The following is a 72089-nucleotide window of genomic DNA, read 5'->3' as shown; positions in this document are numbered from 1 at the left end:
CCATTCTTTGAAGACAAACATGTTTTAATAGACTTTACATTAGGTAATAGTGTAATATTAATAATAATATGTTAATAATAATGTGAAATTATTTATATTATTATGTTACGACTTTTGTACAGAGCTTTACATCTAGACATTCTGAAGTTGGTAGTCTGTGAGTGGCATCGAGTGATGACTGACACACTCTGACCTGGGGTAGAACAACACATGTCCCTGCAGTTTGCTGAATTTCGGGGCGTCACCACCTGCTTTCAAGAGTGTGTTTTCCTACACTCCTGAGTTTTGCCCACTTAAGCAATGGCTCCGCTGTGATAAACAATTACACTATTTATCAAAATATTACTCTGGAGAGTACTGGTTCACATAGCACAAGTTTTCTTAAACGATCAGGCCCATAGCTAATGCCAGTGACTCCAAGGATGAGAAGGTAAAAAGGCCTTTTGTTTTGTTTTGGCCAAGACAAAAAAACTCCACATTTCAAAGTTTACTGTCTCATGCTAGTCCCTAGAAAATTAGAAGTGAACACACTCCCGTCCCAGCCCAATCACAGCTAATGAATAACCAAGATCTCCTGCAGGTGCCTTTGCCTTGGCTTTGTGAGCCTGGAGTTGCTGGCTGGCACTGGGCAGCAGGCAGCAGAGCTTGTCCCATTTCTCCGTGCTTTCTCCACTCTGTGGGGGACACAGGCACATTGAACAACCTGGGTCCTGGCGTGGCGCTGGCTGGGAACCTATTTGATGTCAGGCTCAATGTGGACTTCTGAGTTGAAAAGAGGGTGTGGGTTACCCAGCCCCACTTACTCATTTTACAAATTCCACACATGAGAGTACACATTGTAAAGCTGTGCAAGCTCGCTGCACTTGTATCCACTCAGCACACACTTACTGAGCGCCGAGTGTCTCCAGCATGAGAGGGGCTCTAGTTCCCGGGGTCCCACCCTCCACAGAGGACAGCAGCACCTTGAGGGACAGAGGTGCAAAGAGCAAGGTGGGGGCCCTTCTGCTGGAGAGGCGGCTAGGGAGGGTCCTTAGAGGAAGTGACACCTGAGCTCTTCTCTGAAGGGTGAAGCTGAATTACTTGAAGCTCAGGGCGAAGGGGTGTCCAGGGAAGTGGAGCCTGTGAGCCAAAAGCTTGAGAATAATGACTTGTCCAGAGAAGTGTAACAAGTTCCATATTGTTTCTATGCCAGATCTGCACAGGAGTCACTAGAGCAGGATCCTGGAGCCAGGGCCTTGGCTTTCACCCGCCGGCAATGGGAATGTTCACTGGGAATTCTGGGGGGCAAAACATGAAAGTGTTTCCTCTTACCTCCAATTCTCTGTCTCTGTCTCTTTCTGTCCCTCTCTCTTTCCCTTATCTTTAATGTTTTATTATCCTAAGAAAACACAGATGTCTCAGACATAGGGATTAGCAGCCTGCCTCTTTCTGGATGACTTCAGGGGAGCACTTTGGCCTCTGTGAGCTTATTTACAATAATTTACGAATCTCACCAAAAAAAAAAGTCATGGTAGCAGAGGTTAGAAAATCTCCTAGTATTTATTCTGATGCTTTGAATTTATGATTAATATATTTAATCTTCATCTTCTGAAAAGCCACCAGTTGCACAGTGAGGATGATAAAGGGAATCTGTTTCTGTGGTTTGTGGCTTCAACAGTCAGCGGTTTTGCAGCAATAGTATTGCACGTGGGTTTTAGGCTGACGATGCTCAACAGTGGACAATTCTCTTCACCTGCCTGGGCCCCACTGCCCGCCCTTCCATACAGTGCAGGGTCACAGCTGAGCTCTCCGAGACACCTCGCAGGGTCTCGGCTTCTGAACTATCAAGTGTCTTCTAGGTGAAGGCTTGGTCTCATAGCCTTTGTGGCTTCCTCCAGGTAACACTTGGTTTTCTGACCTAACCCTGGTATGTGTGTGACACACGTGTGAATGTGCTCCCTGTGGCCGTGCTGAGGAAGGACTCAGTCATCACAGATGCCAAAAGGCAAATGCAGTGTGCCTTTTTCAAACATCTCCAGTCTTGGATTATTTTTACCCATCAGCCCATTTGAAAAAGAAAAAGAAAAGAGCCCCCCATTAGAATTAAACCCCCTCTGGAGATAATGGGTATTTTTTTAATCTTTCACCTTTTTTATAGCCACATTTGCTCCCAGTGCCTGCCAGGATCCACCAGAGGGCAGAGACACCCGTGTATATTTGTGTGGCACTTGCTGAGTGGTGAGAAAAACAGACACCCTGCCCTCCCAGAGCAAAACTCCAGTGCTGGGGCCAGTGGCAGCAAATAAGAAAACCTCGGTTTCCGTATCTGCATCAGCTACATGGTGCTCACACACAGGAGGCATCATCTAGTTTTCTCAGTTAAAGAGACAGAAACAAAATGTGTCTTCGCTACTTTTTGAATTTACCATGTTATCTAATGTTTTAACTTAATTGAATGAATAAACTCCATATGCATCTGGACACATGCATGGAAAATTCACAAACATTTCAAACAAAAATAGAGTATTTTAACAAAAGAGAACTTCTTTTGATATGTGAATTTCACCTTTTTCTATCTTTTAGTGATTTTAATTTAATGAAATTGAGAAATCTGTGCCTCTAAAAGACTTAAGAGCAAGGTATTTCTCCATTTTGAAAAAGAAATTTGGCAAAATATCTTCTACTGTAGATAGAAGTTGATTGGCTGAGGGTAATAAATAGAAGATTAAAAAACGACTTTTATCCCCTGCTATTCTGTCAAGGGCTACAGTGAATTACACACCCCGGCTTGGGTTTGCACGCCACGTGCTGGAAGCCAGCAGTCATGCAGGCCGTGCTTTCCCACACTTAGAAAAAAAGCGCATGAGAAAGAGCTCCATCAAGTTCACACAGAATGACCTCCAGCAAGACCTGAAAACTGCTCAGTTCCACAAAATACCTGTGTCCACATCCTTTCAGTGCACAGCTCTGGCATCAGGTTCCTGTGAGGACAGACCCTGAGATGCATTTCTGGATGGAGGCTGCTGCCGGAGGAGACAATGCCACTGCAGATGGCTCATGCTGCTCCCACGCTGCAGGGGCCAGTGACTTGGGGCTCCCACATGCCGTCCCGTTGGGGAACCGTGGAGATTCACTCCAGCTGGGTGGACTCTGCTGTGTCCCCTGTCAAGAAGCTCCTCAGCTTACCTTGGTTTTTCCTTTTCAAAACTCTCTCGTGTTTTCCTGTCCAGTGGGGGCTGCATCTCACCTTAGAAGAAAACATTTTCCAACTAGGAGCTGTCTTGGTAGCTGGTCCAGTGGAAGGTCTCCTCTCTCTGGAGTGAGGTCCAGCCAAGTAACTCCAGCCAGAACTCCCACTGAGTGGGGCTGGATCTGCCCTGTTCTCCTCCCATCCTCATGCTGACTGTGGAAATCCATCCATGCCCTATGCAAAGTCCTGCATCTTGGACTGTAAAATGGCAAAAGCCAAATTTAAAACAGATGATTATATTGACTGTATGAGGAAAAGAAAGTTCTAAGGTAGACAATCGGTAAGCAAGCAATTATGTGTAACTTGCTAGAACACTAGGGTGTTTTTTATTTGTCTGATTATTTTCTGTTTAACAGGCTAAGAGCCAGTGGGAGAGAAAGCTGGCTGGGAACTGAGAGGCATGAGGTCACCTCAGTCCCAACATTTCCCTGTAAACGATGATGCGAGGTGGGCTGGTGGCAAGATCAGAGCAGAACTGAAGGCGAAAGAGACATGAAAAACCCTTCAAAAAAAAATCAGTGAATCCAGTAGCTTGTTTTTTGAAAAGATCAACTAAATAGACCAATAGCCAGGCTAATAAAGAAGAAAAGAGAGAATAATCAAACAGCCGCAATAAAAAAGTATATAAGGGATATCACCACTGATCCCACAGAAATACAAACTATCATCAGAGAATACTATAAACACATCTATGCAAATAAACTAGAAAATCTAGAAGAAATAGATAAATTACTGGACACTACACCCTCCCAAGCCTAAACCAGGAGGAAGTCGAATCCTTGAATAAACCAATAACAAGTTCTGACGTTGAGGCTGTAATTAATAGCTTACCAACCAAAAAAAGTCCAGGACCAGATGGATTCACAGCCGAATTCTACCAGAGGTACACAGAGGAGCTGGTACCACTCCTTCTGAAACTATTCCAAACAATAGAAAAAGAGGGAATCCTCCCTAACTCATTTTATGAGGCCAGCATCATGCTGATACCAAAACCTGGCAGAGACACAAGAAAGAAAGAAAATTTCAGGCCAGTATCCCTGATGAACATCAATGCAAAAATCCTCAACAAAATACTGGCAAACCGAGTCCAGCAGCACATCAGAAAGCTTATCCACCATGATCAAGTCAGCTTCATCCCTGGGATGCAAGGCTGTTTCAACATATGCAAATCAATAAACGTAATCCATCACATAAACAGAACCAAAGACAAAAACCACATGATTATCTCAATAGATGCAGAAAAGGCCTTCGACAAAATTCAACAGGCTTCATGCTAAAAACTCTCAATAAACTAGGTATTGATGGAATGTATCTCAAAATAATAAGAGCTATGTATGACAAACTCATAGCCAATATCATACTGACTGGGCAAAAACTGGAAGCATTCCCTTGAAAACTGGCACAAGACAAGGATGCCCTCTCTCACCACTCCTATTCAACACGGTATTGGAAGTTCTGGCCAGGGCAATGAGGCAAGAGAAAGAAATAAAGGGTATTCAAATAGGAAGAGAGGAAGTCAAATTGTCTCTGTTTGCAGATGACATGATTGTATCTTTAGAAAACCCCATTGTCTCAGCCGGGCACAGTGGCTCACCCCTGTAATCCCAGCACTTTGGGAGGCCGAGGCGGGTGGATCACGAGGTCAGGAGATCCAGACCATCCTGGCTAACACAGTGAAACCCCGTCTCTACCAAACATACAAAAAGTTAGCCAGGCGTGGTGGTGGGCACCTGTGGTCCCAGCTACTCAGGAGGCTGAGGCAGGAAAATGGCGTGAACCCGGGAGGCGGAGCTTGCAGTGAGCAGAGATCGCGCCACTGCACTCCAGCCTGGGAGACAGAGTGAGACTCCGTCTCAAAAAAAAAAAAAAGAAAAGAAAACCCCATCGTCTCAGTCCAAAATCTCCTTAAGGTGATAAGCAACATCAGCAAAGTCTCAGGATATAAAATCAATGTGCAAAAATCACAAGCATTCCTATACACCAATAACAGACAAACAGAGAGCCAAATCATGAGTGAACTCCCATGCACAACTGCTACAACTAGAATAAAATACCTGGGAATACAATTAACAAGGGATGTGAAGGACACTATCTCTACTAAAAATAGAAAAATTAGCTGGGTGTGGTGGTGGGTGCCTGTAATCCCAGCTACTTGGGAGGCTGAGGCAGGAGAATCACTTGAGCCCAGGAGACAGAGGATGCAGTGAGCCGAGATCGTGCACCACTGCACTCCAGCCTGGGTGACAAGGCAACTCCATCTCAAAACAAAAACAAGAAGTACAAATGGCAAACAGGTATACAAAAAAGTGCTCAACATCACTGATCAACAGAAAAATGCAAGTGAAAACTACATTGAGATATCTCATCTGGGCAAAAATGGCTGTAATCCAAACGACAGACAATAACAAATGCTGGCAAGGATGTGGAGAAAAGGGAACCCTCGAACACTGTTGGTGGGAATGTAAATTAGTACAACCTCTATGGAGAACAGTTTGAAGGTTCCTCAAAAACTAAAAATAGAGCTACCATATGATTCAGGAATCCCATTCCTAAGTATACACCCAAAAGAAAAAAATCAGTATATTGAAGAAAGATCTGAACTCATGTTTATTTTCTGCTCTATTCTCAATAGTCATGATTTGGGAGCAACCTAAGTGTCCATCAACAGAAGAATGGATAAAGAAAATGTACATATACACGATGAAGTATTATTAATATTTAGCCAGAAAAAAATGATATTCAGTCATTTCCAACAACATGAATGGAACTGGAGGTCATTGTGTTCAGTGAAATAAGCCAGGCAAAGACAAACTTCAGATGTTCTCACTTATTTCTGGGAGCTAAAAATGAAAATAATTGAACTCATGGACATACAGAGTGAAAAGAAGGTTACCAGAGCTTGGAAAGGGTAGTTAGGGGGTGGGGGAGAGTGGGAATAGTTAATGGGTATGAAAAAATAGAAAGAATAAGACCTGGTATTTGCTAGCACAACAAGGTGAATATAGTTAAAAATAATTTAATTGTACACTTTAAAATAACTAACAGTATAATTGGATTGTTTGTAACACAAAGGACAAGTGTTTGACAAGATAGATACCCCATTTACCCTGATGTGATTTTTACACATTGCATGTCTGTATCAAAATATCTCATGTAACCAATAAAAATACACACCTACTATGTACCCACAAAAATTTTAAAAATATATTTTTTTACAAAAATGAATCCCATATTGATATATGTGTATTAGGAAAATATTTTTATTTTTTTTTGGAGACAGAGTCTCACTCTGTCGCCCAGGCTGGAGTGCAGTGGCGTGATCTCGGCTCACTGCAAGCTCCGCCTCCAGGGTTCATGCCATTCTCCTGCCTCAGCCTCCCGAGTAGCTGGGACCACAGGTGCCCGCCACCACACCTGGCTAATTTTTTATATTTTTAGTAGAGACGGGTTTCCACTGTGTTAGCCAGGATGGTCTCGATCTCCTGACCTCGTGATCCACCCATCTTGGCCTCAGCCTCCCCAGTAGCTGGAACTACAGGCGCCCGCCACCACACCTGGCTAATTTTTTTTGTATTTTTAGATATTTTAAATATTTAAATTTCCGTCATGTAGTTTTAGTAGAGACGGGGTTTCACCGTGTTAGTCAGGATGGTCTTGATCTCCTGGCCTCATGATCCACCTGCCTTGGCTTCCCAAAGTGCTGGGATTACAGGCGTGAGCCACCGCGCCTGGCCTAGTTTGCTCCCTTTTAAGCTACTTGGCTGCAGTACTATCTAAGAAACCTTAGGGCTGGGCGCAGTGGCTCATGCCTGTAATCCCAGCACTTTGGGAGGCCCAGGCAGGTGGATCACGAGGTCAGGAGATCGAGACCATCCTGGCTAACACGGTGAAACCCCGTCTCTACTAAAAAAAAAAAATACAAAAAATTAGCTGGGCGTGGTGGCGGGCGCCTGTAGTCCCAGCTACTCGGGAGGCTGAGGCAGGAAAATGGTGTGAACCCAGGAGGCGCAGCTTGCAGTGAGCCGAGATAGCGCCACTGCACTCCAGTCTGGGCAAAAGAGCGAGATTCTGTCTCAAAAAAAAAAAAAAGAAAAGAAACCTTAGATTTGCCCTTCTATGCCCTTCTATGACGTGAGGACGTGAAGCCAGGTAATAAAACAAGGTTGAGGCTTCATTTAACACAAGCCATTGCTACCTTTCTCTGCATTAAGGAGGTCATGAAATCATCATGGAAATTGTAAATGAATGTGTATTGATTGAAATGAATATTTTAATATCAATGATATGCAAAACTGGTTGCTATTTATTTATTTTTGTTCAAACTATTGTTTTATGGTGTTTGTAATTTTTTTCTCTAAGAGACGGTTTCACTGTGTTGCCTGGGCTGGAGTGCAGTGGCTATTCACAGGCACAATCATGAGGCACTGCAGCCCTGGACTCCTGGGTTCAAACCATCGTCCTGCCTCAGCCTCCTGAGTAGCTGGGACTACAGGTGTGGGCCACAGGACCTGGTTCTTAAAATTTTTTTCTTAGTCAAAAAACAGTTAAACATGAGACAAATATTTCAACTTGGTCAAACATAGTTGAACTATATATTTTTTCCTTATCTGACACAGCTTGTTATTGTTGGATTCATTTTGGGATTCCCAGAAATGGATTCTTACTATGAGTGAAATCACATGGTTGGATTGGAAGCTTTCTATTACAAGCCCAGGGGAGATGGAAATACCCTGTGTGGCTCTACATTAAATTCTGAATTGGAATAATATAATTGATTCTGTTTGGCTGCAGTTGCTGTTAAAAGACTTGATAGCACTGCCACCTTAGTTATTAATCACACAAGTGATGACAAGATAGAGAGACATAAGTGAACTTCATTTTAAAAATGCAAATAGTGCTTGATTTAATAATTTAAAAACTTGTAAAATTGCTCAGCAATGGACACATTCTACAAAAGTTGAAATAAAAGTCTGAAAGCAATAAAGAATGTATTCTTATGTAAGAAAACCACAAAGCTTGGGCCAGGCACGGTGGCTCACACCTGTAATCCCAGCACTTTGGGAGGCCGAGAAGGGAGGATCACGAGGTCAGGAGATCGAGACCATACTGGCTAACACGGTGAAACCCTGTCTCTACTAAAAATACAAAAAATTAGCCGGGTGTGGTGGCGGGCACCCGTGGTCCCAGCTACTCAGGAGGGTGAGGCAGGAGAATGGCGTGAACCAGGGAGGCAGAGCTTGCAGTGAGCCGAGATCGCTTCACTGCACTCTAGCCTGGGCAACAGAGCAAAACTCCGTCTCAAAAAAAAAAAAAGAAAACCACAAAGCTTTTAACATAAAAATGGAAATAAATATTTTAGTGTTTGATGTTTATTTAATTCACTAAATTATTTATTTTGGATTCCATTAAATAATAAACATCCATATGTGGTTAAGTGCTTGGATGCCCACCACTTCCTTGTCATTATGGATGGAAAACTTGAGATAGTGCAAAGAAACTTTAAAAGTGGTATGAACCACAGCCAAAACTACAATCAATCAGAAAGTAAGCCAAAGTGGCCGAGCGCAGTGGCTCATTCCTGTAATCCCAGCACTTTGGGAGGCTGAAGCAGGGGGATCACAAGGTTAGGAGTTCGAGACCAGCCTGGCCAGCATGGTGAAACTTCGTCTCTACTAAAAATACAAAAAATTAGCCGAGCATGGTGGCACACACCTGTAGTCTCAGCTACTTGGGAGGCTGAGGCAGGAGAATTGCTTGAATGCAGCAGGCAGAAGTTGCAGTGAGCCGAGATTGCACCACTGTGAGCCGAGATCACACCACTGCACTCCAGCCTAGGCGACAGGGTGAGACTCTGTCTCAAAAAAAAAAAAAAAAAAAAAAAAGCTTACCTTTAGTTATTAGGCAATAACATGCAATTTCTAAAACCTAACCTAAATGCAGTTTTTAAATCAATTTAAAATGCGTCAGTTTAGTTACATTTATTGAATCAAGTTAACAAATAAGTATCTCTTGAAAATGAGAGCTCCCAGGACTTATAAAAACCATAAAGTTCCCATTTGCTTTCTGTATTAGCATAGCTAATTATGACCTTTACTTAACATGCATAAGTCAATTGAACAACTCAGTATTTCACTAAATTAAAACCAAGAACTATATTAGGAAAACAAAACCCAAAAGGGAAAAGGTAATATAACTAACCTCTGTCAAGCAGTTCATGCTGTTATTTGAAGTCTATGGGCTTGAAGTAGGGATCCTTATGGGTGTTTTTGGAATATATTTTCTGTTGTGACCTGTACTATTAAGGTTTCCAACCCAGGGTGGCTCTGGGTCTGGCCTCATAGGCAGAGTGGTTAGAACAGATTTCATTTGCTCTTTCTCTATATGGAGCTTGCTGATGACCATTGTTATTATCTCATTTGATCTGTACAGATAGCAAAAAACAAATGCTTAGTATTTTATTTTTCCTTAAATGATTCCTAAATGATTTGCTTTTTTAAAAAAATTGCCCTGAGAGCAAACAAAATTACCCATTAAACAGTGTTTTAACACCAAAGGTATGAGAGCATACCTGCTAAGCAAGTATAATTTTAAAATTGTTCTAAAAAAATCACATATGTTTCTAAGAAGATTTCTAGTGAATAAGTAATTCAAACAAAGTAGGAAGGGGAGAGAAATGGCTATCGATGTACAGCTCAATAGGTAATGCTTGCTACCTTCTAGAAGGCTGTACTTATAAGATTCTGAGGATGCCATTAGAAATACGTGTATTGGGGCTGAGCGCGGTGGCTCATGTCTGTAATCCCAGCACTTTGGGAGGCTGAGGCGGGCAGATCACGGGGTCAGGAGTTCTACACCAGCCTGGCCAACATGGTGAGAACCTGTCTCTACTAAAAATACAAAAATTAGCCAGGTGCAGTGGTGGGTGCCTGTAATCCTAGCTACTTGGGAGGCTGAGGCGGAAGAATTGCTTGAACCCAGGAGGCGGAGGTTGCAGTGAGCTGAGATTGCACCACTGCACTCCAGCCTGGGTGACAGAGCAAGGCTCCATCTCGGGAAAATTTTAAAAAAAAAAGAAATACTTGTATTTAAAGGTAACTATGTGAGATGATATGTTAATTTGCTTGACTATAAGAACCACTTCAGGCTGGGCGCAGTGGCTCACTCTTGTAATCCCAGCACTTTGGGAGGCCGAGGCGGGCGGATCACGAGGTCAGGAGATCGAGACCACGGTGAAACCCCGTCTCCACTAAAAATACAAAAAAATTAGCCGGGCGTGGTGGTGGGCGCCTGTAGTCCCAGCCGCTCGGAGAGGCTGAGGCAGGAGAATGGCGTGAACCCGGGAGGCGGAGCTTGCAGTGAGCCGAGATTGCGCCACTGCACTCCAGCCTGGGCGACAGAGCGAGACTCCGTCTCAAAAAAAAAAAAAAAAAAAGAACCACTTCACTATGAATAAACATGTAACATGTTGTATGCCTTAAATAATATACAATTAAGAAAACTAAAACAAAAACAAAAACAAACAAAAAAAGAAGCCAGAAATACTTGTATTTAGAAAACCAGTTTCAGGATTTTAGAAATCACTCCTAAATATCTTTTCAAACGTTTGTTTTCACCACCCTTGTACATTCCACCCATTATCTAGGAAAAAATAAGCATTTGGCACTGAGAAATAATTCAGAGCAAGAACTCCTAGGAGAGAACTAGATGGTTGGATTGGTGATCAAAAAGAACTAAAGCATCTCTGAAGGCAATCAGCCCTTAGCATTGTGACCAAGGCACTGGAGGTGGGGCTTGCCCTTTCTGTCTTCCACACACCCCTTCAGGCTGACCAAGGTGTTATTTTTAAACAACTTTGTAAATTACACTTTCTTTCATCCCTAGGATAATCATTCCCTATTTCACAAGCACGTCTTCCTGTAGACTGAAAAAACTATACAGAATAGTTTCTCTCAAAGCGCCCTCTAGTGATAGTACTAAAAATCACAACCAGGAAAGTTAAGTTACTAAACGCCAGGATGTGCCCAGAATAGTAGTAGTTTGGGCACTTTGAGTTTAGATTGTGACCTACTAAAAAACAAATTAAATTCATTAATAGTTCTATTTAGAAGAATTCTGAAAAGTAATTTTATAGCAAGATCACTTTATTGACTATAAAGCTTCAAAAATGCTAAAAGACTAATAGACTAGGTTAACTGCGTAAGATTTTTCAGGGGAAAAGGTCATACAAAAGCTAAAAAAAAAATGAGGGAAGAGACAGAAACTATCCTTGACTAACATTTTAAATGTAAGTTTATTTACTAACATTATTTTCAAAAATTATACTATCAGGATAGCTTTCACTTCCTACTAATCTCATGAGGTTGTCTCACTAAAAATTACTCTTTCATGACAAATTAATGAACTCGATTGATTTTCTACAAGTGTATGTTTTGACTTATTTCTTTAAATTTTTTGACGTGGATTTGTTAGCTTTTAATGTTACCGCAAAGACTTCCTTATATTCTTCTAATTCCGTAGTAAGCTCTTCATAAGCGGTTTTCATTTTGGAGAATTGACATTCCACGCCTTTCAGTCAGAGTTCTCTTTTATTCATTGAAGCCATATTATTCTCTTTTAACTGCTGTAAGTGTTTTTCATATTCTGCTTGTTTCTAAAACAAATGAAAAAAATCATACTTTTAAAACAATTATAACCTAATTAGTCTCTATTCGTTGCCTTTCATTTTGAGTCGGTGATTCAGAAAGCAATTTTAAATATGTGTTTTAAAAAGGAGCTGAAGTTTAAAACATTTATTAGCAATTTCATCTAAATTGATAACAGAATTCAGAACTAAATATGAATTATAAAAATTTGAAATCATTCTTATGTTAGTGTTCGTGTAATCTAATCATTTAAAAATAATAGAATCCATTGAAAATGTTAAAAACTGAGCAATGTAGCTTAAGACCAAATCAAAAGTACCATATAATTTTAAATCACAGTTTTCTTTTTCTAATAGTCTTATACCAACTGGTCTTAATAACCAAATGACTGTATAGTGAAAATCACTACTCTGAAAGATCAACTTAGTTATAATCATGATGGAAATTTAAATATTTAAAATAAGAAACAGGTGCCACTTTTTTTCTAAAACTCTGCAAAGCAAATTCCTATAAGAGAGGCAGACAAAACACTGTATATCTATATTATAATTTGCAGTGAAATAAATGAAAGCACATTACAGATAAACCTACCTGATTAAAAAAACTAACCTGTAAATTGATTTCTTCTAATCTTTCTATTTCCTGTCTTGCTCTTCTAGCTGCAATTTACATTATTCTACGTCAAAAATTCTACCATATTTTTTTCCATGTGTCTTAAGATTCACTACTTCTTGTTCCAAAATTTTGTTAACCTCCTCAAGTTTTTCACATTTATGTTGTACTTCTTTCATAGATAATAACTCCTGTTGAATAACTTGATTCTTTTTAGCCAAATATAGACATTTTTGAAGATATAGATTCTAGCTCTGCTGTAAGTTCATCAAACTGCATAAATAAAATAATACAGCTTGATAATGAAGTAGGCTGACAATATTTTAATACAAAACCAGTAGCAAATTTTGAAATACATTTACTTGCAATAAAATGTTATCTATAAAGTGGTAGATTCTTCCAATGTGAACCCTTAAATTACTCAGAAAGTCAAGAACAAAGTTAAAGCCACCAAGAGTCAAAAAGATATATTAGTTACTTTTATCATCTTTGCCAGAGAACTTTTGCGCTTGATCTTATACTTTTATTTTTCTGATTGTTTATGTTTGTTCCTCCCTAAATGACTCTAAGTTATTTCTTAGTAGAAAGTTTCTAATCTCCTTCCCTCATGATCATGCCCAATAATTTCTAAAGAAGTTTTAGGGACATCATATTGAGTTATTTAGGCCAAAGTCAAAAAATGGCTCTCAGAATAAGACTCTGAAAATAATAATCTAGGCCGGGTGTGGTGGCTCGTGCCTGCAATCCCAGCACTTTGGGAGGCTGCAGCAGAATGATCACTTGAGGCCAGGAGTTTGTGACCAGCCAGAGCAACATAGTGAGACCCCCATCTTTACAAAAAGTTAAAAAACAACTAGCCAGACATGGTGGCGCATTCCTGTAGTTTCAGCTAGTTTGGAGACTGAGACAGGAGGATGGCTTGAACCCAGAGTTCAAGGCTGCAGTGAGCCATGACCACACCACTGCACTCCTGCCTGAATGACAGAGAAAGAGCATATCTCAAAAAAAGACAAATTAATGCATCCTGTAAATAAAGAGTATGATATGGTTTGGCTGTGTCCCAACTCAAATCCCATTATGAATTGTATCTTCCATAATTCCCACATGTTGTGGGAGGGACCTGGTGGGACATAATTGAATCAAGGGGGTGGTTTCCCACATACTGTCCTTGTGGTGGTGAATAAATCTCACAAGATCTGATGATTTTACAAGGGTTTCCCCTTTCACTTGGTACTCATTTCTCTCTTGTGTGCCACCATGTAAGACATGCCTTTCCCCTCCTGCCATGATTCTGAGGCCTCCCTAGCCATGGGGAACTGTGAGTTCATTAAACCTCTTTTTCTTTATCAATTACCCAGTCTCAGGTATGTCTTTATCAGCAGCATGAAAATGGACTAATACAGTAAGTTGGTACCAGTAGGGTGGGGTGCTGCTGTAGAGATACCCAAAAATGTGGAACTGGGTAATAGGCAGCAGTTGAGACAGTTTGGAGGGCTCAGAAGAAAACAGAAAAATGTGGGAAAGTTTGGAACTTCCTGGGGACTTGTTGAATGCCTTTGACCAAACTGCTGATAATGATATGGACCATAAAATTCAGGCTGAGGTGGTCTCAGATAGAGATGAGGAAGTCGTTGGGAATTACTACTCGTTGGAAACACTTTGGGATGCCGAGGGGGGTGGATCACCTGAGGTCAGGAGTTCAAGACCAGCCTAGTCAACATGATGAAACCCCGTCTGTTCTAAAAATGCAAAATATTAGCCAGGCGTGGTGGCTGGCATATATAACCCCAGCTACTTGAGAGGCTGAGGCAGGAGAATCGCATGAACCTGGGAGGCGGAGGTTGCAGTGAGCTGAGATTGCGCCACTGTACTCTGGCCGAGGCAACAAGAGTGAAACTTTATCTCAAATAAATAACTAAATAAATGTGTAACTTTGTCTCAAATAAATAAATGTGTATATCTCACTATTCATTATTGTATGACATTTTCCTGGACATTTTGTATACACAAGTGTATTTAACAATGGAAGAAAAATATTCCAAATATAGTAGAAAAAAAATTTTGTTCAGAGGTTTCCAACACATTTTATTTTGCAGATCACAGATTTAAAGCTTTTGAGGACCAACATCTGTATCAATTCCTATAAAATGTCCAATCAATTTCAGTTTTGTAGCAGGCTCTTCTGTACTGCACACCATGCTTATAGCTGGAGGTCTGGTCACACATGCATAAAGGTTGCCCGTTGGTTCCTGGAGGTGGTCACGTCCAAGGAGTTTCATCTTCCCAGGGGAGGGTTCCTTTGGCAAGAAGTGGATAAGTTTACACATATAGCTTTGGTGCCTGTGAGCAGGAAATGTCAGCAATTTTCAGGATATGCTACTGTTTCTCTTATGAAGTCAGGGTCCCGAGGATCCAGTGCCCTTGTGCTTAATGAGAACAATTCCTCCTCATCGTTTAGTGGGTTAAAATATAAGGAAGCTGACCAGGCGCAGTGGCTCACACCTGTAATCTCAGCACTTTGGGAAGCCAAGTCAGGCAGATCACAAGGTCAGGAGTTTGAGACCAGCCTGGCCAATATGGTGAAACCCCATCTCTACTAAAAATAAAAAAATTAGCCAGGCATGATGGCGTGCACCTGTAGTCCCAGCTACTCAAGAGACTGAGGCAGGAGAATCACTGGAACCTGGGAGACAGAGGTTGCAGTGAGCCGAAATCGGGCCATTGCACTCCAGCCTGGGCAACAGAGCAAGACTTCGTCTCAAAAAAAAAAAAAAAAAAAAAAAAAAAAGGAAGCCTCGTTCTTAAGTAACACAGATAACACCTTTTTAAATCACCTATTTATTCTAGAACTACAATTTTTTGTTGTTGTTTTGTTTTGAAACAGAGTCTCACTGTGTCACCTATAACGGAGTGCAGTGGTTACAGTTCAGCCCACCACAACTTTCGCCTCCCAGGCTCAAGTGATTCTCCTGCCTCAGCCTCCCATGTAGCTGGGATTACAGGCATGAGCCACTATCACCCAGCTAATTTTTGTATTTTTAGTAGAGATGAGGGTTTCACCATGTTGGCCAGGCTGGTCTTGAACTCCTGACCTCACATGATCCACCCGCCTCAGCCTCCCAAAGTGCTGGATTTATAGCCATGAACCACTGTGCCCGGCCTAGAACTACAAAATTTAATTCAAGAAAATATAGGTCCCATGAAAGATGTAAGAGTTTTATAAAGCTAAAATCTAGTTTTTTTCCAGTAAATTGCACTTTAGGCAAAACCCTCCCAATGCTTCTAAAATAATACTAAAGGGGCATCTGGCAATACAGGGGCGATTATTATTACTATTATTTTTTAGACAGAGTCTCACTCTGCTGCCCAGGCTGGAGTGCAGTGGCGTGATCTCGGCTCACTGCAACCTCTGCCTCCTGGGTTCAAGCAATTCTCCTGCCTCAACCTCCTGAGTAGCTGGGACTACAGGCGCCCACCACCATGCCCGGCTAATTTTTGTATTTTTAGTAGAGACAAGTTTTCACCATGTTGGCCAGGCTGGTCTTGAAGTCAAGTGATCCACCTGCCTCGGCCTCCCCAAGTGCTGGGATTACAGGTGTGAGCCACTACACCCAGCCATACAAGAGCAATTTTAAAAATTAAATTAAACCCACCAGGAGGAACAAACAACTCCAGACGCGCATCACCTTTAAGAGCTGTAACACTCACTCCGAGGGTCTGCGGCTTCATTCCTGAAGTCAGCGAGACCACGAACCCACCAGGAGGAACAAACAAGTCCAGACACGCCACCTTTAAGAGCTGTAACACTCACTGCGAAGGTCTGCCCCTTCACTCCTGAAGTCAGCAAGACCAGGAACCCACCAGCAGGAACAAACTCTGAACACGTCCAAACATCTGAAGGAACAAACTCCGGACACACCATCTTTAAAAACCGTAACACCCACCGTGAGGGTCTGCGGCTTTATTCTTTTAGTCAGCAAGACCAAGAACCCACCAATTCCAGACACAAGACCATCTCGTCTCAAGAGACCAGGATGTCCAGGCACCCCTAGCTGGTAGGCACTGGCAGAGCCTAAAGCCTATCCAGCCCATGCTCTTCCTTGATATCCTTGACAGATTGTGGGATTGTTCAGCTTCTGCAAGGACATGGCCAATGCTGGGGGGCTCACTGTGGGGGCAGCACTCTAGGCAAGGGAAGAAGTGAAGTGTTTGGGAACTGGCATGGTGAAGGGGCACTTTGTGGAGAAGCTGTGTTCATTTGGATGTGTTGAGGGTGGAATGATATGAGGAAAGTCAAAGGGCACCCACCCCTGGGGCCTCGGTGTGGGCACAGCACTGCACCACACCTTAGGGGAGATTGGACTCTGGGCAGAGATCCCAAGAGAAGCAGGAGGTGGAGTCTTGGGGACCAGTGTGATACGGAACTAACTTTATTTTAAAGCCAACCTGTCAGTAAGAAAAAACAAGAGGTGCACCTTGTGGGAGAAAAAGTCACAAGCTTGGTGTGCTTGAAGTCACAAGCCTTGCTGTGCTTGGTGAGAGGGATCCCGAGTGTACTTGAGGCACTCTCCTGTTTAAAAGGAGAAAGGGGAACGGTGGTTTTCTTTTCTCAGTCTAGGTCAGTGTAAAAAATCTGCTGTGTAATTGCATAAGGTCTCAGAACAAACAATATCGCAGAAAATGTGAAATGTATCATAACACAGTCAACTTGCTTAGAATGTAGTCGAACCTGCATGCAGTATTGAGACACCAGACAACTGTTTCAGTTTCCACATTTCTTTCATTTCTGTTATGAAAGTTACATTAAGAAAAAAAATAACTCCCCTGAGTATTCTGATATTTTCGGTGAGTGAAACAGTAATCTCAGCAAAGTTCAATCTTGGTATCAGAAAGCAGAATTTCAGGTTGTTTCATCTAATTGCCACTTAATACCAAAGACATGATATTTATTAGCATGTATTTCTAATGAGAAACTATTATAGTCATCATTAATTGTCTGAAGTGTGAAGGGGAAAAAGAAAATTATGAACCCCAGATACCAGACCACGTGCTGATCAGATACAATATCGTGGTTCCAGCATATTATGAAATAAATTTTCAAAGACTGAATATTTACCATGCAAAAGGTCAATATTCGGCAGCCTCTGAGAAGTCATACATCTAGACAGACCTAAACTATAAGTGCAGAAGTGCTACAGTAAACTATATGGGCTTTCTACTAAGTACTGGCTAATTTTAAAACATACTGAAATTTATATACATTAGTCTTTGTTATAAGAATTGAGAATTCGCATTGTATTATAAAGTTAATCTACAACAGTCACTTTATTATAAAATATTTTCGGCCTGGTGCAGTGGGTGGCTCACACCTGTAATCCCAGAACTTTGTGAGGCTGAGGCAGGCAGATCACCTGAGGTCGGGAGTTCAATACCAGCCTGACCAACATGGAGAAAACTCCATCTCTACTAAAAATACAAAATTAGCCGGGCGTGGAGGCAGGTGCCTGTAGTCCTAGCTACTCCGGAGGCTGAGGCAGGAGAATCGCTTGAACCTGGGAGGCGGAAGTTGCAGTGAGCCAAGATCGCACCATTGCACTCCAGCCTGGGCAACAAGAGTGAAACTCCATCTCAAAAAAAAAAAAAAAAAAAAAAAAATTCACCAGGAGGAAAGTCCTCACCTATGTGAACAACTCTCTACGGGTCTATACAGTTTTCCAAGGGTCTTCAATAAGCACATGGTGATGACCCAGGTCAGTCGTGGCAAGGTTGGGGAATTAGAACAAACCTCTGTGGCAAACACAGATTACAGCTTGAAGTGAGCATCGTGGATTTCTACAACGAACACTCGGACAAGTATTTCCTACGATAAACATCCACGTTCTCAAGGTGGGACAATTAACCCAAACTTTCCAAATTATATAAAGACTTTTGCTCTATCTAATTAAGCTGATAAACTCATTATTTTAAATGACAACATACAAAAGAAGTATAGATTTTTACTTAAAATGTATTGGATATGTGGATATTCTCTTGTCTTTCTAAGCAAATGCTAATATCAATTCAGTGCTTAACAATGTCAGCAGCAACTGGGTCCTCTAAGTCTCCTGCTACTGAAGTTCGAGGGATCAAGCCTCACCTTAATTTTGACAAAGACTAAATTCAAGATGTCTGTGGCTTACAGTTTTCTTATTCTACTTCATGAGGTAGAGAAGTTCATTTGGAATTGAGCACTGCATTCGACTGTTTCAGCTAAATTTCAGGTGGCGTTTTCTACCAATAACAGATGTTGATGCTTTGGAAGGCAACAGGTTTGCTTCACTGGAAGTGATGATGGCCTTCTAGGAAGGGTGAGGCAAGGTTTTCTAAGATCTCCTCCAACTAAATGATTCAGAAAGCGCCAGCCTGGAGATTCCAGGTGCTTGTGACTCAGGGATCTTTCTGCCATCCCACCTCACCTGTTAGTCACCTTTTGAAATTGGGTACGATTGAAATGGAGTTTAGGGAATGCAATAATAATGTATCTCTTGCTTGCCTAATTCACAGAAATGTGCACAGGCAAACTGTGATGCTAAGTGGGGGCTTTGATCCCTTGATCCCAGGCCCTCCTCCCACCTGGAGCCATACCTATTTCTCCCTTGCCCATTCTCCTGCGTCTGAGTTCAGATGTGGCTCAGGCCTGAGACAGAAGGAACCTATCCATGAAGGAGGAAATGTTCCCCTGCTCCTCAAACACGAGGCCTCCTTCTGCAAATCAACTTTCTGCTCCCAGGGCAGGCTGATCTGAAGACCCCACCGCTTCACATCATCTGAAGACTCAGTTAAAGAGGAGCAGACAGGCAGCTGGGGGATTCATTCTCTGGGAGTGGGAGCAGAAGGGAGTCCTTTGTCTTGTTTTTTTCCTTCCCAGTTGACCCATAGCTGGAGTGCGGGCTGGGCAAGTAGGTGCTGGGAAACTTCTGGGGAGACTCAGGCCTCCTTATTGGCCATCACAAAGCCCCAGAGAAAAAGATGCTTCCAAAAACTGCAAGATAAGAGGAACAGGTAAAGGTCATGGGAGGATTAAGTAGAGCACAGCAGGCTGCTTCACAAACCACTGTGGCCTTCCCCAGGTGGGACAGCATGGCAGCTGCTAACATTGAGTCTAGGCCATCAGGCAAGGTGAATGAGGGACAGTACCACTGGGGAAAGTACCTCATGTAGCCCATGCACCGTCTGCCACCCACCCACGAAGTTCAACCTCTTCTAGTGCTCTTTTCTGTTTTCAGGGTCCTGGAGTGAGTTGATCTCATTTAGTCATTCTATGATTATCCCATTTACAGGCAAGGAGCATTTTTGTTGTTGTTGTTGTTGATGCTCTTAACTCTAGCAAGCTATGAATTTAGGACGTGTCTGTGCCCTTTGGCAAACTTACTATCTCCTTAGGAATTTTGTGCCCAATTTCTCTTGCTCTTCCAGACTGCTACCCATGCTCCTCTGCCCTGCCGAGCACTCTGGGAGACGCACCTGGTTGGACACTAGGGCTCCACCCTCCAGCTGCCAGGTGGGCTCAGTAGATGGGGATCCTGGAGGAGACTGTAGAGCAGCTGCTGGCACAGTTGTCCTGGAGCTACCTGGGCCCAGATGCCCCAGCTCTCTCCATGCAGACCTTTCTACCCACCTCTCCTCTCGTACTGGGCTCTCCGTGTAGGTAAGAGTGGTACAAGCTTCCCTGTCACATGGGTAGGAGTCACCTTCCCTTTCCTTTGTGGTGCTACACCCCCTGCCACACCTCAAGTAAACAGGGCCCTTTCTAAGCCCGCTCCTGTCTTGTTTGGGCACAGCATGTGTTTTCTCCTGGGACACTGAAGCACACATCCATTCTACTCATGTAAAACAGACAGCTGCATAAGAGAAAAGAACATATCCACGTGTACAGCTGTTGGCAAGAAGTCTTCAGAGATGGAGAAACCGATGAAGAATCTTGCTGCAAGATCCCAACCGATGCCAAGGGCCACTGCGAGGAGCCAGCATGGCTACGAAATTCACACCCAGGGCAGCTCCTGTGTCTCCTGAGCCATCTCATGACGGTTGCAAGCACAGTGGTCTGCTACTGCCTGCCCGTAATGTTTTCTTTTAGAATAGACCCTGTGTGTCATTACTACGTGGGATGCTGAGAACCAGGTGTTTTCTTCTCTGGGCATAAGCTCCTGAGGCTCCCAAAAGTCTCATGCTCCTGGACAGAGGATGCTGAAGGAAGCGGTGGGATGGAAGGCGGGCCCAGAAAGCACAGGGCAGGCAGAATCTGCTCTGCCCACTTCCAGTGTCTTGTCTTTACTGTGCTCACCATATGTTTTCAGAAAGACAGGCCAAGAACAAAAGTGGGAGCCACCTAAATGTCCAAGCATGATGGTCCGTGAACACAGTGGAATGTGCAAGATAATTGTGAAAATTGTGCGGAAGTATGGGGAACTGCTTAGGATACACAGTTAGGTGAATAAAGCAGCATGTTAAGTGTTATATATGCCATGGTTACAATTCCAAAAATATGTATGTACATAGGCAAATTCTGGAAGCATAAAACCAGAAGAAATTGTTGTATTAAAGTGATAGTATCATGGATGTATATAGATAGTCTTTGATGTCTTTGTTGGAAGAGGCCATCCTTGCACCCTGTCCCTTGCTGAGCATGCCACAACTGCAAGGCCCTGAGTGTCCCTTAGCTGGCCCATTTCTCAGGTCCAGCTGATAACTCTGAGAGGTGAGGTAACATTGCCCCCTCCCCACGACCCTCCAGGCAAACAGCAGGCTGGCTTCTGGCTTGCTATAAGCGCAGTGCCTTCTCCGGGCTCCACGCTTCACACTGCACACACAGCATTCATCTAAGCCTGCTGTGTCACCTGTGAGGGAACTGGCAATAAGGGGAACTGACCTAGACGTGCTGCTGGACGTGCTGCTAGTTGTGTAGCAAGTAACGGTGTCCATGGTCCCCAACCCAGCAGTCTCCTGGCTTCTGCCAACATCCAGAAAACAGTAACAGGTTGACTGAATACCTTCTAAGAAGGATAAAATCAAATCCCATGAGACAGTCTTAATAAGACTGTTGCGATACCAATTTGAAATTACAGTTGACTCTTAAACACAGGTTTGAACTGCGAGGGTCCACTTAGAGATGGATTTTTTTTTTTTTTTTTTTTTTTTTCAAAAAATACAGTCCGTGGGTTTTGTATCCACAACCAAACACAGATAGAAAATACAGTATTCTCAGGACTTAAATCTGCCCGTACGGAAGCCTGGCTTTTCATAACCTTGGGTCCCCAGGACTCGCTGTGGGACTTGAGTATGTGCAGATTTTCATGTCTTACCCATGGCCCTGGAAGCAATTTCCTGCAGATTCCCAGGGATGACTGTATTTGCCTAATGTTTCTTTTCCAGCCGACTCATGTCTGTCTTGTGCACTGCTGTGCTCCTGGCACCGTGGGGGAGCCTGGTGCACAGCAAGTTTCCTCAGATGGCCCTTTGTGGATGGACTACAGGAGCAGAGATGTGCAAGGAGCAAGTTTCAGAAGGAATTCAAACCAAAACGTAGAGTTTGAAGGCAACAGTGACATTTGCGATCATACCTCCCTGTTATTCGGTAACAATTAAAGCCACCACCACGCATCAAGCACCCACAGGCCACGCCTGTCTTCTGCATGATTTTCAGGTCATCATATTTCAATGTTCTTCTGTCCATTTCCAGGCACAAAGTGCTCTCACTCACATTTGGTCCTTGCTGCAACTGCACGCCACTGAAGACAGGTGTGTCTGATCCCAACGTGGAGCCCACAGTAACAGCAAGCAGCGACTGTTGCTTGTGGAGGAGGCCCTGTGTGCCACATGTTGCTCTTCACTCCTGATCAGGGCTGTTTACGTGGGTCCCATCACAGCTGCTCTGTGACTAGGGAACTTCACGTCTCCATTTTTCAACTGAAAACACAGAAGTATAAAGGTGTTCACCACCTTGTCCACGGTTGCCCTGCTTCTAACTGGTCGTGTTGGAATAAAAACAAGCAACTGTCATCCGGGATATTAACCACCCAGGCTGTGGTGTTGCAAAGCAGGGAGCACGGAGCAGGGAGCATGCCACCCCGCTGAGATCAGCTCACTCACAAGTGGCAGGGCTAGGGCTGCAGCACAGCTCACTAATGGGCACTGTGTGGGCCTGAAACCGAAGTCCACACCCAAAGGTCATAATGGCCCCCAAAAACAGCTTCTTGACCTGCTTCTGTGGTCCCGGACCTCTTGCTGCTGAGGTACCTCAGCTTTCCAATTACTCTTGCCAATTCTGCCTGCCCAGTGCTGCTGAAAAGGCCACCTCCCTCTGTCCCATGGCCTCAAACACACTTCAGAGAGAATTTCTGGGCACTTTCAGAAGGCTGGTCACTACAGCACAAAAGAAGTCAAAGTTATCGCGTTAGTGCTCCCAAATCTGAGGGCACAGTTCGGAGATGGGGGCTCTGAGTCAAGGGGCAGGCTGGGGACTGTTCTGGTGCCTGTGACTATGGGACTGAGTCAGTCACGGCCCCTCTCATTTTCACCAGTGAAGGACATAATGTATGCAGTGGTCCATTTCCAAGACAAAGTGCCTCAAACTGGCTCAGGTCAGCAAACTACAGAACAAACAGGGTATTCGAGGCCCCTGCTTGGATAGCTGATGCCTGCTTGTGGGCCTCCCCTTTCCCTGCTTACCCCCCATTAGTTGCCTTCACCAGAACCAAAGAAGTTTAGTCTAAAATGAAAGCTTACTACTAGCCTGCAAAATAGCTCCCTTTGTCTGGTCTTATCAGCCAGCCCAGCTACTTAGGGTGTAAGTTAAATACTCGAAGAGCCCCTGAGCTGACTAGGGTTGCAATGCATTGTGGGCCGTGACAAAACGCAGGAAGACAACCCTAAAAACAAACAAACAAACAAACAAAACACCTAAAGCCCCTGCCTAACAATCAATAGGTGACGTCCAGGAAGGTTGTGACCCCGTATTACTCAGCCTGTGAGAAACTGGGGGAGGAACCTGTGCACTAGCGGACAAATTGCTTGTTGAAACTGCTGGGTGTGCCTGTCCATCGGACACCCGATTCTGCAAGACCGACTTTTTATTAAAAATCTCGCTTTCGCTGTTCTCCGGGTCTCTGAGTCCATTCTTTGGGTTTGGACGGGTGAGTTTGTTTCTTACGCCTAGTGAGGGACTGGGCCAGGCAGTCCCTGCAGTCCTCCGTCTGCTTCTTATGAGGCATCTGTTGTATCTCTTCCTCTCCTCGTCACACACTTCTGTGACTCCCCTTGAAAGACAAGAGCATGTTCGGTCCCCATCAGACATGGACAGTCAGTGCTTCCTTGACCCCAGTTTCCTCCCTTTGCCCTTGGCCACCCTAGACCCCTGGGCTTTCCCAGTAACTCACACATCAAAACCTTCCTGCCCTGTGTTTTCTTCTCACAGACCCTGTGTTTATAGGATGTTTTATTTTGATTATGGAAGTTAAAAGTGTAGTGATCCAGTTAATATTTTATTTCTTCCAGAAAACTTAAGGCTTTAACTCTGTCAAAATATGTGCATTATGAAAGGTTCATATCCCCCAGTATCTGCATCTTAGAAATAAGAGCTTGGCCGCTGTTGTATAGATTAACCGTGGCAGTGCCAGCCCTTTATTTGTATACGGAGCACAGGAGCCTGAATTAGCTGGCATTTTATTTCCTTATTAAATCAATAAACACCTTTTTTTTTTTTTGAGATGGAGTCTCACTCTGTTGCCCAGGCTGGAGTGCATTGGCACGATCTTGGTTCACTGCAAGCTCTGCCTCCTGGGTTCATGCCATTCTCCTGCCTCAGCCTCCCAAGTAGCTGGGACTACAGGCGCCCGCCACGGTGCCTGGCTAATTTTTTTTTTTTTTTTAGTAGAGATGGGGTTTCACCATGTTAGTCAGGATGCTCTTGATCTCCTGACCTCATGATCCGCCCACCTCAGCCTCCCAAAGTGCTGGGATTATAGGCGTGAGCCACTGCACCGGGCCTAAACACTTATTTTTTAACACTACTGTCCCAGGCACTGTACTAGGTGCCAAGAAAACAAAAATGAACACACAAAAAATATATACTCAAGTTATTCATGGTCCAGAGAAAAAGACAGACGTATGTGAACTCTTAGGAAATGTATGCCTAATACATCAACACACATAAGCGTGTGATAAACCATAGGGAGCCGTGGGAAGGCTTCATGAAGGAGGGTGCCTAAGAGCTGGGGGCTTCATCCAAATTTCAGCCTCCAGGTGGTTCCCCGACTCCTTTCCCCACAGCTCTGGGCTGGAGTTGACAGAAGGGTAGGTCAACCAACGTGGGCGGGACTGGTTTCCACCTCACCATCCAGTGGGCAGGGGTCCGCTAGAGGGAGCCAGAGGATTGTGGGAGAAGCAAGCCTCGCCACAACCTCTTTGGTGTGGTAAGAAAATGTTTCTGTTTTAACAAAGTTGTACCCAACTCCTAATTGTCACACATATAATCCTGCAAGTCCGAACCCTACCAATCAGCAGGCATGGGTTCATCTCTACATCAACTTCCCTTATTTGATGTACAGATGAACCCCACACTTGCTAATAGTACCTGAGTGTGGGCAACAATTCCAGATCTTTCCATAAAATTCAGCACAAGGGCCCTCATGGGGAAGGTGGCTTCCTCATCTGAATACAGATTCTCACATTGACATGGCCATACCTCTGAGGATGGCTTTTGAAGGACAAAACAAGCCTTTGAGGCCTGCCACTGAATTCCTGTTATTTCAGAACATAGGGTTTTTGTGTGTGTCTTCTTCCTCCCCTGACACGTTTCAGGGAAAGGGAATTCAAAGTAAAGGGGCCCTTTGCAGAACAAACCTTGCAGATGGACCCGTCAGAACTGCCTGGGTCTTCCATTTGGGGGCCGGTTCCCAGGCTGACAGATCTGTGACTCTGTAGATGAGTAAGAACCTGAATGTGTCACAGAAAATCCTTCCTGGTCCATAGACTGAATGAAGCAAATGTGAGGTGTGGTTGATCATCATGAAGTTTCTAAGAGTAAAAGAGAGAAAGCAAAAAAGTACATCTTGTTCTCTTCAGCTCAGTGGTTGGATTTAAATTCAGTCTCCACATAAAACTTCAGAAACGGCCCCCGCCCTGTGACAATGGCCAAAATAACAAATAGCTGAAAATCTCCTTTCACTCTGAAGGCCAGTCCTTTCCCTCTGGGCAGCCCCCTTTCCTTCGGAGGAGGAAGGCAAACCTCCCGGCTGGCCTGGAACTCCCAGGACGTTCAACAGCAACAGGGCGGCCTGCTCCCACTCGCTTGTCTCCAGGGTTTCAACCTTCTCAACAGTTTCTTCTCATTGCTTCTGTGACTGTTTTTTTATTTTTTTTTCTGCCCTGTCCTACCTCTGTGACTGTTTTCTGCCACCTTTGTTAATCCTTCCCCTTGCTGGCCCCCAATTTTAAGTGTCCCCTGAGACTGGTAACTCACTGCTTTGTGCCAGGAGGCTCCTTGGCTCCAATCAAGGGTTCCTGACCACTCCCACATTCCGAGCTGGACACCTCCTCAGCAGGTCCCACCCCGCACAAGCTCTCCTCTTCAAACCGGCCGGCTTCCCCAGCCCCTAGCCCTCTGAGGCCATCACCCTTTCATAGGCGTCTGTGTGTGTTTGTCAGAGCTGTAAAGAACCACAAACCAGGGGGCCTAAGATCGCAGAAACTTTATTCTTTCACAGTTCCGGAGGCCAGCAGTTTGCGAGCAAGGTGCTGGCGGAGTTGGGGCCTCTGAGGGCTTCTGGTGGTTTGCTGGCCATCTTTGTGTTTGCCACCTCTGCCTTCATCTTCACACGTTCTCCGTGTGTGTCCACGTGTCCAAATTTCTCCTTTCTGTAAGGACACCAGTCATATTGGATTAAGGCCCACCCTAACGCCGCATTTTTACTTGATTACTTCTGTAAAGACACTGTCTCCAAATAAGGTCACATTTTCAAGAACCAGTTTGAACTTCAACATAGAAACTTTCTTTTTCGAGGAAAAGAGAATCAGGATTTAACCCAGAACAGCACCCAAGCGAGAAGCCTGAGACGGAGCTTTGTGTCTCCTGCTCCCTAATGCCAGCCTTAGCCAAGCCTCCCCGTATCTCCCACGCCCACCCCCCAGCCTGCACCTTCACCTCCAGGGGGCCTCTGTCCACTGACCTGTCTTCCCCCAGTCAGTCCTCTGCAAAGTGCTGCAGTCTCCAAACCATAAAGAACCAGTTTTGTTACATCGCTATGGTTGCTCAAGGACAGACATTGGCTCCCTAGCACTGTGGAAGGCAAGTCAGAAGCCTCTGCCTCCCCTGAACCCCTCCCGTCCTCCCTGGGAGGGAACCACACTCAGGAGCTAGCCAGTTCTCAAGAGCCTCATGGCAGCTGCTCACATCTGAGTCCCAGCTGGAGTTCAACCTAAGTCTCCCTTCTTCAGTGACACCCTCCTGATGCTTAACTGTGCTTTCTTAGAGCTTTACCAGCGCTGCAGCAGAGGCCTGATAGCTCTGTGCTTAGTGATTTTGCTGTCTCGTGCCTGTCTCTCTCCTAGCAGGTGGCCAGCTGCCTGAGGGTGGGGCTGTGACTGGGCTTCCCTGTGTCCCGGTCCTCACCCAGCACACGACCGAGATAGACAGGAGGTTAATACAGGAGCGTTGAATCAGCCGAAGATCTGGGGACCAACTCAATGATTACAGGGTGAATGATGGTGCGAAGGCCAGGGCTCTGAACCCGCAGGGAACTTGCTCACTGTTCGTTTGTGTGGCTGCACCCCGCCTCCCCCTTCCTTGGGGGTCTGAGATGCCACAATCACCTTATCTGGTTCACTAGAACAGAAAAGGGGCCCAGAAGCACCCATGACATCACACACCCCCTCATGCCCTGAGGCCCAAAGTTCTTTTCAGAGAAGAGTTGTGTTGTTCAGCTCCACCTCCACAGGAGTGATTGAGCTCCTCAGGGAGGGCTGGGGGCGGCCATCAGGTGCCTGGTGGGTTTGGTCATGATCCCTGGATAGGGACCCACCTGTGCCTCCCCACCCAACAAGGGAATGATTCATTGTCTCAAAGTGCTGCTGGAGGGCAAGGACTTAGCCCCAGCCAGAGTGCAGTGTGGTGTGAAAACTGGCTCAGGAACGCCATAACCTATGAGCTTCCTGATTTCCTTTAGCAATGGGAAGGTCACTGGCCAAAGGGTGACCTCAAGGTCGGAGGTCATTGTCTATACAAATACCCTCTGCAGCAGCCTCAGACCGAGGCCATTTCTGCTGGGACACCTGCAGCCCTTGGTGGCCCAGAGATGCTGCCTTGAAGTGAAAATGCAAAGCAATTTGAAGTCCCCAGAAGACAGAGCGGTGCTGGCCTCACTTGGCTCATAATGAAGCCCCGGATTGTGTGCTGGGGCTGGAGAAGCCACAGGAGCTGTTGCCGCTGGGGCCTGCGCAGAGGACAGCAGGAAGGCACAGGGCTGTCCCTGCATGAGGAAATCACTGAGACCTGTGCTTGTGTGAGGGATGGTTCATACAAGTATTGAAGGTCCACATCACCAGCATTGGCCACCTCGAGGACCAGCCTCCAGCCAGGCAGCTCTGCCCCGGAGAGGAGACACGCCTGGCCAGGACCAGCTACAGGATTTGCAGGCCCCATCGCAAGATGAAAATGAGGGATCCATGGTTCGAAAATGACTAAGAATGTCAAGCCGGTTTCAGCAGAGCAAGCATGGGCCCTTCTGAGTGCAGGGACAGCCTAGGTGTCACCCCACGAAGCCAGCCCCAGACCCCACATGTGGAGGAACTCACTGCTCAACCTAAACCGTCTGCTGAGGGAGGCCCAGTCGCACCCAGGCTTTCCCGCAGCCCCTTCCAGTGGGATTCCCACAACACCTTTCCTCCCCAAAGCACCCTGCCTTCCTCTGGAAAGGGGCCTGGGATGTCCCCTTATAATAACCTATCAAGTGAGCATTTGGCAAACGGGCTCTGTATTTGTGTTATATGGAACAACGAAAATGTTCTTGGGAAGAAACTTTAACTCCAGAGCTCACCTCCTGCTTGGAGCAAGTGACGTCTCCTGCAACTAAGTGAGAGTCATGTGGGGTTGGGAGCGAGCGCTTTGAGGCCAGGACAGGGACTGGGAGAAAAGTGGCCCAGGCTGGATGCCATGGCTCACGCCTGTAATCCCAGCACTTTGGGAGGCCAAGGCAGGCAGATAACGAGGTCAGGAGATCAAGACCATCCTGGCCAACATGGTGAAACCCCGTCTCTACTAAAAACACAAAAATTAGCTGGGCATGGTGGCACGTGCCTGTAATCCCAGCTACTTGGGAGGCTGAGGCAGAAGAATAGCTTGAAGCAGGGAGTCGGAGGTTGCAGTGATCCGAGATTGTGCCACTGCACTCCAGCCTGCGTGACAGCAAGACTCTGTCAGGGAAAATAAAAAAAAAAAAGTGGCCCAGTGAGCACAGGTCCGCAGCTGAACCCCAGAAAGTAGGATTCAGACAGAGACAGGGGAAGTGATTTTGCTAGGAGGAAGAAAAGACAGACCGCAGGACCCGAGGACTCAAGGTGAGCATCAATCCCTCTGTTCTCGGCAGGGTGGGATGGTGGTGGCCACATAGAATGGGGGAACTCGACAATTGCTGGGAGACAATGCTGACCAAATGAACGAATGAACTGTGTAGCCAAGGAACACTACTGTGTGTGTGTGTATGTGTGTGTCGTGTGTGTGTGTGTCGTGTGTGTGTGTCGTGTGTGTGTGTCGTGTGTGTGTGTGTGTCGTGTGTGTATGTGTGGTGTGTGTGTATGTGTGGTGTGTGTGTGTGTCGTGTGTGTGTGTGTCGTGTGTGTGTGTCGTGTGTGTATGTGTGTGTGGTGTGTGGTGTGTGTGTGTGTCGTGTGTGTGTGTGTCGTGTGTGTGTGTGTCGTGTGTGTATGTATGTGTGTGTGGTGTGTATGTGTGTGTTGTGTGTGTGTCGTGTGTGTGTGTCGTGTGTGTGTGTATGTGTGTGTGTGTGGTGTGTATGTGTGTGTTGTGTGTGTGTCGTGTGTGTGTGTCGTGTGTGTGTATGTGTGGTGTGTGTGTCGTGTGTGTGTATGTGTGGTGTGTGTGTGTATGTGTGGTGTGTGTGTGTCGTGTGTGTGTGGTGTGTGTGCGCGTATGTGTGTGGTGTGTGTGTGGTGTGTGTGTGTATGTGTATGTGTGGTGTGTGTGTATGTGTGGTGTGTGTGTGCGTATGTGTGTGTGGTGTGTATGTGTGTGGTGTGTGTGTGTATGTGTGTGTGTGTCGTGTGTGTGTATGTGTGTGTGGTGTGTGTGTGGTGTGTGTGTATGTGTGTGTGTGTCGTGTGTGTGTGTATGTGTGGTGTGTGTGTGTGTGTGTCGTGTGTGTGTGGTGTGTGTGTGTGTACAGAATCTGATGCTTTTATACTGGAGGATGGCTGAAGACTAGGAGAGATGGTGGCAGGATGGCATCAGGGTTGTTTGCTCTGGTTTTAGAGCCAGGCTGCTTAACTCAAGTCTAAGCATAGTCATTTTCTAGCTGGGTGACCTTGGCAAAATTCTGGGCCTTGGTTTCTTCACCTGTAAAATGGGAATAGTAGTAGTAGTCATATTTTAGGGTTGTGTGTGAGGATTAAATGAATTAATATATGTGTTTGGTGCCTGGAATGTACTAAATACTCCAGAGATATCACCAATGATTATTTGTTAAGCCGTAATTACTGCAGGACCTGAATCCTGAGACACATTACTGTCTGAGAGCTCTGGGGGTGGAAGGGTTACACAACTGTGCTGGTAATTGCTACCTTTTGAGTGTTAAGTGTGCACCTTGGGGCATTCCTACTGACAAGGCACTCCCACGCACAGGGTCCATTTCCCTAGAACGTTGTAATCAGTCTTCCAGATCCTTGGCCACTCAGAGGAGCACCTTGCACGTTTCGAAAGGTAACTTCCTGAATACACATCTGCTGGGTTTTCCTTCCTCCAGCTCTTCTCTGTTTCATTTTTCTCATCTTACTTTAAGCCTCTTGAGCAGATTAACAAGGCCGAGAAAATTCCCCTGGTCCTTTTTAGCTGCAACATGATTCAGCATACTTCTGATCATCCTCTTAGGCTGATATGTGGGTTTTCTTGACATTTTTAGGGACCTAGTTTGATGTGTTTGTCCTGTGAGACTTACTGTGACACCGGAAATAGACCCTGTGATTAACTATAGTGCTGCACTTTTTTTCTCTAAAGCCACAGTCATATTACCGGGTGTGTGTCACTTATCTGGTATTTTGGGGGTACTATGTTGCACCTTATTATCTAAAAGCCAGGATTCAGAGGACGTATAATTCTCATAAGAACAGTGAGTTAGATACTGAGAGAAGTTCAAGATCAGAAAGCAACTCAGAGAAAAAATTGAGATTTGATTTCCCAAACTCTAATGTATTTGATTTCACAAAAGAACAAAATACCAGCAAATACACAATTGCCCAGCGACTTTGTTGTAGTGAAATTAAAACCCATAGATGGCTGGGTGTGGTGGCTCATGCCTGTAATCCCAGCACTTTGGGAGGCCGAGGCAGGTGGATCACATGAGGTCAGGAGTTAAAGACCAGCTTAACCAACATGGCGAAACCCCGTCTCTACTAAAAATATAAAAATTAGCCAGGTGTGGTGACACACACTTGTAATCCCAGCTACTTGGGAGGCTGAGGCAGGAGAATTGCTTGAACCCGGGAGGCAGAGGTTGCAGTGAACTGAGATCGTGCCACTATACTCCCACCTGGGTGACAGAGTCAGACTCTGTCTCAAAAAAAAAAAAAAAAAATCAAAAAACACCCACAGATTACCAGAACCACATTCTCGCTCTGTGATGTGTGGGGCAGATGCGTAGCTGAGCCTTTCTTTCTCGGATGGCTAGCATGGGAGGAGAAGCAATCCACTGGCCCTGGATAATGGTGAATGGTTGCTTTGTTTTGTGTATTGCTTCCTTCTATAAGGGTGGTCAGGGTCTCAATGGAAAAAAGGAACAAGGAACATTAGAAAGATAATTGTTCCTAGAAATGTGAAGAGGGGCCAAGAATTAGAGGACAATAAGGAATGACTGTCAACGTTGTTAGGGACAATTAAGAAATGTCATGCTGTCTGCAAATACCTGATGTCTGAAATATTTTAGCAAAACTGAAATACATAGATTAGAAGAATAAAGTTGGAGGACTCATGCTGCCTGATTTCAAGGATGACTATAAATCTACAGTATAAAAGACCGTGTGGTATTCACCTAAACATAGACAAATAGACCAGTGGGTTAGAAAAGAGTCCAGAAACAGCCCATACCAACACGGTGATTGACTTTTAGCACAGGTGCATAAACAATTTGATGGAGAAAGGGGAGTCTGTTCAGCAGATGGTGCTGGGCAATTGTATATCCACATGCAAAAGAAGATGAACTCAGCAGGTACCTCATACCTGATACCAAAGATAATTCAAACTGGATTACAGACCTAAAGATACAATATAAACTATAGAGCTGGAGAAGAAAACATCGCAGTGGTTAGGAATGGGTATTTGTCTTTGTAGTGTTCCATTCATATCAAATCATGTCATGCTCTATATGTTGTGTCTGTAACCAGCTTTTTGCCACTTAGCACTGCATTTTTCCAGGCCGTTAATGTTCCTCCTGCCTCTTCACTGATGCTGACTGTGCCAGGCCATCCTCTGAGCTCTGATCTAGAGGAGTGCTGTAAGGCAGAGGCTGCATAAAGAACCTGGCCTCCGTGAGTAGGAATCCAGAAACACACTTGGCAGTCCAGCCCATCTCTCCCATGGGGTGGCCTTGGGATAAAGAGCATGGGCCCTTCTGCAGTGAAAAACCTCAGAACTGTTGGAAAGTCATGGACCTCACAGAATTCTGAAAAGAAAAAGAGAGCTGTGCTTCATGAGTCACCTCTGACTTCAAGAGGAGCTGTCTTTTCCCTTGGCCCCATTGCACGTGTTTTCCAGAACCACAACACCCTGCAATGTCTGTATCGGTGCCTGTCACTGTCTTATTTAAGAAAACCCCAAACCACATAAATTGTGATAAACAAAAGTATTTTGAATTCCACCCTTTAGGCTTATTATCACATAAAAAATCATGCCCTGGATGTAAGGGGGTTGACACTGCTGAATTCATGATAGGAAATGGTCACCTGAGCTCCTTCTGGAGGAGAGGCCTGATGGGGAGGGAGTGCTTTGACTGGAGTCCAGGGAGCACTGAGAAATATTTAGTCTCTCATAAGCATGAGCTGCCAGGGTTAACTCAGACCAGTTCTCCTCCTCCGTGTGTCCTAGGACATCACTTGATCTATATTTCCTGTCTCAGTTTCTCCTGAATGTAAGATTTACTCCAAGAGAGCAGGAGTTGGGCCACATCTGTTTCATTTTCATTTTCTTCTGTATTCCAAGTATCAAGCACAATGCCTGGCATCCCATAGCTGTGAAATAAAAATGTATTGAATGTCAATGAATGAATGAATAATGTATGGATAGATGGATGGATAAAATGGAAGGGTGAATAGGTAGATTGGTGGGTGGATGAATGGATTGATGGATGGTTGGATGGATGGATGGATGGATGGATACGACATATGGATGAATAAGATGGGTGGATAGATGGGAGAATGGATGGATGAATGCATGGATGGATGGATGGATGGATGGACGGATGGATGGATGGATGGGAGTACAGATGGATGAATACATAGATTGATGGACAACTGGATGGATGGATAGACAGAAGGACAGATGGGTGAATGGGTAGATGGATGGATGAGTGGATGGGTGGATGGATGTGAGGATGGATGAGATGAGATAGTATGACTTTTTGTTGGTTCTGTAGTTCAATTAGTTCAATTAGGGTGCTTTTTTTTTTTTTTGAGACAGAGTCCTGCTCTGTTGCCCAGGTTAGAGTGCAGTAGCACGATCTCAACTCACTGCAAACTCCATCTCCCAGGTTCAAGTGATTCTCCTGTCTCAGCCTCTTGAGTAGCTGGGACTACAAGTGCCTACCACCACACCTGGCTAATTTTTGTATTTTTAACAGAGATGGGGTTTCACCATGTTGGCCAGACTGGTCTCGAGCTCCTGACCAAAGGCAGCTCCTGCCTGCCTCGGCCTCCCAAAGTGCTGGGATTCCGGCATGAACCACTGTGCCTGGCCTTGGTGCTTTATTGAAGCGATGAACTCAGGTTTTTTTCTCACACATTCCACACATCAGGCTTCTGTTTAGACGATGTTTGATCTTAGTCACGAGAAGAACCAGGTAATGAGCCCTCCTCTTATTTATCTTTATTCTTTGTAAAACCCCCAAAGTTGCTCATTAACAACAACAAAAAGAAAACCCAAAAACATACTCAAAAAACCCTGCAGGGGCCTCCATCTTGGTGGGATTCATCTACCCAGCAATCTGCATTTGTCCATCAGGGTCACACATAAATGTCCTTGGGCCAGGGTCTGGCATGGGCCTCCCACATTTCAGCCCTGACAGGATGTGATTCCATCCCCACTGCAAGGCCCCAGCACCCACTTACCCCAGGGGCCTAGTGAGCAGCCTTCTTCCTCACAAAAGAGCCTGTGGGCCTGTCCCCTTCCATAGCTGCTGGTTTGCTTTTTTTCTCACATAGAGAAAAATGTATAAACAATCAAAGCCAAAGAAAGTCAGCTGTAGGGTCATTTCATGGTAAACGAGATATGGCTCCTCCTGAGCTTTTTAGAAAGTTGAAGGCCAGGTGCATTGGCTCATGCTTGTAATCCCAGCACTTTGAGAGGCCGAGGTGGGTGGATCACAAGGTCAAGAGATCGAGACCATCTAGGCCAACATGGCGAAACTCCGTCTCTACTAAAAATACAAAAATTAGCTGGGTGCATTGGCTCATGCTTGTAATCCCAGCACTTTGAGAGGCCAAGGTGGGTGGATCACCTGAGGTCAGGAATTTAAGACCAGCCTGGCCAATATGGTGAAACCCTGTCACTACTAAAAATATAAAACTTAGCCAGGCATGGTGGCAGGCGCCTGTAATCTCAGCTACTCAGGAGGCTGAGGCAGGATAATCACTTGAACTGGGGAGGTGGAGGTTGTAGTGAGCCAAGATCGCACTATTGCACTCCAGCCTGGGCAACAAGAACAAAACTCTGTCTCAAAAACAAAAAAAGAAAAAAGAAAGAAAGTTGAGACCATACAGATCTCTCATTACCCATCTGGGCATTTCCAGCGTTGAAGGATCCTGCATTATCAGCCATAAACACTTAAGACATGCCTGGTTTTAGTTCAACTCAGTAAAAGTTTCTTGAGGGGTGAATGTGGAGATGCCATGAATTCTTGCTTAAAGCGAGTTTACCATTTGGACAAAGAAAAGAGGGTGGGACTGGAGGAGAACACAGGCAGAATACAGTGAGGAGGACAGGTGAGCCCTAGTCCAGGAGGAGGCGCCTCGGCCTCTGCTTCCAAGTGGAGTGCATCCAGCAGCCCCTGAAGCTCATCTCTCTAGAAAGGGGGAGTTCAAAACATGGAAAAGGTAATGGTATCACACAGAACTCACAAACGTGTCAGAAATTGTTAATATAATGAATTGGAATGGCCTACAAAAAAAAAAAAGACTTCAGGGAGGATGTAAATGGCAATTTCAACTATTTGAAACTCAGTTACAAATTCAGGAGTAAAAGAGCTTTGAATAGAAAAATAGATGCAACAGGGCCCGGTGCAGTGGCTCATGCCTGTAATCCCAGCACCTTGGGAGGCCGAGGTGGGTGGATCACAAGGTCAAGAGATCGAGAGCATCCTGGCCAACATGGTGAAACTCCATCTCTACTAAAAATACAATCACGGTGAAACCCCGTCTCCACTAAAAATACAAAAAAATTAGCCAGGCGTGGTGGCGGGTGCCTGTAGTCCCAGCTACTCGGAGAGGCTGAGGCAGGAGAATGGCGTGAACCCAGGAGGCGGAGCTTGCAGTGAGCCGAGATTGCGCCACTGCACTCCAGCCTGGGTGACAGAGCGAGACTCCGTCTCAAAAAAAAAAAAATACAAAAATTAGCTCGGTGTAGTGGCACGTGCCTGTAGTCCCAGCTACTCAGGAGGCTGAGGCAGAATTGCTTGAACCTGGGAGGTGGATGTTGCAGTGAACTGAGATCCCGCCACTGCCCTCCAACCTGGTAACAGAGCAAGACTCTGTCTCAAAAAAAAAAAAAGAAAAAGAAAAAAGAAAAATAGATGCAACAAAGTGTGGACACTGCTCCTCAGTGAGTCCTGCCTTCACTCAGAATCTACTTACTGTGTGCACATTTCTAGCAAGCCCAAGATTCCTGCTGACTAGCCAAACACCAGTGGAAGATAATTTAAAACGAAGGCTGCTAGAGATGCAAACGCTGAATTTAGGGGGGAAAAAGAGGCAGCTGAAAGTGAGCACCTACATAAAAACTATTTTTAAAGATTAGGTATAAGAACTCAAAAGGTGGCCGGGCACGGTGGCTCACGCCTATAATCCCAGCACTTTGGGAGGCCGAGGCGGGTGGATCACCTGAGGTCAGGAGTTCAAGACCAGCCTGGCCAACATGGTAAAACCCTGTCTCTACTAAAAATACAAAAAGTAGCCAGGCATGCTGGTGCGTGCCTATAATCCCAGCTACTCAGGAGGCTGAGACAGGAGAATAGCTTGAACCCAGGAGGTGGAGGTTGCAGCAGTGAGCCAAGATCGTGCCACTGCACTTCAGCCTGGGCGACAGAGCGAGACTGTCTCAAAAAAAAAAAAAAAAAAAAAAAAAAACTCAAAAGACTGAACAATCTAAGGTGATGAACTATGAACTATTCACACATCTGATCCTATACCTTCTTGGCTCCTATGTTATTACAATACAGTACACTTCAAACATTACCCAATTTCCTAATATGTGGCATTCTATATGTAACTTACAAGCTAGGTACTTGGAATTCTCCATAATTTTCTCTTAGATATAATAATAGAAGTAATGGTTTTGTTTTCAGATCAGCACATAAGAGTCATTGACCTCTATAATGCAACTGCACTATTTATAAGTTTCAGAAAACAGTAGAAAACAATTCTGGAACCATGGTGTCCTTTTAAACATATGAAAGCCATATGGCAATTCTAATGAGATAGGCCCACAGCTGACGGTGTTCCCTGAGCTGCTGTCTGGTCCAGAGCCCATGCACACAGGTGGAGACTGACTCTCCCTTAGGACCACTGCCTTTGCCTGGTTTCCTATGCAGATGATAGCAATCTGGACACAGGGAGAAACACAGGCTGGGAATGCTTCATGGGAAAGGATGGAGGGCTAGCACTTGCCTCAGTGAGACCAGAAGAGATCTGATTTGTACCTAGTCAGGGTCAAGGGCATTCTTGTTAAGTTAGGGCATCTGTTCTTGACTAGGCCACTGAGGGCAAGGTCTGACCCCTGTATCCCGACACCTACTGCCTGGGATTGGTGGATGATACATGATTTTGATCAAATTAGACAAGGAATGGACAACGATATCCTTTCCTAAAGAGGCGCAGCCACTGACACAGCGCCAAGCCTAGGGGTAGGGATGGAGCATCCCTACCGTCTGCTCCTGGGATTGCTGAGATGTGGAGCTGGTGGTCACAGAGCCAGCCACGGAACAGCAACTGTGAGCCATCATAAGCCACAGCACCCCATGCAGCAGGAAATTCTGAGGAAGCAACAGCTGATGAGGAAGAGGAAGGAGAAGAGAGAAAAGAGGTAACTTCTTCCCATAAGGAGAAGCATCGAGGACACTCGGGGCCCACTGGTGGCGGCAGGGTGCATAGAGGATGAACTGGCAGCCAGAGGTGAGCACGCTTAGGTCAGTGCCCAGTTAAAATGAATGTTCCCACTGAAAAATATCTCAAACCTTTGAAGAAAGGATTAAGCTATGCTTAGTATCTTCTGAGACACATAAAAGTAGTTAAAGCACTTTAGAAAGAATACCATCAAAATGAGTTAAAAATTTTTTGTTTGAGACAGAGTCTCCCTCTGTCACCCAGGCTGGAGTGCACTGGCACAATCACTAAACCCGTCTCCTGTGTTCAAGCAATTCTTTTGCCTCCATCTCCTGAGTAACTGGGATTACAGGCAAGCACCATCATGCCTGGATAATTTTAGCAGAGATGTCATTTTGCCATGTTGGCCAGGCTGCTCTCAAACTCCTGGCCATGTGATCTGCCAGTTGGCCTCCCAAAGTGCTGGGATTACAGGTGTGAACCACTACTCCCAGCCGTGAGTTAAATTTTTAAAAGAATGCATTGTTTCTCAAGTCATGTCTCTTAATTTAAAAATGCACTTATGTGCTGGGTAAATGAGATATTATGTCTTCCAGGTTGAAGAATGATTATTATTATTTTATTTTTATTTTTTTGAGACACAGTCTCACTCTGTTGCCAGGCAGATGGAGTGCAGTGGCGTGTTCTGGGCTCACTGCAACCTCTGTCTCCTGGATTCAAGTGATTCTCCTACCTCAGCCTCCTGAGTAGCTGAGACTACAGGTGCGCACCACCACACCCAGCTAATTTTTGTATTTTTAGTAGAGATGGGGTTTCACCATGTTGACCAGGATGGTTTCTCTCTCTTAACCTCATATCCACCTGCCTTGGCCTCCCAAAGTGCTGGGATTGCAGGTGTGAGCCACCATGCCCGGCCGGCTGAAGGTTATTTTAACAGCTGATTAGGAAAAAAAGAAGTGAGATTTCACATTAGGAAAAGTCCTCCCATCTACTGTCAGAACATGCCTGTGAAGGGTTTGAAATTTCTCTGAATTTTAGGTTCATAAATAATGAAAACAATCTTCAGCTCTGCCCAAAAAAGGAAAACAGCTGGAACATTAAAAAATAAAGGACCCTGTGATTCACAGAACCAAAGTGAATACAGCTGAAAGCAGACTGTGCTTTTAAGGTTGAGTTTATATTGAACATCTTGTTGAACAAGCAGGCAAAAATTCAGTCATCCAAACAGATCATGCTATTCTCAAGCCTTTGCTGGACTCTCACCTGCAGGCTGTGGTTCTAGGAATTTTGGTCAGAGTGGGCCGTGCTTGTTATTTTTCAACAGGTCAAGAAACACAGTAGAAAAACAGCAGACTGTGAAAAAATACTTACAACAAAAGGTTAAGATCCTTAACATAAAAGAGCTCCTAAAAGTCACCATGAAAAACAAAACAATTTGGCTACAAAAAAAAAAAAAAAAAAACAGAAGGCAAAAGATATTGTTACCCACACAATGGGTGGGTTTGGTCACTTGGTGGAGGACAACCTCCCACAGAGGATTTAGCCGGGGAATTTTACTGCTTGCAAGGAGACCAGCGATAGCTCCCAAATCAGCGTCTGCCCAAGCCAAGGGCCAGGTCAGGTTTTACAGGCAAAGGGTAATGACATGTGATCTGATTGGATATTGCAATGAGGTGATGCCTGGTGGCACAACCTGACTGGATCTTGCCATGGGGTGAGGCCAAAGCTCCATCCGATTGGATCCTGGATCCTGAATCCTGCCTGGCGTGCTGTGTCCTCTTCTTAATTCAGTCCCTGCCTCTCAGTCTGAGCACTTAGGTTCACCCTGTGGCTGCGCACTTGGTTTATCTGGGTGTGCTCAGGTTATGTGAACTGAGGGTCCATGGCAACTGAACAACAACTCACAACGTTGTTACATAAAAGTCTAACCAGATTGGTCTGGTGTAGCTACCATAAGAGTGGCAATTCAATGGCCAATAAGGATTTTAAAAAATTCTCAACCCTCCTGAAAGTCAGAAATATGCAAATCTGTTAATAAGATACTCCCACTGATCGGATCAGCCAGAGTTAAAAGCATTTGCATTTGTGCACAACCTAAGGCACTGTGTGATCTGGGACCATTTGCATCAGAATCATCTGGTGGGCTTATTTAAAGGCAGATTCCAATTGCCAAAACCTTGAAGGACCCAGATGTCCTTCAACTGGGTAACTGACAAACTGTGGTCCATCCATACCATGGAATACTACTCAGCACTAAAAAGGAGCAAACCACTGATACAGACAATAACTCAGATGAATCTCATAGGCATGATTCTAAGTGAATGAAGCCGGGCTTGCATGTTACACGCTGTGTAATTCCAGACTTGAAAATAAAAAACCAGTAGTGACTGAAAAAAGCCCTATGTTTACCAAGGGAGTGAGGTGGGGTCAGGTGTGCGTAGAAATCAGTAGCTAAGGGAGCTTGTTGGGCTAGTGGAACTTTTCTGCATGCATTGTGGTGGTTACACAAATCCACTACCTGTGCTAGAATTCATAAAACCTGCACACTCCACCACTGACCTCCCCAAAGCCAAATTTACTGTGTGAAAAGTAAACAAACAAACACAACCCATGAGTCCACCTCAGACCTAAACATCACAATCTCTAGGGAGGTGGGGCTGAGCTGATGGCTTTTCCTAACAAGCTCTTGATGGTTCTCATGGACACTACGTTTTGAGGACCACTGGCTGGCATCATGATGGGGGTGAATGTGACTAGGAGGTTCTATCAAAACATAGAATGTGCCTACCCTCCACCCAGTGCTTGAACATCCCTTCCGCCTCATCACTCCGGGAAAGGATCCTGCTCAACATCCAACTTGCTCATTCAAACCTGGAACCTGAAACTTTAATGAAGGTTGCTCTACTGAGATTTTTCTCCCTACCGAACATGTCTGTGACCCATAAAAAAGCCCGTGAAAGAAAGCGCCCAGAGAAACCAGAGCTGTGGAAGGCTGGCTCGACAGTGCCCCTCACTGCCCCGAGAAAACAGACCCATTTCCTCTCTGCCCACCTCTTTCCCTGACACGTCCCCAGCAGCAGTCCTGTATTCCCAGTTCCTCTCAAGACGTTCTGAATAGTCTTCGGGTATCCTCTCATTGCCTCCAAATCAAGATGTCTGAAACCAAAACTCATTGTCTTCCCACTGAAAAAGTCGTCGCCTTTCTGTCTGCCAACCCCAGTCAGTATTGTTTGCAGTCTTCCAGGCTTGGATCCTTGACTCACAGCCACCCAAGCTTCCTTCCCCTGTATGGGATTAGTCACTAAGTCTTAGTAGTGATGAGGGCTTCCTGCACCGTGACAGTCCGGCATGCTTTTTCCTCTCCCATTTCCTCAGCCACCAGCAATTCCAGGCCCCTCTTTACTTCATATGTATTCTAGCAAGATCAACTGGCAAGACAAAGCTCAGATGTCACCTCCAGAAGGTTTTCATGGCTTGTGATTCTCTGGCTTCACCTGTATTCTACTTCATGAGACAACTGACTATCTCGTGGCCTCTTCCCTGTGGCCTCCATCTCTCTTTGCAGCCCCAGTCCCTGGCACATGCTTGGCACACAGCTCACTGTAGCTGCTCAATGAGTTTTGTGGACTGGATGTTTGCTTGTGGGAAGTGGAAGCAGGGATCAGATGGATGGGCAGAAGGATTGTCCTGTTCAAATATGCACTGGTGGTCCTGTCTTGTTTGGGCACCAGTTGAATCCAAGAGCTCTCAACCTGTGGAGTGTCGGATGAAAGCTATGGAATCCCTCCTCAGAAAAGCAAACGAACCCACACAATGATGGCAGTTTCAGGGTCTTCAGACTCCTGAGGCGTATCCACAGTCACCAGGTCAGAAAACCCTGCTCCTTCCTTGCATCCAATTGGGCACACCACTGTCAAATTAATTTTTCTGAAACATGACAAAATCTCGTCATAAATATACTACACATTACGTATTTGTTGTCCCAAATGCTTGCCACCAAAAGTGTTTTGTATTTCAGATTTTTTGGATTTTGGAATCTTTGCATTATACTTACCAGTTTGGCATCCCTAATCCAAAACTCTAAAGTCAGATTAGCGATATTCAGCCTGTACTAAGGAGAGCAATTCTCAATTTTTTGGCTTGGCAGCCACGGCTATTTTTGTGCCTATCTAAATATACCCACTGCCTACTATCCCCAGTGTGTAATCAGGCCACTGATGCCAGAGAGAGGCGTGAGTAGAATGACCAGCAGTAGTGCCTGCCCTGAGAATGTGGCCCCTGGTACCCAGAGCAGAGTTGTCTGGGGACTGGCTGGAGGCCCACACAAGAGCTCACCTGTGTTGACCAGCTCTCTTGCTTGCTCCAATTCCTATGCTGTTCCCTTGACTGAGCATGTGGTTCTCAGTGGGGTGATTCTTCCCTGCAGGTGACAAGTACTAATGTCTGCACACATTTACAACGAGGGAGGGAGTGCCACTGGTGTTGAGTGGGTGGAGGCCAGGGATGCTGCTGAGCCTCCTGCAACGTACAGGACAGCCCCCACCACAAAGAACTTTCTGGCCCCAAGTGTGGATAGCAAAGATCCTGGTCTGCAGAGCCCTGTCCACCCACGGTCAATCCTGAAACTCTCCTTTGAGTCCCCCCTCCTCACTGAGACTTTCCTGGGCCCTCCGGTCTTCCAGGATCTTCTCTTTCTTTCACACCTGTCCTGCCCAGGCAACATTTCTCCCCGACAAACCGGCGCCTGACCCTTGATCAGGTCTCACCCAATCCTGCACTTGCTTTCACCATATCCTTAGTTAGGTTCTAAGGTCATTGCGGGCAGGGAGGTTCATTTTCCTATGGGCCTGAGCACAAGGTCAGCGTGTGATAAATATGTGTTGACCCTCATAGTTCCCTGAAGCACAGAATGAAAAAAAAAATTGCTTAAATTTACTGATTTCAGGATATGGGAACTAAGGCATTGTGTTTAAATATAAAAAAGAAGTTCTAGAATTTCCACAGAATTTACATTCTTCCTGTTGTAAGGAATATGCCTGGTAATGGAAATCAAATATCAGCTTGGATCACCCTGGCCTTTGAAATTTGAGGTAAAATTAGGCTCGACCCTTATCCAGCAACCGAAACCTCAGTGTCTCCCACCCAGGGACTGTCTCGGAGGTTGTGTGTTCAGATGTCATGTCTATCTCCTGGCCTCTGCTCCTGAGTTTCCAGTCTTCAGCCTCCCCTCCCAAGGCCTCCTTCCTACCCTGGCACTGGGCTCCTTGCCCACCCCCCTAGAATCCATGGCACAGGGCCTTTATCTGTGTAGAGTCTTTAAGAAGGTTAGAAATATAGAGTTAGAAATTAAGTAGTAGACAGCTTAAATTTTTTTTTGACAGCCTTATTTCTAAAACCTCTTCAGCAACCCCAGTCAAGGAACTTCTCCCTCTAGACTTCAGCCTCCTGCTGAGTCACCTCGCACCTTCTCTGCCTCCCTTCCCTTCCCTTCCTCACATCCTCCCTGGCCCCATCTTCCAATTCCTCTGAACTTCTGCAGAGCAGCCAACCCTTCCTCGGGCTTCAACTTCCCCACCCCAAGCGGGCGGGACATTCTGACCCTAAGCAAAGGCAGTTCTCTCCCTAAGAAACACTGGTGCCTTTTGTTCATGGCACTCCATGGATACAAAGCTCTGAGTTCTGTTGAACAGGGACTCACCCACAAGCGGTGGTGCTATCAGCTGAGATGGGAAGCAGGACTCAGTAGAAGAAGAAAAGGCCTGGACTGGTGTGGACACGCACTGGCTCCTGAGAAGCAGGGAAGGTTGCTGTCATGGGTCCTGTTTCTAAGCGGCGTTCACTGCCTGGCTGTGTGTTGTCCGAGTGCTTTTCTTTCTTACCAAACCTTGGAGGTCTGGGGGCACCATATATGTCACACATGTGGGCAGGGCTGACCATCGGGGCCAATGGGAGCTGCCTGGTGCACAAGTCCCTGGGGATGCCCATAGGTGCCTCACGTTGGCACTGAAGAAATGTAGACACAGAGTGCCACTCTGGGGAAGGCTTGTTGTTGCTGATTTTACACACACACACACACACACGTATATATATACACATAGACACACATATATATACACATATATGTATGTATACAAAGTGCTATAAAGTTATTCTTATTTTGTGAGTGATACAACCTTATTATTTAAAAATTAGGAAGAAAGTTAAAAAGAGGGTAAAACTTGTATCTCTTTATGAGAAATGATCAGTGACTATTTCAGCATACTTCCTCTGGCTCTAAGAAGAATCTTTGGGGAATAAGGAGCTTTTCATCTCCAGGGAGGTGCTAGGGTCAGTTTTACCCCAAGGCAAAACCCTTCTCATTTTACGGGGACAGATGCCGAAGATCAGAAACAGTTCAATCCTGCCCAGAGAAGGTGTCCGCCTCATCCTTGGAGTTAACGTGGCTACTTCCTAGGCAACTCAGAGGCTTTATGGGTCCTTTCGCCTCCTAAAATTAATTGAGTTATTCGGTAAATACATGTTGAGCATCCCTAATCCAAAAATACAAAATGATCCAAAACTTTTTTAGCACCAAAATGACCCTTAAAGGAAACACTCACTGGAGCATTTTGGGTGTTGGATATCAGATTAGGGATGCTCAACCAGAATGAATTCTGCAAATATTCCAAAATCAAAAAAACATTTGAAATCTGAAACACTTCTGGTTCCAAGTATTTCCAATAAGGGACACTCAACCTGCACTTAGTGAGCGATGCCAGGGAGTGGTGCCAGGCACTGTTCTAGGCACTGAGGGTGCGTTGGAGACAAAGTGACAGCAACTTCCGTGCTTCTTCCTCGCAAAGGACAGAGCCATGAGGAGGGAGAGTCTCTTCACTTCTCTGGGCCTCAGTTTCCTCCCCAGGCAAATAAACTGAGGAGGCTGTACCCAAATAAACATCATCAGGGCTTAGAGGAATCATTTGGAGTGCCTGTTTGTCTTAAACAGAAGCATTTCTTTAAGGTTCCTTAAAAAAAAGAAAAGAAAAAAACTTTAAAAATGTTAATGACCTCTGCATTTTGTTTTTTGGTATGTCCAGGTTTTTTGTTTTTGTTTTTAGACAGAGATTCGTTCTGTTGCCCAGGCTAGACAGATCATGCAGTGGCATGATCTTGGCTCACCACAACCTCCACCTCCTGGATTAAGTGATTCTCCTGCCTCAGCCTCCCGAGTAGCTGGGATTACAGGCACCCACCATCACAGTCAGCCAATTTTTGTATTTTCAGTAGAAATGGGGTTACACCATGTTGCCCAGGCTGGTCTTGAACTCCTGACCTCAAATGGTCTGCCTGCCTCAGCATCCCAAAGTGCTGGGATTACAGGCATGAGCCACTGCTCCTGGCCATATGTCCAGGTATTTTTAAATATAAAAGCAAAGTTTGGCCAGGTGCAGTGGCTCACGCTTGTAATCTCAGCACTTTGTGAGGCTAAGGTGGGCAGATCACCTGAGGCCAGGAGTTAGAGACCAGCCTGGGCAGCATGGTGAAACCCCGTCTCTACTGAAAATACAAAAATTAGCCAGGTGTGATGGCCCACGCTTTTAATCCCAGCTACTGGGGAGGCTGAGGCAGGAGAATCGCTTGAACCCAGTAGGCAGAGGTTTGAGTGAGCCGAGATCACACCACTGCATTCCAGCCTGGGCGACAGAACGAGACTTCATCTCAACAAACAAACAAACAAAATAAACCCTACAAAGTTTAAATTCTTTGTAGAGTAGAAATGATGCTCTGGGAAAATAACCCCCGGGCAGGTGGAAGCTGCACGTCCACTCTGGGAGAGAGTCTTCAGCTCGAAGATGGAGACCTGCTTTTCCTGCCCTCACACAACACGGGGATGACGTTGATGCGTCCTTGGTAGACAGTGCAGTAGGCAAGATATCCAGACGCTGGGTGCCAGTGGTAGGCAGGAGAAACCACCGAGTGGGAGCAGATTTTCAGAAAAGGGAAGCCAGAAGAAAACTTCCCAGCTGTGTCTCAGACAGGCCCTGTGGTCTGAGCTCCCATCCTTGACAAATGAGATTACTGAATGCCTCTTCAGCAGTTCCAAACGCTATTCATGACCCGACGTGACCCTCTAGTCTCTCAGAGAGAGTGCAGCCCTGTTGCACAGGTGTGGAAATGGAAGCAAAGAGGGAAGGTAACTTGCTGAAGGTCACACAAGCAGGGCCTGGAACCATGGCTCCCAATACCGATCGGGTACTTCTCCCCCTGTTCTGTTTCTTCTCTCTGGGATCTAAAATCCCTAAAAATTCCCTAAAAGTGGAGGTGTGCTGGAAGAGTCACAGACGGCTGTGTTTTGTTTATCAGGAAATCGAGCAAGGTGCCTGACGGAAACCAACAGGGCACTGGGGCACGTGCACATGCCCTGACTTTGTTTCTCTCTTTGGCTGGCGTAACTGCTGCTACATGGACAGCGGAGCACACTGATTATGCCACAGGACTGATGCTGAGCGCCCCTCTGTGCGTCAGGCGCTGCATTCCTGCACCTCCTTCTTCTCCACTCACTTGCAGGCGTAGGTTGCTGCCTAGCTGGTTCCATGTCACCAGGTCTCCACCCTGAGCCCATTGCAACATAGTCAGGGCTCCCAGGGTAAACTATGCTGAGAGTCCCCTAGGAAGAAGAAAGGGGAAGGGCTGAGTTCTAAAGAAAGCCCAAGAGCTCTTCATGAAGCACCTCTCTTTCTCCGCTTTAGAGATTGCCCCAGGGCTGCTGGGGCCGAGCACCAGCTCGCCATCAAGGCCCTGGAGAGGCGCTGGCAGCTTTCTCTCTTCCCTGCAGATCCTTGGTTCCTCCTGCCCCTCATCCTTGGCAGAAGGAGCCTCAGTTTCCCAGTCTGTAAGGTGCCAATAATCATAAGCTACCTCAATGATGTTTTCCTTTGAATTTTGAGAATTTTGAGAATGGAATCTTGACTATCTTTATCTCTCTTCCTATACCCCCCATTGACATGTGAATCAGCGTTTCTCAGAATACTTCAGGTTTGGAGTGTGTGTGGCAGAGGAGGGTGGAGCACCATGGAAGGTGGAGAAGTGGGTGGTGTCTGGGATATCAGCAGGGCAGTGGGCATTAGAGGTGTGCTCTTGGCCTGAGCCACAGAGCTGTTCTGGAGCCCTGCGTGGGCGAGGCCAGGGCAGCGCGTGATGGTGGCCTCAGAGAAGCACTGAGACCAGCAGGAAAGGTTGCCGGCTCGCAGGAGAAGGGAAGAGAGCTGGGGAATTGCTTTTTGACCCATAAGGGAGCCTTTCTTGGTGGAAGGGGAAATCACAAAATTGACTACTGTGTAGTCAGCTACATCATGTACCAATTTTCAAATACTGGTGAGATCAGTAAAAAGAGAAAGGGAAGGAGATCACATATAGCATGAAACCAAGCCATCAATAATGAAAGTACCACTGGCTCCTGCGCAGCGTCTGTTTCCAACTGACTTTGCTGGGGGAGGGGCGAGACAGGTACAAGCCAAACAGCAATGACAGCGCAGCAGTTGCTTCATGTGAGTAATAATTGAATGGTACGAGACTCTTCCACATTCATGTATTGAAGGCCCAAGTGCGACCAAGGTCTCCCTGGTTCCTGAGGTTTGTTTCATGCTGGGTGCCTTTAGACTCCAGATGTCTGGGGGTCCCTTAGGGGCCAAGGTACCCACACCTGTGCTCCCTGCATGACAGACTTCCTGGGGTCTTGGCTCCCAGTCTGTCCTCATCCTTCTCTACACACACCCAAATGTGGAAGTCACCTCCGCCTAGAGTGAATCCCACACCCCCAAACCATTGGCCATGATATTAGGTGTGTTGCAAAATCTCAAGGATTCAGCTGAGGCTCTCGCAGTGGACGGCTCAGAGGCCGACTCACACACTGCCCAGGCTTTCCCTGGGGGGCCCTGGCCCGGGGGCCCCCTGCCTTGAAGATGCCCTTCCTCTCCTCCCTCAGTCTCCCACTGTCTTCAACTCAGGCCCTCTCTCTGCTTATCAAAGACCCCAAAATGCCTCTGCTCAAACAAATGGCTTGACCTGTTAGCGATATAGAAAGGTGCACGGATCCTTTGAACATGTTCATTTCTCCTTTTCTCCACCCACCCCACCCCGTTTCCCATTTCTCTAAGTGCCTGGAAAGTGTGGAGATTCTCCTGATGGTATGATGCCAGCTGTGCCCGGCTCCCTGGAACAGAACATAGGAAATTAACCAGTTGTTTCTCTTTTTTCCGTTAGTGAAAATGAGTACTGTTTAATAATGCAGTGACACAGGATTTGTTGCTATTGTAGCACTTGCATGGCCATGCTCACCTTCATACCACGCGGAGGCCGAAGGCATCATTCCCTCAACCGCAGCCCCTCTCCCCTCAGCAGCCCCGGCCATTCCACCACGGCGTAGTCCTCCTGCCCTTCTCCATCCATCTGAATCCCATCCTGCCAACTTCAGGGCTGCACGCCCTCTGGAATGACCACCTGAAGCTAGCCCAGGCTGCTCCTGCTGTTTATTCTCTTTGCACTCTGTTTAATTATTTCCCACATCTTGGTCTTCTCTCCTTGATTTCGGATGGATTGCTGAAGACAGAGTATATCTGTGGCTCCCCTCAGGCTGTACACAGACAGGGGCACTCAGCATCCTTGGGTCATATTTCATTCTAGGGCCAGGAGCATGGGCTGCTGCTTCAGTGGGAAAGATGTGGAAAGGAGTTCATATTTACCTGTTTCACGGTGAAATCTCCAAGGTCCCTAAGGCAATGGCTTTCTTGAATTGTGAAGGCAACTGATGAGTCTGAAAACTCTTTGTCTCTCACTTAGGATTTTTGCACAGCTGGTTTCATAGTTCGGTTATTTTGATACAAAAGGGTTCTGCTCTAATTAGTAAAAAAAGACAAGGCAATAGCATTTGCCTCCTCGTTAGGTGGCTGCCCCATTAATGCCTTTCATTTCTGGAGTAGGTGCCCAGGAAATGTGTACTGAGTTGCATCAGTGAGTGAATTCGTGATGCCGGGATTAGAAGGGGAACCCTCCTTGGAAGCTCCTCTGCCTCAGTTCTCGGCGACCCTGGTGTTCAGTAAGTATTAGCTGGTCAGTGGAGTGCTGTGAATCTTTCCTCCTCTGGTCTGTTGTCAGGTGACGGGAGTTTTGCAGACTACAGTGGGGTGTGGGGGGGCTGAGGAATTGGGTGCAGGGGCAGGTATTGTTTCCACTTGGGTGAACTCCCCGTGGAGAATAGTCAGGGCAACTCTCGCTAGACAGTCTAGCAGATCGAAAGGCTCTTAGCTCTTCAGACACCCTCTTAGTGGGCAGGGGGCTGGGGGGGCGGCACTCCAACAGGAGGGTCCTGTGCTGCCTGTCCTGCATGGCAGTGCTGCTGCTTTACCCCTAAACACTTCTGCACTTACTCCCCAAACAAGGACATTCTCCTGCATAACTAACTCCAATACCATTTCACGCCAGAGGGCTCTGCGTGTGGCTCTTTTTGGCAGAGGAGTCCATCTTCATGCCAAGCTACATGCCCTCCCCATTCAGGCAGCTCTGGGCAGGCAGCACTCATTGTCTGTGTGGCTGGACAGAGAGCTGGGGCTCCCTAAATCTCTGGGCTCCCAAGAGACAGACCTTCAATGCTCTGAGCACCAATGATGTGGCTGGTTTCCCAGTGACCTACAGTTTTCTGCCTTCCAAAAAACAGTGATTTAAAGATGGGTGAATAAGATAATGTAAAATGGTGCAGCCACTGTAGTGAAGAGTATGGCAGTTCCTCAAGAAAGGAAACAGAATGACTGTGGGGTCCAGCACTTCCGCTTCTGGGCATCACACAAAGAATGGGAAGCACAGTCTCAGAGAGACACTCACACTCCCGTCTTCACAGCAGCTCGGTTCACAGCAGCCGGGGGGCGGAAGCAGCGAACACCCATCAGCAGATGAATGGATCAACATTACGCGGTTTGTGCACACAAGGGCACATCATTCAGCCTTCAAGATGGGGACATCCTTACGTGTGGATGAACCTGGAGGACATTTGCTCAGTGAAATAAACCAGTCACCAAAGAGCAAACACTGTATCATTTCTATATGAGGTTCCTAGAGGACTCAAATCCAGAGAGACAGAAAGAAAACTGAAGATTTCCAGGGGCTGGGTGGATTGGGGAGTGGGGAGTCAGTACTTCATGGGGACAGAGTTTCAGTGTGGGAAGAGGAAAACGTTGCAGAGATGGATGGTGGCGATGGCTACACAATCAGGTGAATGTAGTTAATGCCACAGAATTGATAAAAATGGTTAAAATGGTAAATTTTATGTCATGTGTATTTTACCACAATTTTTTTTTTGAGACAGTTCCACTCTTGTTGTCCAGGCTGGAGTGCAATGGCGTGATCTTGGCTCACTGCAACCTCTGCCTCTCAGGTTCAAGTGATTCTCCTGCCTCAGCCTCCCAGGTAGCTGGGATTACAGGTGCCTGCTACCATGCTTGGCTAATTTTTTGTATTTTTAGTAGAGATGGGGTTTCACCATGTTGGCCAGGCTGATCTTGAACTCCTAACCTCAGGTGATCCACCCATCTTGGACTCCCAAAGTGCTGAGATTACAGGCTTGAGCCATGGCGCCCAGCCTCACAATTTTCTCAAAAGAGCAATATGTGTGGAGAGGATTGCAAACTCATTTAATAATGACACTTAATGTTTTCATAGTATGTTTCCCCTAAAAATGCCAAATGTTTCATCTCATATCACCCACCAATCTCTGCTTGAACTAAGCTATCTACAAACATGAGAAGCAGCTTCCTATCGGGAAAAGAATATAAGAAAAAAATTGTGTCTCTGTCACATCGTACCCAGGTTACTTAGCCTCTCTGAGCTTGTGTCTTCACCAAGAATGTGGCACCTTATTTTCTCTTCCTGAGAAAATACTGGGAATGCCTCACAGCCCAGTGCCTACCACACAGGCATCAGATGAGCAAAGCTCTCTCTCACTCCCGTCCTGCACACACCTCGCACACACTTCCTACTTGTCAGAGTCTTTTTAGTTTTCTCACACGTTATTTCAGAGTAACTTAGCAATAACAGCATTTATAGGCCAATTATATTTGTTTCTTCTGGATTCACTTTATTCTGACCAAGTAGACTGTCATACACAGATATAGACAGAAGACAGGGAAATACTGGGTAGAAGAGGGCGGTTCCCTGGCAAAGGCCCCAGCCTCAAACCTGGAAACCTGTGGCCCTACACGAGAATGAGCATTCTCGTTTTCATGCCCAAAAGTTGCCTTCTGGCCCACCATGGACCCCATCCTGTACCCGTATAAACCCCAACCCACAGGCTCCACTAGCAGTCAAGGAGATGAACCGAAGAGCAGAAGATCAGCAGAACGGCTCAGCAGAGAGAAGAGAAGGAGCATCTGAATGTCAAGAGGTGTTCGACTGGGGACAGTAAGAGAGGAGATCAGCCGATGGTGGCCAAATTCCAGGGGAAGATCATCTTCCCAGTCCGTCCTCCTTCCAGCTCTCCCCAGTGAGAGCTGCCTCCACCACCCAGTAAAACCCCTGCATTCATCCTTCAAGTCCGTGTGTGACCTGATTCTTCCTGGACACTGGACAAGGACCTGGGTGTTAAGGGGGCACTGAGCTGGTTAACACTTAAGCCGTCTGTGGATGGCAAAGCTAAAAGAGTGCACTGTAGCACACGCCCACTTGGGCTTCAGGAGTCTCAGGCACACACTCCTGGATGCTTCCACGGGACTGGAGCCCAGGGGTGTTCACCCCAGCTCTTGCACCAGCCCATCTGCATGCTCCCCCTCCCATAAGGGTTTTGAGCAGGTGCTGCATGAACAGACAAGCCTCACCGCTTTTGCTTGTCCTGCGAGGGGTCTCAGGGAACTCTTCTGTTTCAACAACATCTAGCAAAATAAGTCAAATCAACAGGCTTCCTCCAGAGTCCTCACAGAAGTCCTCAGTGGCAGAGCAGCCCACGTGCAAGTGCTTCAGATGCACTGCTCCTCTTGGCCATCCTCATCGTCCTCGGCTCACCTGTGCTGAGGCGGACTCTGGGGAGAGAGGTGGAGAGGGACTCAGTCTTGAGGAAAGTTGGCTAGGAGCCAAGAAGGGAGAAGGTGAATAGGAAGGTCCATGGAGGACTGGGCAGTGGGACTCATGGAGCAGTGAGGGCTGACATCCTCTTTTCACACTGCAATCCTCGCATGATGCCCTCCAGCCTGAAGAGGTGCATTAATCATGTGGACTTAATTTGAGCTGCCTCGAAGGAACAAAGGGAAAGGTGAGGAACAAGGCCTACTGGGCACTATGGCAATATGGGGGAAGGCTGGCAGCCGGGGCCAGGACACGGGATAGGAACTGCCACAGGACATGCGAAGACCCACTGCAGGCCTAGGGATGGGGTCTCAGGTGGACTGATTCACCTCTGTGGCCCCAACATCTCTTAGAGTGCTCAGGAGAGAGATCCAAACCATCTTCAATAATTTTAAGTCCTTAAGCCACCTCCAAACACATACACCAGTAGCAACGCGGCCTTGGGAAAAGGACCCCACTAGTCCAAGTGTCAGTTTGCTCACCTGCAAAATGTGAATGAAAATAGTATCTCCCTCCCGGGTGATGCTGTGAGGACTAAATGAGATTATGTTTCAAAGAGTTAAGTGCAGCACTGACACTCAGGAAGGTCTCACTGAATAAAGGTCAGTTTTTATGATGCCATGGGTGATAGTCAAGACTCATGGTATGGGCTGCCCGAGAAGATGAACAATTAGTCAAATTAGGAAAATGACTGATTGGCCAAACAAGGGGACACAGGTCAGCCCAGGCAGTTATTTAAATTATGTAGATCAGAAAGAAGCCTGGCTGTTAGCTTGACTTCTCAGCTTTTTAGCCTGCAGTGGTGGGTTTGGCAGACCACTGGTCTCGGGAGATGGTTGCAGCATCAGAAGAGCATACAGTGTCCCCTCTGCCAAGACCAATCTTGGCCAACAGTGGGAATAAGAAGCGATGACCAGTGCCTGGTTGACTGGCGGGCTGCCATGGAAGAAGGATCTTCCCAGCAGTCATTGCAATTCCCCAAAGTGGAAACTTGGTCAAGTAGCCAGAAGGTGTGAAAGGCACCTTTGCTTGCCAGCCTGTGGCAGCCAGCTTAGATCTCACTATGAGCTTCTGCCGTGGCACAGGCTGGCGGGCTGCTCCTGTACTGACTCAAGGAACCACTGACGACCTTCTGACTCACCAGCACCTCTTCCTGCTGCTTCTCTGTACAATAAGTCCCCCTCCCCAAGAGCTAACCAATGATAAAGATCACGACCAACAGTTGTTAAACGTGTACTAGGTGTCAGGCAACTACTAGGTGCCAAGGTGTTGCTATTTCATCATCACAAGAACCCTGTGAAGTGTGTGCACTTATTACACCCTTGCTATGCAGGAGGAGCCCAGAGGGCCACTGGGTAAATGGCCCAAGACCACAGTTTCTAGGTAGCAGCTAACATGCAAACCCAAACTTGTGGCTCCCAAGTCCCCATTATTAACAATTGGACAGTGGATAATGAACAGCTCTCAGCCCACATAATGTAGGGTTAGGATCAATGTTGTAGTTAATAGATTAAATAAGTGCCCATCTGGTACGATTTTAAAGGCAGCAAATGTCTGTTTATTTAAAACAAACAAGCAACAATGACTAAAATACAGTCCATATTTTCTGAAACTTCTGTATAGCTCATTTCTTTTCTTTTCTTTTTTTTTTTTTTTTTTGAGACACAGTCTCGCTCTTGTCGCCCAGGCTGGAGTGCGGTGGTGCGATCTCGGCTCACTGCAACCTCTGCCTCCTGGGTTGAAGTGATTCTCCTGCCTCAGCCTCCCAAGTAGCTGGGATTACAGGTGCCTGCCACCATGCCCAACTAATTTTGTATTTTTAGTAGAGATGGGGTTTCACCATGTTGGCCAGGCTGGTCTTGAACTCCTGACCTCAGGTGATCCTCCCGCCTTGGCCTCCCAAAGTGTTGGGATTATAGTCGTAAGCCACCATGCCCAGCCAGCTCATTTCTTTAGATTAAGATCTGAAGACTCTATGCAAATGTTACCTGCTAGGGAAGGAAACTGTGCTTATTAAATACGTTCTACTGCTGGGGAACTGTGCTGGACCTCCCTGGTCATTCTGAAGCACATAAAAGTCTGAGAGCCACTGCCCTGAGGACGTCTCCATGCTGCTGGCTTCAACCGCCCTGTAAGGATGCCCCAGAAGTCTCTGTTCTGTGTCCTGAGCTCTACATTTTAAAATACTTTAAGACACACTCTATGCTTAAATGTATATTTTATTTAGATATATATTACATATATATTTATATATTTTTGGTACTTTTTTCCCCTGAGATAGACTCATTATCCGTGTAGTTTGACAATGTCTTCGCCCAGCTATCCCTCTGGCTCTTGGCAACCTGAAAATCAAACTTGTTTTATCTTATCCTACCCAGGCCGTCTTCTGACTTCTCTGTTTTAGTCCGTGTCTGCACCATTTTCTCCATCACCCAAACTGGAAAACTCTGTCCTCTGGGGTTCTCCCTTCAGCTGTGCTCTCCACGTCCAGGTAGTTGTTGAATGATGTAGATTCTGTCTTTGGAAGGTCCGTTGGTTCCACCCTGTGGTTTCTTCCTTGTTCGAGCTCTGCTACCAGCAACCATCCTTCCCATCCCTCCCATCACCGCCAGGGGGCTGGGCCAATGGCCCGTGCTGATGGCGTCTGCCTGGGCGCCAGCCTCCCTCCACCTACATGCCCTTCACTGCTCTGGTCACATCCTTCCCCTGAACAGGTAGGGCTCATCCACAGAATGCCTAGAACCTACCCCACATCTTCTCCCAGCCACGTGGGCCGGGTGCTGCTTCCCAGCAAGCCCCAGTCTTCCTGTCCTCACCGCAGCCCATGCAGCTCTCTCCTTTCTTTCCACATAAACACCCTTCGTTTGTCCCTTCAGGACCTCCCAGAGGCTCACATTCACCAGAGCCTTGGCCAGTTGCTCTTGAACCGCTCTGTGCCAGGTCAAAGAGCAGGCTTGGGGACGGGGCACCTGAGCCTGAGCCTGAACCCTCCACTTAGGAGTTGGGTGGTTACAGAGATGTCAGCTCTGAAAGAGGGTTGGGCTGCACTGAGGGGAGGATCTGGAATGGTGGGAATCAGGCTGACATGGATCCAGATCGACATGTATTTGAAATTTGGCATTGCCCATGGCTAGCTACATGGCCGTGGTCAAAGTCACCAAGCTGTAATTTGATTTTCTCATCTGCAAAAAGTGGGAGCGATAATGGCTCTCTTGGAGGACTGTTGTGAGGGTCGGCATGAAATGTCGAACGTATGGTGCGGACGCCTCCATGGCGGCGGCAGTGCTCTCCAGGCTCTGAAGCATGGAACCCACGGGCTGTGCTAACCTCGTCAGTCCCCCGGGCCCCCGACTGTGTTTACAGACATTTGCCGTGCTTTCTCTGGGTTCAAGTTTGTGTTCTCCAAGACTAATTTGTGAGTTCCCTGCCACAGGGCCTATTTCTAACTTATCTTTGTAGAGCCTAGTGCACTGCCCAGCACACACAAACAGCTCAGGAGATGTTGGATTTAGTTAAATTCAAGGAGAAAAGAGGCACCCCAGGCAGGTGTGAAGCGTGGGAGGGGTGCCTTTGGAGGCCCTGCTGGGGAGCCCCCGGGGACAGCCAGGGGCAGACTGAGAACAGCGAGGCCTGAAGGACCACAGCAGCTGGTGATCAGGGGTTTTTAGACTTTGCCAACCTCTTGACTGGCCTGGTTGGGCTAGATGCTGAGAGGCTGTGAGCTTCCCTGTGGTGGGGGTCCTGAGGCAGCAGGGCCTGCAGCCAGCCCGCTGGAGTTCAAATTCAGGCCCTGCCCCTCTCTAGCTCCCTAGGCCTGGGCTTACTCACCCATGAGGCTAAGTGAGGGTGACGTGACTCGCTCCACTGAGCCTTGGAGATGATGCCGTCTCTGTGCACTGCCTGGCATGAAGCTTCTCATCTTGGAAGGTCATGACTGAGAGGTTTCAGGGGAAATGTTTGAAGGGCAGGATTAGCCTAATCTTGAATCCCTTAGGAACCCACCATATTACATTACCTCTTTGGTTACAGGAAACCCCCCTCAGGGCCCCTGTCCTCCCAAGGGCTATTAATGCAGATACCAACTACTGGAAGTGATGCTCTAGAGGAGGCTGGTGACCACCTGCATTCAGGTCCCTGTGGACCAGAGGGACAGCAAGAGGTCACGGCTGGGCCATGCTACTCAGAGTCCCGCACAAGCCAAGTCATCCCACAGCCACCGAGTTGTTGCCCAAGTGAACACCTGAAGGGAACCTCAGCCCAGGCTTGTCTGACTCCAAAATCCATTCTCTGTCCCCGAGGCGAGACTGACTCAAAGATGGAGGGGACCTCCTTGTCTCAGTTCTCGGGAAGCTCGAAGGCTAGTCTGTTTTCAGAGAAGAAATGAACTCACCAATTGACACGATCAGAAGGAAGAATGACCCAAAATTCAAATCTAAAAAGCCCCAAATTCCTTACTAATAGACTGCCTCTCACCAGCTTCTATTAAGTGAGAAAACATCTCTTCCCCCCACTGTTTTTTTCTCCCTTCTGAAAAGAGGAACAGAGCAAAGACCTGAAAAAAATCTCTCCGCATAGCTGTTGCCCAGGCACCTGTATTTTGGAGAAAGAGCAGAAATGGGTATGAAAGGCTCCTGCTGTCTAATTAAGGCTGGAATTCACATTATAGAGCAGAGCTGGAGCCAAGGGAGCTGCGCGGAGGTTTCTAGATCCCACCATGCACAGAAGGTGTGTGGGCTCCCCGGCAGGGGCACCGGATCTCCTGAGGGAAAGGGCCCCTCCAGCACCAGCTTGCATGCTGGAGGGAGGAGCTGCAAAGGGCCTGGAGAGGCCAAGGCTTCTCCTTGGCAGGGTGGGCCCAAAATTTGGTACTGATCTGTTGGCTTCAGATGTAGTTAATGTGTGACATCAACACTTAGTATTTAAGGAGCTTAATATCCTCACCATAGCACCCAGTTACATCCCAGCAGGTTTAATCTGCAAGAAATGACCAGGCCGGAAGAAACATGGCAGCCAATCATAGAACACCAGGGCTGGAGGCATCTTGGAGAGGTAGTTGGTCCTAACCACCTCATTTGGCAGGTGGAGACTGAGCCCCGGAGATGTGAAGCAACATGCCTAGGGTCACACAGCAACAGCACACAGTAGGATCAGGCCAAATTCTCTTGCTCCTTCACTTTGGAACAGGGCAGCACAGCACCAGCAGGAAGTGAGGAGCTCCTGTGTGGACCCTGAGCAGCCTGCAGATATGGTTATCTCTAGAGTCACAGCCCTCACAACCCTCTCCCCAGCTTCTGAGTCTGTCCCTTCTCAGCCTGGAGTAGCGAGATGGATGCACCGGCATCTTTGAGAACCACGGTGGTTCTGATTCACGTCCCCCCGCCTGCCCCGCCGCGGGCTTCCCGCTTCTCTCCTGCCCAGCACTGAGCACCATGCCTTGCACAGAACACAGAATGGGGAACTGGTGCTGGGGCCAGGGGCTGGGCCACTGTGTGGGCCCGAGTGATGAGTCAGTGTTCATTGAGCAAACAGAGAGAGGCAGAATGAATGAGTAAATGGTCTGTATTTTCTTTGTTACAATTTAATGTCCTAATATATAAAAGTGTGTGAGGTTTTAAAAATATGAACACCAGAAAAAATTATCTCACGTATCTGCACTTCTGTAATCATATATAATTTTTTCATGAATTTGGGTTGCATTTTATATCCTTAAATATTATATTGTACATTGATTCATATAGGTCCTGTATTTTTATTACAGTTATTCCTAAGTATTTTCCCCAATTTTTTAAATATTTCAAACTCACAACAAAGATAAAAGAATAGTACAAAGAACCGCTGTTTGACCTTCACTGTAGATTGATGAATTATTAACATTGGCCATATTCGCACTCTCTCTCCCCCTCTCTCTTTGTTTTAGAAACCATTTGAAAGTAAGTTGCACAGGCCATATTTAAAAATTTCTTGATGTTTCCTAACAACAAGGACATCCTCCTACAAAACCACAATATATAATCACACCCAGGAACTTTAACATAAGTTTTAAAATACAGTTTAAAACAGCTTTAATATATAGTTTAAAATAGTTTTAAATATAGTTTGATTCAGAGCAGCATGTGTTGAAGTTTAAAATATAGTTTGATTCAGAGCAGAATGTGTTGAGAGAAACTGAATGCACATAGCTTAGTTCTAGTTGCTGAAGAAATTCAGCCTTCCCCTTCCCTAGCCTGGTTGACTTGAATCAGCAAAGTCTTGAGTTTGCATTATTGCAAGTCCTAGGCTCTGCCGTCCCCCAGCCCCTCACCTCGGTGCTCTGCAAATGCTGAATTTTTTATGCTTTAGGCACCTAGACCCTTAAGAAACAAGCCCAAACCAAGCTACCTGCTTCCTCATCTCTGAGGCCGGCCTCTGGCTTCCCCAGGCAATGTCATGACATTAGACTAACTTTGGAGAAGTCTAGGAACTGAAGGGAAGCGAGACAATTCTTGTCACTCTGAAAAATGTATATAGCTTATTATATTTCAGGGAAGCCTTTTGTTTTGAACTCAAATGCAAAGCAGACAGTGGTTCAGGCATACTTTACACATGAATGCTGTGCACGGATTTGCTCTATCTCCCCTCCCCATGTGCCATTTCTAACTTCATGGGTGCGAGTCATGCTCCTCGTTTCCTGTAAATGACCCCACGAGCTCGTTGTGTGAAACTACAGCTGAGCAGTAAGGAGAGGAGGAGTGATACCACAAGAAGAGAAAGAGCAGCTTGCCCAGAGGGCTGACCATGAAAATGGCCACAAACATGAAACAAGGACTGTTCATTAAGAAAAAGAGACTAGCAACTTAAAAAAAATTAAACAAAGTTGCCAAAGACATGAAGAAGTCATATGTCGCCACCTCTAGATTACTGCTATTCAAAGATTACTCGTATTTTGAAATTCCATAAAAAGGGAGCCATGGTGAATTCAGAAACCACAGTACCCTGCCTTTAAGAATTGGGGTGCTCAAATGGGATTAAGGTGCGTTTGAGAGTCGACCACACAGTCAACAGAGAGCTTTGATGTTTGTGGTATCAAAGTTCTCAATTTCAGTTATTTAAATGCAGAGTGGCATCTGGGGAGAGAACACAGTTTCTGATAAGAAACCTATTTGTTTTTTTCTGAAACTGGTAAAATTGTAAAGGGTTTGTAATTCCCAGAGCTGAAAGAGGTATATTCTATGAAAGGAAGTGAAGTTTGTGGTTCTGTATTTATAAGATGACTAACAATAACAAGAAAAAATGAATGGACTGCACATGCACTTTGACAATGCGAAACTTCTATTCTGGCTTGTTAATAATTGTTTTTATTTGTCTCAGAAGAAAAAAAATGCAAGTGAGATAAAAGAAAAACTTCAGCCAAATTAAATGAAAGGGACTTTAACTGAGCAATGAACGATCCATGAATCAGCCAGCCTTCCGAGCCAGAGCAGGCTCGGAGACTCCAGTGCAGCCACATGGAGGAAGATTTATGGATAGAAAAAGGAAAGTGATACACAGAAAATGGATGTGAGGTGCAGAAACAGCTGGATGGGGTACAGCTCGGCGTTTGTGGTATTTGAGCATTGTTTGCGTTATTTGAACATGATTCAAACAGTTGGCTGCATTTGATTGGCCCAAACTGAGTGATTGGCACAAGAGTAGGATACAGTTCATTTACAGCTCTGCTTGTTATAGTTCATGATCTACTGAAAAATCTTCAGGCTAAACTTAAAATATGGAAGGAGGCAGCTTAGTCTAAACCTGATTTAACAACTGTAAAGATAGACAGTTGGAATCAGCATAAACTACTGCAAAGTATATTTTATAATGGCCTGAAAGAAAGCATTCCATTTTCCAGTAGAGAAGCAAAGTTTTAAGAGCTTTTAAACCTAATGGATCTGTGGAGAGTAAAAATCTAGATAGCTGCATTATCACAATGATTAAATGGACATTGGCCGCAGGAAGTGTATGTTTGTGAGATTCTCTTTGCACGCATGAACAATCAATATCTTTTTCCTTCTGCTGACAGGGGAAAATATCATAATGATACATCCAATTACATACTTACCCATCTCTTACTCTTTCATATATTTGCCTGAAATCACGTTTGGCTTTCCACATCCCCATGTGGTTCCGGGAGTAGAAATTCTGAGAAGGCTTCACATAAGGAGGCTTCTTGCCTCCCAGCCTCTCACGGACAAATCAATCGCACATCTGCAGCTTGACAACGTTAGCTCTAAAAGGGGGCAGTTTTTTATCTTGTACCTTTTCTTATAAATTTTGGGATATAATTTGTTTTTGGTTAAAAAAAAAAACTTCAGAAAGTGGTTTACTTGAAAGCACATTAAGCTTTCTTATTAAGAATTAAGCTGCCCATGCTATTCATACTTGTAGCTTAATTCCTAACTTGCTGGTGTGGTAATTACAATTGGCTTTTGCAACAACAGCAACAAAAGCCTCCCTGGCAAGTTCCTGGTGATTCTGGGGAACAGGCTCGGCCTGAGCTGCTCTCACCTCTCCTTCAGTCCTCAGCTTCCCGCGGTCTCTCTGTGGAGATACGAGACACCCCATTCGCACTACAAGCCACTTTTCCAGCTTCACACACACGCCCTCTTGGATATGCTCCCTGTGACGGGCCACCGTTCTACTGGAAGTAATTCTGAAGAAAGCCTCTGAACCCATGAGGCCCACGGGGGGCTTACTTTGGCATTCAACTGTCTTCTCCTACACGTCACCGTGTCCTGTCTCCACGACTCATGTTTGATCCTCACGGGGGCATCAGAGCTTCCTCAGTGCCTCGCAAGGCCATCTGTATATGCAGTGGTGACCCCCATTTCAATGTAAATTACGACCACTCTCCACCACTGCTACCCAGGATATTTCTCGGACTCTTTAGGTGTGTGAGGTGCAGAATCAACCAACTGGAAAGAAACACTCTTAGCCACTTTAATACTCCTCCTTCCGCTTTCAAAATTTCCTTCAACCATTGTGGAAGTCAGTGTGGCAATTCCTCAGGGATCTAGAACTAGAAATACCATTTGACCCAGCCATCCCATTACTGGGTATATACCCAAAGGACTATAAATCATGCTGCTATAAAGACACATGCACACGTATGTTTATTGCGGCACTATTCACAATAGCAAAGAGTTGGAACCAACCCAAATGTCCAACAACGATAGACTGGATTAAGAAAATGTGGCACATATACACCATGGAATACTATGCAGCCATAAAAAATGATGAGTTCGTGTCCTTTGTAGGGACATGGATGAAACTGGAAACCATCATTCTCAGTAAACTATCGCAAGGACAAAAAACCAAACATCGCATGTTCTCACTCATAGGTGGGAATTGAACAATGAGAACTCATGGACACAGGAAGGGGAACATCACGCTCCGGGGACTGTTGTGGGGTGGGGGGAGGGGGGAGGGACAGCATTAGGAGATACACCTAATGCTAAATGACGAGTTAATGGGTGCAGGAAATCAACATGGCACATGGATACATATGTAACAAACCTGCACATTGTGCACATGTACCCTAAAACCCTAAAGTATAAAAAAAAAAAAAAAAAAAAAATTTCCTAAACCAGTTGAAAATGATACCTTTTCTGAGAAGCACAAGCTGTCTCTTGCCGTTTTTACAAATGTCAGTCATGTGTTGCTTAAGGACAAGGATAGCATCTGAGAAACGGGTCCTCAGGCAATTTTGTTGCTGTGTGAGCGTCACTGAGTGAACTTCCACACACCCGCCTGCTATGAGCTGCTTTACACCTGGCGATATGACACAGCCTATCGTGCCAGGCTCAGACCTGCCTGTTACTGCACTGAGTGCTTCGGCAGTTATAGCACAGTGGCATGTGTGTATCTAAACAGAGAAAAGGTGCAGTGAAAATACAATACGAAAGATTAACAGTAGTATGCCTGTGCAAGGCACTGACCGTGAATGGAGCTTGCAGGACTGGCAGTTGCTCTTGTGAGTCCGTGAGTGAGTGGGGAGTGAATGTGAAGACCTAGGACATTACTGTGACTACTGCAGACTTTATAAACACTGCAGACTTGGGCCACACTCTCTCTATATATATATAAAGTATATATATATGTGTGTGTATATATATATAAAATTGTGCTAAGACGTTGAGGTGGCTACAATGTCATTACGTGATAGGAATTTTTCAGCTCCCTTATAATCCTATAGGACCACCATAGTATACGCTGTCTGTTGTTGGAGATGTTGTTATGTGGCACATGACTGTCTGGAAGAACAGAGAAGACCATTCAGAGCTGAATCGGAGGCAGTCGTGACTGCAGGACCCCCGCATCTGCTTCAGCCCAGCCAGACATCCCTGACCCTGCCCACCAGACCCTGACCTCTGCCGCGGATAACCTGGGAGCCTGTGGGCATGGTCAGTGGGGGGCGTGGAGCCTGAGGCACATGACTTTCATGCACCAGCCCAGTGGTGCCCGCACCTCATTCTTAGAATTTCCTGGAAGTGGCTTTGCTCTGAATGCCTGCACTGGCATCACAAAAAGAAAAGTTTCTTCCCAGGAAGGGATGGGAGCAGCAGGGGCTGGTGGAGGAGTTGCCAGTGTTTTAGTCATAGAACCACGCGCCCCTCCAGGTGAAAGGTAAAGCTTCAACTCTGCACGGTAATCCAGGGAAGCATCTTCTTCAACGGGAGGCGAGCTGCTTTCTCCTATCGGTGTGGGTTTCACTCGTGGCAACGCCTCTGCAACGTCCGTTTTGCCCTGAGTTTCTTTCTGGCCACAGCATGCACCTTTGGGGGGCTATGAAGTTCTGATGCTTGGATACTACAGGAGACGCACTGAACTGAATCTCTGGAAGTGGGGCCCAGGCCTCTCCTTTTTAGAAGCTCAGTGTGTGCTTCCAATGTACGGCCAGAGTTTAGAGCAATCAGGCTCACCCCATCACGGTGATACCAACTCTCCAACCAGTGACTGTTCTTGGAACATGCAGATCACTCTATTCTAGACGTGAGGCATGAGAAGAATTCTGCAGGAAGCTTCTGGAAAGGAGTTCATCACTCCTAAGGGGAAGATAGTACCTCTCTGTCTTGTCCAGATGTGACACCTGGCAGAGCTGCCTAGAAGACACCAGTGCCCCAGGCGCCAAGTATGTAGAGTCACAACCCTGCATGCCATGTCTGGAGTCTGCCCTGGCTCTGGGCTTCCTGTGGTAGGTGATGACACAATGCCTTACTCCCTAAGCCTACTTGAGGCTTGGGTGTGAGTTATTTGTAGAGAAAAACATTCTTACTCATTCCTGGGGCTGTTCCTTCTGTTCCTGGGGAAAGAGTGGAGGAGCCGGGTTCCCGGTCCAGGCCCCACTTCCTGTTAAGCCCTTTAGCTCATTTCATCTGTTCCTCACCAGTTTCTAGAAGGTTTGCGAACTCTCCCCATGCAAAGTCTGGCTGTGGGGGCAGTGGGAGTTGCTGGAAATCAGACTTGAATGCCACACTTCTTCAGGAAACCAAGGTGCTTTCCTCTGTGTACAGCCAGCCAGTGGGTCACCAGCTCCCAAATTAGACACCGTGGATCCATGTGCTAGTTAGATCTTTACATCAGCCTGTGAGGTGGATGAGATCATCATGCTGTTTCAGAAGAGGAAGGTGAGACCCGGAGAGGACGCAAAGTGCCAAGGCTGGGGTGGGAATGCTGTTCTCAGGACAGCATGGCAAGGGTGCATTTGCTGGGTGCCCTGTGGGTGTGGCCACTTGGGAAGTGGCTGTGAAGCCATGTGGTGCACTGGATGAGGAGACGCTGCCTGCCTTTGGTGTCGAGCAGAGATCTCACCCCTGCTTTGTGAGTTTCTGAGTTTCTGAGTGACCTCAGCAAAGCAGCTTAACCTTTGAGCTCAGCTTTCTCATATGAAAACGGGGTTGAAAAATCTTCCCCACATTTATTATGCAAAAACAACTGATGGAGGAACATCTGCTGATGCTCAGCAAAATGTCTGTGTGGTGCTCATCATTCCACGCCTTCACCCTGAATGCCCAGCTTTTTACTCAGAGTCTAGGGGGGCAGCAGAGAGTTACTGAATATGCACGTGTGTCTACACTGCAGCCACGGGGAGGCGGAGAGAGGGGGATCCCCACCATGCTGGAGGCCTGGAGCCTGGACAGAGCCAGCTGGGGAAAGTGCCTTGGAATAGACCAACCTGGTGAGGGAGGTGGGGGGAGCACATGACACAACCCACCCTCCTACCATTCACATTGCAAAGCCCCAGAAATTCCTGGGCGTAACTTTTCCACCCCCACCCACCCTGTGTCTCTGTGGCTTCAGGCGCGAGATTGTGAGGCAGAGCCAACAGACAGAGCTGGGGACACTTGGAGCGGGTTCACAGTGGAGTAGAGCGTGAGATGCTAGACCCAGGCCTTTACCAAGCTGCGCGTCACTGGTAGAAAAGGACATTAGGAACACTAGGTAAAAAGCAAAACAAAAATAAATCTTACTTGGCATCTTTCCCATTATTGTTCAGTCGATGGTAGCTGTGATTCTATTTGCGTGTGTTACTATTTACTCTGCAAGAATGGATTTAGGCCAGAACATTTGCGGTCTGGCCGTGTAAGGCACCACAACAGTATCAATGAGCTGCCACACTCAGGATGATTTAGTTCTCTCCATTTTCTCAGATCTCATCACCCCCAATCCTCAGCTCCCTTGTGACCAAAGGTTAGCATTCTTCATGGAGTAGTTAGTCTGTGGACTGGGGGTGAAGCAAAGCCCTTCCATTCCCTGGGTCTGGAGACCCAAGGCCTCCGAAGCTCTGGCCTGGGCCATGCAGACCTTTCATGCGAGTGAGGGCAGGGCCTTCTGACACTGAGGCCCTGAGTTGGGGCTAAAAGTCACAGGTGGAGGGCACCATCTCCAGCAAGATTGCCCTCACTTCAGATGCCAGCTGCAAACTCCAGGGTCCCCAGGCCACCTGTATTTCTGACCAAGTGGGGGATCCCCTGACCCCTTCAGAGTCAATAATTCACCAGAATGACTCTCAGAACTCAGGAAAGTGCTACGTGTATGATGACAGTGTTACTACAAAGGACACAGCTCAGGACCAGCCAAAGGAAGGGACAGCAGGACACAGTCCAGGAGGGCCCGGAAGGCAAAGCTTCCATGTGCTCAAGACCCGTCATCCTCCCGCTACATCTATGCATTCACCACCTGGAAGCTCCACCAAGCTTTGGGGCCAGAGCTTTCACTGGGGATTCATGACACAGTCGTCACTGATTGAATCACTGGCCTGATGGTTGAACTTCATCTCCAGCCACCTCCCTTCCCTAGAGGTCAGTCTAAAGCCCTGATCCTCTAGTGACACATTGGTCTCTCCTGTATGACCGTCACCTATCCTGAAGCCACCCAGGCGCCCACCATGAGTGACCTGTTAGCATAAACTATCAGGGCCCACCATGAATAACAGAGACACTCCCATCAATTGGGAAGTCGTAAGGCTTTAGAGAATCTCTCCCAGAAGATGGAGACAAAGGCTAGCACAAGTCCTCATCACACGGGAGGAGTGTGGGTGTCGTGAGTGTGAGCGGTCTTGCTCACACAGGCACATGCCTCTGTTCTCTAGAGGACAAAAACTGCAGCTCCTTAGCATTTCATGCGAAGCCTGCCATCCACTGGCCTCACCCCTCGTTGCCTGACATGGGGCTTTTTCTGCAAGGCCGGTGCTCACGGCCCTCCTCAGGGAAATTCTCTCCAGCTCCCTGGAGCACGGCTGTCATTCAATCTTTGGTGTAAACAGCGTTTGACAGGCTTCTGTAATCATAATTATCATGACATAATTGCAACTTTTCTTCTCAATACAGTCCTTTTCTCCACTCGATTAAAGTGATATTTTGGTTACAAGTAACAAAAACCTGGCTTAAAGCACAAGGACATTTCTAGTTTACTTCAGTCCAGAGAGAGCTGGTCCCGAGGCATTTCAGCCACTCAGTGAGGCCATTGAGAACCAGCTTCTTTCTGTTCTGTCATCCCTAGAGAGCTGGGCTGTCTACCGAGCAGCCACCGTTTAACATGGACATAGGCGGCAGCTGCCTGGGAAAGCACTATGTGTTTTCACAACAGCGTTCCAGGTTCGCAAGAGGACTTTCTGCTCTTGCACCTCTCTTCCTTGTGGGGGGATATATTTCTGCGCAGCTGCAGCAGACATCCTACTGGATGGCAGGGTCTCCCCTGGCATTCTCCCCTGGCAAGGGGAGTGCGTGGCTGCCTCTGTTTGGACCATTCCTCAGAGCTACTGTACTGTTCCCGGAACATGATCAGGCTCCCCCGCAGGATGGTGGTGGGAATGGCTGGTGAGCCTTTGACACTGTGAGGTTGTGTAATGTGTTCTAAAACAACAGAGAGACATCAGAGCACGAGGAGGGAGGGAGGGAAGGAAGAAACAGGCAATGGTGGGACGGAGGAGCAAAGGAAACAAGAAAAATTTAAACCAGGCAGGAACACCAGGTCCTAGCGTGTAGGTACTTTTTGAGATGGAATGTACTTTACAACTAAACCCTATGTCAGATTCATGTTCATTTATCATGACTTCACTATATGCTGTAGTAGCTTAGTAGTTTTCAAAACTTTTTTTTTTTTTGAGACAGGGTCTTGCTCTGGAGTGCAATGGCACAATCTCAGCTCACTGCAACCTCCGCCTCCTGGGTTCAAGCAATTCTCCTGTCTCAGCCTCCTGAGTAGCTGGGACTACAGGCGCCCGCCACCACACCCGGCTAATTTTTGCATTTTGAGTAGAGATGGGGTTTCACCACATTGGTCAGGCTAGTCTCGAACTCCTGACCTCAGGTGATCCACTCTCCTCAGCCTCCCAAAGTGCTAGGATTACAAGCGTGAGCCACCGCGCCTGGCAGTTTTCAATCTTTTTGAAGCAAGCAAATTTTATATTGAAAAAAAAAAAACAACCTTGGTTTTTTGGTGTGTGTATGTTTTTATCATTTGATAGGTCAATATAAAACAAAGGCAATCCATTTTCAACCCAGAAGTGACTTACACCACATGCTTTGTCTAAGCCTTCATTTGCTCTCAGGAAAAATGTTCCTCACCTTTCTAGAATGAAGAGAAGTACTTTCTTTGGAGATTGACAGGGGCCAGAACAAAGTTAAGTAATGTACTCCTGAAAATGCAATTTTGTCGAAGGAGTAACTTCTCTCAGTCCTCAATGCGTGCAGTCATTACGGAAGTGCTGGGCAGAGTCAGGGAGTCTCAGCACCGTTCTAGAAAGCCCAGATTGACAGCCTTCCTTCCACTATGCCTGGGCTGGTGGGAGGGCAGGACTAAGTGGCGGGATCGCACCCCTCCCCGCAATGTCTAAAAGTGGAGCCAGGCTCAGCCGGGCAGTGGGTGGGGGTGTGTGGGTCTCAGCCAGTTTCAATGGTTTTGACAATGAAACTCACCTGGGTGTGTGTTATTTGGCTTTGTTCTTCAGATTTAGACCCTCCCCTAAGTCAAATTGAAACTCCCCAAACTGGTATCCTATAAGAGCTGACCCTTTAGTAATGTGCGCTTCAAATCATGTGAACTGAAACCTGTGGACTTCCCACAGCCCAGCGGGACCCGCCTCCCAAGCAGCAGACCCTGGAGCCTCGAGCTGACACGTCAGTCCTTGTGCTTCGTGCAGATTTCGAAGGAACTCCAGACAAACTTCATTCACTTCAAACCCCGTCCCCTTGACCTATTTCCAGTATCCAGAGGTAAAGCAAATCCTTCAATGTGATGCCCAAGTAAAACTATAAATATGCATATGTAATATATACAAATACAGAAAAATATATACATATATATGTGCACAAGTCTATATGTTTGCACATATGTATATGATCTTGAATCATGCTTTTTCATTTAATAACATGACTTGCAGAACTTTCCACCTGCATATTTAGTTCATATCACTTTATTCCGTTTAATAGCTGCAAAACATCGATCTGGTCTCTTCTATTTGTTGATATGAGGGCTCAGCCCCCCACCCACCCCTCATTTCTTTGGCTTTGTAAATGATGCAATTAACGTTGATAGATAGATAGATAGATAGATAGATAGATAGATAGATAGATAGAGATATGTAGAAAGATATCTATGTATCTCTATGTATCTATTTTTATCTGTACTTAAAAACAAATATCTGTAGAGTGAGTTGCCTGAAAAAGGATAAGTGTATTTTCACAGGAATTACCTATTGCCCACCAAAATTGTTGTACAACTCACCCTCTCACCAGCAGTGCAGGAAACTGTCTGGTAAACCTCATCAATGCTGGGTTTTATTAAGCTTTATTTATTGCCAATGCTATGTAAATAGCCAGTTATACAGCACTAGTATTTTGCTTTCCATTTCCTTAATTATGAGTGTAACTGAGAAATCTGTCTCATGTTTAATGGTCAAGAACTGGCTTTTGATAGCCTCTATTTTTCAGTAGACTATTTCCCCTTTTCTTTACTGATACGACAAAGCTCTCTTTACAATAAGGAAAGACACTCATGGTTGGTCACCTGCCTTGCAAAACTTTCCTAAGTATATTGTTTCTCTTTTCGTTTTGTGCGTTTTATATGTAAAAGGTTAAGCTTTTTGTGAAGTTTGTTAATAAATGTTATTACTTCTGGCATTCCTGACCTCTTTCATCATGACTATTTTTCCAATCACTCATCTTTTTTTTAGCCCTTATGATTCCAGCTCCTTTTAACATATGAAACCGCTTTTGAAAGATGGTGGTTGCTAATTCATGAAGCCGTTGACTCCCCAGATGACGTTCCTGTGAAACGCTTGGCAGTTGCAAGAGGAACTTGGGTCCTCAGTGCCATTTACCAAGGTTGACAAGGTCAAGTGGCATTACCGTGTCATCGTCACATCAGTATTTGACTGCGGAAGCTGAAAGCCCATTAGATAATTACATAAACATTCATGGTAACAAATACTGTTTCCTTATATTTTATTATGAAAGATTCCCGGGCTGTTGCAGTCCTATTTATATCTATAATTTCTCTTATTCAACTGCAGTGTCATTGCCTTTTTGTTTAATTGGGGTAATAGTCCTTTCACTGAAATACTTTGGAGGAGTGTTGTAAAGTCTGCTGAGAAAATTTCTGTGAAAAATTTTAAAGATATTGGGGGCAGTGTCTTCCAAACAGATTCTTCTCTGATGCCCTGGGCCCAGACTTCTCTTTCTGTTTTCATTCATAATTTGTCATTTCTTTTGAGAATGTTTCAAGTCATGCTAAAGATCACTATGATGGGAACATTTATCTCCTCAATCACACCAGATACTACATTATTTTTTTACTTTTCTATAATTTCTATCCTTATGTAATGAACACTTAATAATTTTACACGTTCAAAGAACAATGGATGTAGGAAAAGATCAAATAACAATAGTGTGAAAATTTAACTTTTCTTGAGCACCCAGGAAAGATCCCTGGGTTTATTGATTTTGAAACCAGTGTGGGAGGGTGAGAACATGATGAGAGATACCCTATGCAGAATCCTGAACTGACCAGGGACCCTAGAGAGATCATTTGGTCTGACACCTTTTCTCTATTCATGTGAAACAAAGGCCTGGACCCTTGATCGGGGTCACTCAGTAAAGTAGTGAACAAGCCCCCATGAAAGCCCAGGTCCTCCCATTTTCAGCAGGGTGTTCCCTATTCTACCACGTTCCTCCTCTTGTATAAACTAACACTCTGCTTTAAGTATGTTTAGAAACCTGTAGTCTAGAGCAGCAGTCCTCAACCTTTTTGGCACCAGGGACCAGTTTCATGGAAGACAATTATTCCACTGACTGGGGCAGGGGAGGGGGGTGGTTTCCAGGTGATTCAAGTGCATCGCATTGATTGTGCACTTTATTTCTATTCTTATTATTATATTGTAATATATAATGAAATAAGTATACAACTCACCATAATGTAGAATCAGTGGGAGCCCCGAGCTTGTTTTCCTGCAACTAGATGGTCCTATCTGGGGGTGATGGGAGACAGTGACAGATCATCAGGCATTAGATTCTCATAAGGAGCATGCAACCTAGAGCCCTTGCACGCACAGTTCGCAATAAGGTTTGTGCTCCTATGAGACTCTGATGCTGATGCTGATCTGACAGGAACGAAGGCAGTAATGTGAGTGATGGGGAGCAGCTGTAAACACATATGAAGCTTCACCCACTCACCCACCGCTCACCTCCTGCTGTGCAGCCTGGTTCCTAACAGGCCATAGACCGCTACCATCCATGGCCTGGGGGTTGGGGATGCCTGGTCTACAGTGAAGTAAATATCCTAGTTCCCTTGAGAAGGAGTCTCCGTTAATGTGGAGTCGCGGAGTTTTTGGAGAAGCTGCGGACCTGCCCCCTCAGTTCCAGCCACACAGCTGCTCAGGGCCTGTTTGGTGCTTGCCATACTCCTGGCCCAGGACAGGATCCCACAATGGTAACAAAGGCTGCCAATCACTGAGCAACTACAACGTGTGCTGGGCAGGAGCTCTGTTGCTTCTAATTCTCACCACAATGCTGCAAAGGAGGGATTGTTCACTCCATTCTGTGACGAGGATATTGTACGGGTTGTGCCGTGTCCCCTAAAAGGGGAAGTCCTTACCCCCAATACCTCAGAATGTGACCTTATCTGGAAATAGGGTCATTGCTGATGTAGTCAGTGAAGCTAAGATGAGGTCGTGCTGGAGGAGAGTGGGCCTCACTCCGTAGGGCTGGTGTCCTTCTAAGGAGAGGACACAGACCCACAGAGGGAAGTCCATGAGATGACACAGGCAGAGACGCAGCGACGCGCCTGCAAGGTGGGAGCACCGAGGATTGTCAGCCACCACCACAAGAGGTGAGAGGACGACTCTGCCAGCACCGTGGTCCGGGGCTGCCGGCCTCCAGGACTGGGAAATAATACACGTCTGTTGCTTTAAGCACCCAGTGTGTGGCAGTTTGTGGAGGACGACCACGGGAAACAGATTCAGACGCTGAAGCTCGTAAAGTAGAAGACATGCTCAGGGCCACTCAGCCAACAGGTGGGTTCAGCCAGGGCTCAGACGGAGGAATTGGTTTCTTCTCTACTCCACACGACCCATCTCATCCCAGATGACCAGGGCAGACACTTGACGGCAAGGCCAACCACTGCTACCCCAGGGAAGAGAACATAGAGAGGCGGAGGGAGGAGAGCGCCCTTCCTTTGCTGAGCTTGGCAGCTGTGCAGGCAGCCTGGCCCAAAGCAATCATTATCACATAGCATAACCACAGCTCCATCGCACAGCCAAGAACTCTCCATCTTAGGAATACAAAGTGAGCGAGACAAGGCTTAAAAATAATATTAGTAATAATAATAATATCAGAATAACCCTTCCAAGTGCGCTTTGCAGACAGCATCTTTTTTTTTTTTTTTTTTTGAGATGGAGTCTTGCTCTGTCGCCCAGGCTGGAGTGCAGTATTGTGATCTTGGCTCACTGCAACCTCTGCCTCCCGGGTTCAAGCAATTCTCCTGCCTCAGCCTCCTGAGTAGCTGAGATTACAGGTGCATGCCACCATGCCTGGCTAATTTTTATATTTTTAGTAGAGAAGGGGTTTCACCATATTGGCCATGCTGGTCTTGAACACCTAACCTCGTGATCTGCCCACATCAGCCTCCAAAGTGCTGGGATGACAGGCATGAGCCACCACACCTGGCCAAAAACATTGTCTTGTTTTAAGAGTTGTCACTTTGGCCAGGTGAGGTGGCTCATGCCTGTAATCCCAGCACCTCGGGAGGCCAAGGCGGGCAGATCACGAGGTCAGGAGTTCGAGACCAACCTGGCCAACATGGTGAAACCCCATCTCTACTAAAAAAATACAAAAATTAGCTGGGCGCAGTGGCATGTGCCTGTAATCCCAGCTACTCAGGAGGCTGAGGCAGGAGAATTGCTTGAACCCGGGAGGCAGAGGTTGCAGTGAGCAGAGATCATGCCACTGCACTACAGCCTGAGTGACAGAGCAAAATTCCGTCTCAGAATTGTCACTTTTTGAGACAGTCACGGTGAATGTCGCTGAGCCTGAGCAAATGCTGCTCCTTGCCAGGCTTTCTCAGGGGTCTGAGGCTCAGGGTGTAAGAAACTTTCCAAAAGACGCACAGCAGAGGATTGGGGATCTGGATGCTGACCTGTAGGACTGACTCCATGCCTCGTGCTGCCCTAACAGAAAGTCCTGGGAAGGGCTGAGCTCAGGATACGAGCTTTACTAGATGCAATAAATAGGTCACTGCTGGGCTGGTTCTCCTGAGGTCTCACTATCAGCTTTGGAGAAGATGCTTTTGTTGTTTCTGACTTTTGGCCCAGGAATCTTTATTAACTGCTGTGATCAGGAGAAAGAGCCTGTGACAAATTGGAGGGTTGCCTGCGGGGCTTCTAGCTTGCAGGGACAGAGAGATGCATAGAGACTGAGGGAAGCAAAGGTGCATGGGGGTGAAGGTGGTGCCTTCCCGTCTGCTGGTAAGCAAGAACAGCCCGTCCACAACAGCCTCCCTTCCAGATGCCTGGGGTTTGCTGCTTGGAACCAAGCACCGTAGTCATCTCCTCTCCCCTGTCCTTCCTGTTCCTCTGAAGCTGAAGTCACTTCCCTGGATGATGCCTGGATAGAAGCAGGCGGGAGGGGAAAGTGTCTTGGGTGGAGGGAAGCTTGTGAGATGAAAGAGGCCTCCTGAGGGGCTGTCAATCATCTAGGGCAATCTTTTTCTTTCTCTCTCTC

General features: G+C 46.3%; 2 long non-coding RNA genes across 4 annotated transcripts; one reads left to right on the top strand and one right to left on the bottom strand.

The window, feature by feature from the left end:
- Window positions 1-17000: 17000 nt before the first annotated feature.
- Window positions 17001-43134, bottom strand: LOC129473184 (uncharacterized). Of its 3 annotated transcripts, none has more exons than XR_010119132.1 (7): window positions 42971-43134; window positions 40324-41199; window positions 25982-26376; window positions 25363-25536; window positions 21392-23777; window positions 20391-20607; window positions 17001-19504 (listed from the first exon to the last, which is right to left on the bottom strand). It is a non-coding gene; the product is annotated as an uncharacterized lncRNA (long non-coding RNA). The 3 variants fall into 3 exon arrangements; XR_010119133.1 differs by having other exon boundaries at window positions 17001-20607; window positions 21392-22428; window positions 23672-23777; XR_010119131.1 differs by having other exon boundaries at window positions 17001-20607.
- LOC134735721 (uncharacterized) lies at window positions 27870-68287 on the top strand. The gene is made up of 5 exons (XR_010119134.1): window positions 27870-29073; window positions 30374-30451; window positions 48231-48346; window positions 66941-67088; window positions 68048-68287. It is a non-coding gene; the product is annotated as an uncharacterized lncRNA (long non-coding RNA).
- Window positions 68288-72089: the final 3802 nt, after the last annotated feature.

Source organism: Symphalangus syndactylus, chromosome 23 (genome assembly GCF_028878055.3).
Source record: "Symphalangus syndactylus isolate Jambi chromosome 23, NHGRI_mSymSyn1-v2.1_pri, whole genome shotgun sequence".
NCBI classification, from domain to species: domain Eukaryota; kingdom Metazoa; phylum Chordata; class Mammalia; order Primates; family Hylobatidae; genus Symphalangus; species Symphalangus syndactylus.
The sequence above is the reverse complement of the archived record's forward strand: the minus strand, read 5'-3'. Positions and strand labels throughout refer to the sequence as shown.